The sequence below is a fragment of the Asparagus officinalis genome, chromosome 1, assembly GCF_001876935.1.
Source record: "Asparagus officinalis chromosome 1, Aspof.V1, whole genome shotgun sequence".
NCBI classification, from domain to species: Eukaryota; Viridiplantae; Streptophyta; class Magnoliopsida; order Asparagales; family Asparagaceae; genus Asparagus; species Asparagus officinalis.
In genome coordinates this window covers 111,713,539-111,766,718 of record NC_033794.1, presented here as the reverse complement: position 1 = coordinate 111,766,718, position 53,180 = coordinate 111,713,539, and the positions used below count along the sequence as shown (strand labels likewise).

The 53,180-nt window shown below is 34.5% G+C and overlaps 3 protein-coding genes and 1 long non-coding RNA gene across 6 annotated transcripts; 2 read left to right on the top strand and 2 right to left on the bottom strand.

The window, feature by feature from the left end:
- On the top strand, positions 6,840–9,634 carry LOC109828993 (CASP-like protein 4A3). The gene is made up of 3 exons (XM_020396026.1): positions 6,840–6,931; positions 8,113–8,248; positions 9,076–9,634. Exons 1-3 carry the CDS (start codon positions 6,840–6,842, stop codon positions 9,268–9,270), a joined length of 423 nt encoding a protein of 140 aa, XP_020251615.1. The 3' UTR covers positions 9,271–9,634.
- LOC109828991 (probable glycosyltransferase At5g03795) lies at positions 10,445–16,633 on the bottom strand. 3 transcript variants are annotated; one of them, XM_020396024.1, is made up of 10 exons: positions 16,401–16,633; positions 16,278–16,331; positions 16,129–16,167; positions 15,806–15,919; positions 15,653–15,730; positions 15,274–15,387; positions 14,958–15,035; positions 14,664–14,794; positions 13,858–14,206; positions 10,445–11,470 (listed from the first exon to the last, which is right to left on the bottom strand). In XM_020396024.1, the coding sequence occupies exons 4-10, from the start codon at positions 15,851–15,853 to the stop codon at positions 10,784–10,786; spliced, it is 1,485 nt and encodes a 494-aa protein (XP_020251613.1). In that variant the 5' UTR covers positions 15,854–15,919; positions 16,129–16,167; positions 16,278–16,331; positions 16,401–16,633; the 3' UTR covers positions 10,445–10,783. The 3 variants fall into 3 exon arrangements, with proteins under 3 accessions (XP_020251613.1, XP_020251612.1, XP_020251614.1); XM_020396023.1 differs by lacking the exon at positions 16,129–16,167; XM_020396025.1 differs by lacking the exons at positions 16,129–16,167; positions 16,278–16,331.
- LOC109843870 lies at positions 31,376–32,995 on the top strand. The gene is made up of 2 exons (XR_002247820.1): positions 31,376–31,576; positions 32,656–32,995. It is a non-coding gene; the product is annotated as an uncharacterized LOC109843870 (long non-coding RNA).
- Positions 33,307–37,672, bottom strand: LOC109843862 (RNA exonuclease 4-like). The gene is made up of 7 exons (XM_020412824.1): positions 37,597–37,672; positions 36,498–36,649; positions 36,271–36,401; positions 35,123–35,340; positions 34,841–35,047; positions 34,674–34,754; positions 33,307–33,721 (listed from the first exon to the last, which is right to left on the bottom strand). Exons 1-7 carry the CDS (start codon positions 37,620–37,622, stop codon positions 33,487–33,489), a joined length of 1,050 nt encoding a protein of 349 aa, XP_020268413.1. The 5' UTR covers positions 37,623–37,672; the 3' UTR covers positions 33,307–33,486.

Sequence of the window (53,180 nt, the reverse complement as noted above, 5' to 3'; positions counted from 1 at the left end):
GTTGCAAAGATCATCATCTTGTACCCTTCGTCTTGGCTCCTTGAAAATAAGAGAGTCGTCAGATTGTAACTCCCGATGTTGATTGTAAAGGCTGTTGAATTAGAGCTTCCATCGATCTACGTGAAAACTTTCAGCTTTCATCATCAGTGTTTGATGAAGATCAGCTATCTGCAGTAATTTTTAGACAGTCTACAGTAATCATCTATTGTTTTGTTAATAAGAATACAGGGAAGATTTCATAATTAATTCAGAAATGAATTACAATCTATAATAGACATGTAACAAAATATTATTTTGTTATCATTCTCATGATGTACCTATGTTCGTAACTTTGTAAGATTGTATGTACACACATGTATACGTCATATATGATACTTGTGTATCGAGATTAGTATGACCTGATATTTTAAAGTTTGCCCAAAAAGGAATTATTATTATTATTATTATTATTATTTTCGTTTGAGGGAACATTGAAAAGGAATCTAGTATATTCACCCCACACACCATCTAAAGAAAGACAATAAAAAAATTATATGTGTTAATTGCATGGTGATTACGCTGATATATTCGTGCGATGTATCCTTGGCACATTATCTTATAGGGTGAATGAATCAGGATTCAATAAAAATATTTGTACAACCGTATTACGATGCCCATATTCGAATAGTGGGACATGCTTCATGTTATAAATTTGAGGGATCGACGACAATCAAGCTCATCGAGATCTAGGCCTGTACATCCGGGCCGGCCCGGCCCGGAAATCCGGGCCCGGGCCGGGCAAAACCGGGACCCGGACCCGGGCCCGGGTACCCAGGGCCGGGTCCGGGCCCGGGCCCGGGCCGGGTTTCGGGCTGGCCCGGGTGATTTTCTTTTTTTTTTTATTTTTTTCCAAATTTTTTTAATGTTATTTAAATTATAAATTATAAAAAAAGACAAGAAAAATAATAAAAACAATAATTTTATTAATTACTTAAAATGACATAAATTATAAATAAAAAATGATAAAAACAAATTCTTTATTAATAATTAATAAATCATTTACAAATTACAAGTACAAATTTATTTTGGAATTAATCGCATCACAATAGATAAGTAAATCCCAACTAGGTTGGCACCTACTCACCTATATCACTATCATTTGCAATTATTTCCAAAATAATTCTTTACAAATTTTAAGCTAAGATATAAAAACTACAATCTATTCTTTATATCTATCTGCTAGTCCCAATTCTTCAAATTTATCTTCAATTCCAGCCATCCGATCGATGCCTTGCGTTCGCTTCTCGTACCTCCACCAATCTTGTAAGCACATCACCGCTTGTACAGTATACGGATCCAAGCATGTCCTGTGATCGTCGATCAAACGACCTGCTGTGCTGAAGGCGGATTCCGAAGCTACCGTCGAAACCTGCACTGTTAGTAAGTCACGAACCATGGTGGAAAGTATAGGATATGAAACTGATCCATATACTTTCCACCATTGCAAAATATCTAAAGCATTTCCTTGACATCTAACTAAAGAAGCAGAAAAATATTCATCTATTTCAGAAACCTCCGATGATGACGATCCAAGTCCAGATCCACCAGTTAGCTCAGCTACCATTGCATACCTATCAAAACTTACACTTTTACCTCGGGCTCGGGATGAGCTCGAAGAAACCGAAGCTGCAGACTGTTGTGCAGCTACACCATGTCTAGCTGCATACTCATCATATAAAGTTTGAAAATAATTTCTAATAAGTAAATGATGAGTAGTAGCATTCAGGGTGGTTCCATCATCTAAGTCTATAACCTGTCCACCATACAATGACTGTAACAAACTTCGAAGGCCAATATCCTTCAAGCATGGATCAATAAGAACCCCCAAACCAAAAATATGAGGAATAGGCCTAAAATACTTATTAAATTTGCTCTCCATTTCAAAAACCATAGGTCCAAAAGTAGCATCCAAACGATATTTATCAAAAAAATTTTGAATATTTAAAATTTGTAAAGCAGCTAAAGTAATGGTTGGATAATAACAGCCAGATAATAACATGGTAGCATCATAAAAAACTTGTAACATTTCATTTAAATTACATATAACTGTCCATTCATCTTCAGTTATTCCATAAGTGCTACCAGAACTAGAACTAGAAGCATAATAGTTTATAAAATCAGTTATAATGTCTTTATATTCTATTGCTACACTTAACATTGCATATGTGGAATTCCACCTATGGTCAACATCTTTTGGAATTAGTCTAGGCTTTACATTTTTTCTTTTACAAAATTGTTTCCATCTTTTAAGTCTTTGTTCAGAAGCACTATGCATGTAAGCAACTGTTCTAACCTTTTCTATCATGGGTTTAATTTCAGTAAATGCACTTTGAACAATTAAATTTAAAATATGACAGATGCACCTAATATGAAAAAGATCACCATGACATGGCAATGATAAAGATGATCTGATAAAATCAACAGCTACATTGTTATTACTTGCATTATCTAGTGAAAGAGAAAATATTCTTTGTGAAATTTCTAATTTCATAAGTTCTTCAATTATTAAATTTGCAACATTAGCACCAGTATGTGACTCTTCTATTGCAATAAAAGAAACAACTCTTTTAAACATTTGCCAATTTTCATCAATCCAGTGTGCTGTGATACATAAATATCCAGTTTGTGCTCTAGATGTCCAAATATCAGAAGTTAAAGAAAATTTACAGTTTAAATTTTTAAAATAAGAAATTATTTTTTCTTGTTCTTGCTGATAATATTTTAAAATATCACGTTGACAGGTTTGACGAGAAAATTTTTTAAATGCAGGATAAAAACCATCTCTAAACATATCTTCAAATTCATCATCTTCTACTAATTTAAAAGGAAGGTTTTTAAGAATGATAAACCTGATTACGCATTTCCTGGCTCTGGCAGCGTCATAGTTCCAACTACCGAGACTACCAGAAGAGGAGGATTGAGAAATCATGGATTGTCGGATATCACCTTGAGGAGGCTGGCCTTTGTTGTGTTTATCTAAATGGCGTTTGAGGTGGTTGGTGCCGCTCTTATGATGAGCTTGAAAAATCTTGCCGCACAAAGCACACTTAGCCTTCTGGGTGAGGATCCTACCGTGTTCATCCTTGGTGACGTCGATCTTCTCGTAAAAATTCCACACATCGGATCTTGGCCGTTTAGGAGCTCTTGGTGCAGATTCGTCGCCACCGGATTCGGGATTAACTTCGGTAGGAGGACTGATAGTAGGAGGACTCATAGTAGGAGGACTCAATTCAGGATCGGGAGATATGTTTTGCTCTTCATAATCAGATCCGGAAGCCATTTGGGGATTGGATTAGAAAGTATAAATAAGAGAGTATAAGAGTATAAGAGAGAGTATAAGAGTATAAGAGAGAAGAGATGAGTTTTTGGTGTGAAGAAAACAAATGAAAACCCCCCTCTATTTATAGAACCAGCCCCCTAGGTAAATGACCAAAATAACCTCACAAAATAGCCGTTTTTTGACCGTTTTTGAGGGCAAAACGGTCAAAGGGCCAATCTGACCGTTGTTACCGGGCCGGGACGGGCCGACCCGGCCACAACGGTCACTTATGTGACGCGTTGTGGCGGGCCGGGCCGGTCCGCCGTTTTGGCCAAACGGTCACTTGGTGACCGCGTTGTGGCCGGGCCGGGCCGGCCGCGGCCAGCGCGTCGTTTTCACACAAACGGTCGACGCATTGGTGACCGTTGTAGCCGGCCTCGGGCCGGGCCGGCTTTTTTCCGGCAACGGTCACCGATTTGTGACGCGGTTGCCACAACAGGGCCGGCTGCCCGGCCCGGCTGATGCCGTCGGCCCCTAACTGTAGCGCGGTAACCGGGCCAGGGCCGGGTGCTGGGCGCAGCGGCGTAAAATGGACAGCCCTATCGAGATCTATATACTCCTTAATTAATGGGAAAATGTTCTGTCAACATTTTATAGGCGATGGGAGTATTCGATGATGGAGGTGTGATTGTGATGTTGAAGATCCTAGTAGAATGACGAAGATAATTACTTTCGTAATAAAGTTTAGAATCCGATCCCAGCCCTTCTTAACCATCAAATTTCCTCGATCATGCCTACCCTCTCCTAAGCAACATATTATATCTCTTTTCTTCATTCCCTCCCCTCTGCTTCCTTTCCTTTCCTTTCATTCGTATTACTCTCAAACTGGGGAATGTTACATAAAATTTCTTGTAATGCGCAAACATTATCGTGTAATGAACGTTTTGTTGCACCCGGCGGAAGCGTGCACAAATTCACAACAAGTCGGTAAGCAACAAACAAAGAACACCACGAGCACAATTCACAATGAAACGACCAAAACCAATCATAAACACAAAGATTTACGTGGTTCGACAAATTGCCTACGTCTACGGGGATAAGATGGGGGAGATTTCACTATCTGGAGGAAAAACACAATGGGTTACAACTCTCAAACACTTCCAATAACCCTAACCAATAAGATCCCACCCCCTCTCGAAGTGCTCAAACAACTCTCTTTTCTCTGATTAAAAAACCTAACAAACGTGTTTTTATTTATATAAACATCCAAATCCAAAACATGCTAGGAAACAAATCGACCCAATAACCCGCTATCGGTCAACTGATGAAGCCTCACCAGTCGACCGGTAGGTGTTCATCGGTCGACCGACAAGACATATCGGTCGACTATCCAGTGGAATTTTTCGGTTCCTGCAATGTGCCCGTTATCGGTCGACTGATCATTGTTATCAGTCGACCGATAATGATCAGTCGACCGATGGTCCGTTATCGGTCGACTGATCATTGTTATCAGTCGACCGGTGGTCCTGCTGCTTTTTCATGCGACACATTTAATATTGAGATATAAATAAATATCAAATAACGTTGTTATTCCCATCATATATTCTTTTGTAATGTTGATAATGACTAAAAAACATCCATTCGTAAAAGTCTCCCCCCCCCCGATGTGAATATATTTATTTATTGCACAAGTTATTATGATCTTAAGAGGGACATAACATTAGTTATACTAATATAACTAATAATGGGGCATTAGTTATACTAAGCATTAGTTATACTAATGGGGTGTTAGTTAATTGGGACATTTTCATGCAAAATAGGATAATTGTTAAAATAGAATAATTTTTCGCTAGTGAAATATTTTAGTGGGATAAATAGGAATAATTTTGTGAAGCAGGATATTTTGATAAAATAACATGGGATAAATTTTTACAATCATGAAATATATATTTATGCATTTTGAAAATATAAATACTATTTATGTATTTTAAACTTACTATTATTGGTTGATAATTACTTACAAAAATGTTCTTTACTATTAAATAACTTTTGGTTAGACTATAAGATATTGACAATTATTATTATAATGATGGTGATAACCATAATAGGAAAGAAGTAAAGAAAAAAAATATTAAAAAATAAAAAATAACAAAATAAATATGAGTTCTAGTTTTTTATCACCTAGTTCCAAGCTAAAACTTAGAATAATTTGAGAGACTAGAACCCTCATTTTTGTATAGAAAAATAAATAAAGTAGGATAATTTTGTATCATTATCCCAATTCTAATTTTGTTAGGGGGGTTAGTCACCTAGAACTTAAAATTATAACTGAGATAATCTGTGGGATAAATTTTTAAAGTGTTAGTCACATAGAACTAAAACTAAAACAAAATTTTACACTGTTAGTCAAGTAGAACTTTAACAAAACTAGAATTGGGATAATGATACAAAATTATTCTTTTTTTATTTTTCTATACAAAAATAAGAGTTCTAGTCTCTCAAATTATTCCAAGTTTTAGTATGGAACTAGGTGGTAAAAAACTAGAACTCATATTTATTTTGTTATTTTTTATTTTTATATTTCTTTTTTTTTCTTTACTTCTTTCCTATTATGGTTATCACCATTATTAGACCATCATTATTATAATAATAATTGTCAATATCTTATAGTCTAACCAAAAGTTATTTAATAGTAAAGAACATTCTTGTAAGCAATTATCAACCAACAATAGTAAGTTTAAAATACATAAATAGTATTTATATTTTCAAAATGCATAAATATATATTTCATGATTGTAAAAATTTATCCCACGTTATTTTATCAAAATATCCCACTTCACAAATTTATTCCTATTTATCCCACTAAAATATCTTACTAGCGAAAAATTATTCCACTTTAACAATTATCCTATTTTGCATGAAAATGTCCCAATTAACTAACACCCCTTTTGAGTTCTACTTGACCAACACTGTAAAATTTTGTTCTAGTTTTAGTTCTATGAGATTAACACCTTAAAAATTTATCCCACAGATTATCACAGTTCTAATTTTAAGTTCTAGGTGACTAACTCCCCCTAATCAAAGACAACATGAGTGTGCCACTTTCAAATTCAAATGGATAAAGCAAAAGGTCAGAAAGATGCAAGAGTGACCTGGATTGATTCATAAAGCACGCAACTTTATTCGCCGAATACTTCTCTCCGAATTAAACCGAATATTTAACCCCTCTCTTCTTTTTTTCCTTTCCCCCTCAAAACCCTAACCCTAACCCGGAGAGAGAGGAAGGGATCCAAACCCTAACCCTCCATGGCCACAGATTCTCCATTCCGATCGCCTCTCTCCTACCTCGAGAAGGGATAGTACTTGAGGAAATTGGATGAGACTAACTTTGCGGCTCAACTTTATACGAGATTTCATATACATCTCTTCATTATTGAGGCCTTGAGGAATCCCTTTAGATTGCTTCACGTATAAGTTCCCCATACCCATCCGTTTAAGCTTTGGACCATTTAAAAATAATTTATGTTTGATTTTGCTGGGAATGGTTCTTTGCTTGATCTCGTTCTCGGTGATGGCCGCCGATAAGAACCGAGGGTGGACGCTTGATTCCTTCGATCGGTATAATGAGTACAGGTATGGTACTGGACTGAGGTGGTTTTGTGCAAGAAAATTATTTGTCAAGGGGTTTATGAAAGATTTCTATGTTGAGGTTTTTTCTCCCCACTATAGCCCCCAATCTAATATTAGTTGCAGTTTTATACGCAAATCTACAGGTAAGTTAGATTTGGAAGGTATCTAGGCAGAGAGCCCAAAATTGTTTCTTGGGTGTTTGTGAAAGAGTTATCTATGACCTGTGTGTTTGATTATGTTGTTTGCTAGCAACTAATGAGAAAGTATGAACTGTAATTTTTTTTTTTAAATCTTTGTGAAGCATAATTATGCAGGGTTGCGGACTTATCCATGCAAACCTATGTAAATATTTACAATTTATAGGCTCTAACCTTTAACCAAGTAATATGTGGATATGCAGTTATAATTAAAAGTAATCGTGTTATAAGTTATAACATTTGGAAGTTAAATGAATGATAGATTTATCTTAAAATCTCTTGGACTAGGAAAATAGTCCTTTCAATTATTTACCGAAAATAGGCCTTTCAAGCATTGATATTTCTTAAAGGGTAAATTTCACAAAACTAATATGAACTATTAGGATTTTGCACGGAGAAGACTATTTTTTTTCTGAGAAATACATCATAAAGTTTTAATTATCAAAATAACACTGCAACTTTCAGAAAACTAAAGATAAATTAAGTACTGTGACCTTTTATTCATGTTTACAAAACCATCATGAATTTCAGATATACCATGAACTTTGTCTAGACTTTAGGTATTGTCATCAACGTACCATATTGTTTTCTGATAGCATGTGGTACTTTCCGGTGATTTGAATATTTATAATTTTTTTAAAAAAAAGACAGTTTATTATATGCAAAATCTGAAATAATTCATTGTAACTTTGTGAAATTTATTATTTCTAAATCCTTTTTTTTAAGTACATGATTTGATAAGATTTGCATCTCCATTATTTTGATACCAAGTTCAAGTCCCTGTTATCGCACCCACTTCAGAGTTATGATGGGGTTTGCAATTTTATACTAATTTGATTTTGATGGTTTCAATTTCCACTTATTATTGGTGAAAAGAGCTCATGTATGAGAATATGAGATGAACAAAGCAAGAACTTTAACTTTTTTAAAAAAAGAAAAAGAAACCTCAAGGCTCTTATATCTTAATTTATGCCTTCCTTTTTGCAGGTACTGCTTGTCAGTGAATGTGATTGGATTCTTATATGCTGGGTTCCAAGCTTTTGCAGAACTGCATCATAGGGTTAATAAGAGGAATATCATCACTAAGCCCCTTGGATTTTATTTCGATTTTGCCATGGATCAGGTGAGAACTCTTATCTGGTCACATTTCATCCATGTTCTTTTTGTGAACACATTTCAATGTTGTTGTAATATTAGAATTATAAACTCACGGCACGGTTGCAAAATAGTTATTTGCACAATCTTAATAGAACTGGGTACTATCAAAACCTTACCTGTATACATGCATATAAATTTATCAATTGATTATTAAGGAACTTTTAACATAAGGAATGAGCGCATCCTACTTAGAATTCAGGCCTTAGGGACAATGTGAACCAATGGCAACCTCTTCGATAACTTTGAGCCTCAGTGACTTTGCAAGATTATTCTTTTTGAACATCGAACTTTAAATACTCCCTAATCCTTTAACGTTTAACCTTTAGAATGAAAAAGTTGAGTTGTTGGTATATGATACTGTAAAGTCGTACCTTGTCCATGCTTAAGTTTAATCAAACTAAGGGGGTTACTTTGTTGCTTGCTGAAGCTTGAAGTTCTTGGTCAGGCTAATTTAGATGTTAGAAGTAAAGGTTTAACCTTAAAGCAGAGCTCTATCAAATTTACCAATGGCGGATGGTTATTATGAAATATTGATATGTTAACATCCATTCAATTTTACAATGCTTCTAGCCTTTACAATACATAAAGGCAGCAAACTCTGAATTGAAACCTGGATTGCTCAAGTTTGTATATACGATTATTAACCCTTAGCCTTTGTCATAACTTTAGATTTTTGGTGCCGTAGAAAGAATTTTAAAAGAAAAGCAAACGTTGGTTACATGTAATGCACTCAATGTTCATGTTATTTGATTTTGATATGGCTTTCTTTTTTTGTTTTGGGTGATTATATAGATCCTAGCGTACCTTCTGATATCCGCATCATCATCTGCAACCTCTCGCACTGATTACTGGGTTACCAACTGGGGCAACGATCCATTCCCGAGCATGATCAGCGGCTCAGTCGCCATGTCTTTCTTGGCTTTCATGGCATTTGCTGTAAGCTCTCTCATCTCCGCTTACAACCTCTTCTCCTCTCGAAATCTTTAAATGCGTATCCATATTTTACGCTGAAATGTGATTTTTATGGAATTTGCAATGTTGTAAACATCATAGCTGTTTTCACGGTATAAGCACGAAAAAAAATATCGCAAAGTGTTGTAAATTTTATAATTAGTTCTTGTAGTGATTTGTTTTTCTTTCATGGCATTTGCTGTAAGCTCTCTGCGCACAACAACTTCTCCTCTCGTAGTATTTAGAGCCCATATTTATAATTTTTGCGCTTAAATTTGATTTTATGTACCGAGTGGTTTTTATGGGGTTGGCATTATTGTTAACATTGCAGCAGGTTCTCACGATGTAAACAGGAAAAAGTATTGCATAATGTTGTAAGATCTGTAATTAGTTTTTGGAATGACTTGTTTTTGTGATGCCTTAGCGGGCTGTTTCTGATTTTTTTTTTCTAATTTTATTTTTGTACTTGTAACGTGTATGTTCACCTCCTCATATTGTATTTAATTAAGTGCTATATATGTAAGTTTTATACAGCCCTAACGAGAAAAAGCGACATATGTACGCAAAAATTGCTCAGAGGATGCTATTAGTTCTACCAAGAATAAACAATAAATAATACTCAGCTCATACCATCAGATCTAATTTGATTTACTAAGTTATAAAAATAACTAAATTTAGTTTATTAGCATATGATTAGTTGTGATAAAATGTAATACGAATTTTAAATATACAAAGTACTGGGTGTGTTTGCAAACTGCAATCAAGTTTAAACATCATTTCTTTTGGGCATCGGGACTTAGGAGTCTAAATAATTTTATGATAATAAGAAGCTAACCTCTGAAAATACAGAGCCTGGCTGAAAATAAATTCATGACAGCCCATGTAATGAGCTTTAGATCTTTTAGAGACTAAGAACTAACAAATATTTTACAGAGACTGGCACTGCAAATTCATAAATAAATACACAAAAAATAGCAAATACTCTAATTCAAAGAGTAGTCCTTAGCCAGCCCAATAACATTAGAGAATGGATGCACGACGTTAGGGATTAAAATATTACAAAAAGGCATGCAGTACTTTTTAAAATTGACATTATTGTTAAGAGAAGCCAATTGTATTTGCTTCCAACATGAAAAATGAGAAGATAAAATTGACATTATTGTTAAAAGCTAGTTAGCAACTCAAATCTATTTGCTTCCAACATGAAAAATGAGAAGATAAAATTGACATTATTGTTAAGAGAAGCCAATTGTATTCACCAAGTGGCTTGTGATGAGAACACAGTTAAAAATACATAAACTTAGTTAAAAGAAATCTCAATTTTATGTTCTTTTTAAAACCATAGACCACCTTCTCTTTTTTCTTCATTTGAGTTTCATTTCGAGGATTAACACACAGCATAGACAGAAGGGTTCGTATCATAGTATGAGATCATATATATATACTTACTCATACCTTCTTGTTGCCCCATCTTCCAAAGCTCGCATCACTATGAATCCATGATCTTATTTCCAATTAGCATCTTCATGATGAAAATTTTGCCATAGTTTCATGCAACTGATGAGACTCGTATCTGATTCAGTCTGTTGAACCAAATCGAATGCAGTATCATATGAAATATATCATATTTTATAGGTACCGGATGCCAAAGAAAATGCCTCTTCAACCTCCTCACATTCTCATGCATAGAAACATACTTCCTATGAGAAACTTTCAATAGTATATCCTTCAGATTAGGTATATCTTCCTCTGCTACAACAATTGAAAACGCGCTCCAATCCAGCACTTCATCAAAAGGGAGAAGAAAATTATCGGCTATTATTACCGGAACACACTCATAATAGATAGCCTCAACGATCCTAGGGCTATTCACTTCATACCCCATAGGACAAATGCAAAACTTGCTCGATTTCATGTGCTGGATATATGAAAACTTTTTGGAGATTCGAGACGGGAGAGGGCCGTAAATTTTCATATCTTCATCCTTTCCCTGCCAGTGACTGAGAAGCACGGGTCTGACACGCCCATGCATCTGCCCAGCGAAGAATGCCAGGATTGATCGCTTGGAGACGGGTTTACCTCCCAGGTCTTTCAAGGGTTTCTTGGGGTTTTTGATGTATGTTTCTGGGAGAGAGACATCTTTTCCTCTGATGAATCCTTCGGAGAGATCAGCATTGCATAGAGCTTTGATGGTGTTTTTGCTCAGCTCTGTGTGTAGTCTCGTTTCGTAAGGTCCCTGGATATTTTGAAGAAAGTAAGACATGAAAAAACAGTATTACCGTCTTAACATGGATGACCTGATGCCTCAATGATTATAGGTCATTGAAGAACCCAAATACTTCTCTTTAATATTAATTTCTTCACAACATGCAATACTAAGAGTATGCACGATATAGATTTATGGATATTGACTTTTGAATTAAACACTAGTATGAAAATAAACCATACTCAGAATCCTCACAAGGTCCCTAACTTTTAAACGCTTCGGCTCCGTTTGGATACCATAGTGTTTTTCTTGTTTCCATGGTGTTTTCGCCAAAAACAAAACACCATGCGTTTGAAAACCATGATGTTTTTGGAGTTAAATCATCCTCAAACCAAAAACACAACACTTAATTCAAAACACCTTTTAGATGTTTTAAGTTTGGTGTTTTGATTTTGAGTTTGAGAATGTGTTAATATAATATCTAAAATAATATATTAAATGTAATTAATATAGAGTTATTATCAACATGCTTATTATATTATACTATACTATATTATAGTTCATTTAATATATTAGTAATATTTATTAAATAATATAATAAATAAAATATCTTATATAATAATATAATAACATATTAAATACCAATATTTAATATGTTAATAATGTATTATATAATAAATAAATAATAAAAATATAAATAAACTAATAGAAAATAAAAAAAAGTTATTGATAATAAATAATAATATAATAATATACTATACTATAGTATAATCACTATAATATTATTAACTTTTAAAAAATAAATTATAATAAATTAATAATATATTAGTATTTATGATATAAATAAATATTATTATTTTATGAATATATTATTTTTACATTAACATTTGTTAGCAATAAATTATTTTATTATTAAAATTATTTTACTTTATAATAAATTATATTATTTATTACATAATATATTAATATTTAATGTATTATATTGTATTTACTATACAATATGTTATTATAATAATATTATTATATTTGTAGTTTTATTAAAAATATATTATAAATATATTAATATTAATATATTATATTGTATTTACTATACAATATGTTATTAATAATATTATTACTATTGTTATGTTATTATTAAGATATGTTACTGATATATAATATTTATAATATATTTAATAAACATAACAATATAATAAGATTATTATAATAACATCATTGTATAGTAAATACAATATCAATATATTAAATATTAATATATTACGTAATAAATAATATAATTTATTAAAAGTAAAATAATTTTTAAATAAATAAATATTATTGCTAACAAATGTTAATGTAAAAATAATATATTCATAAAATAATAATATTTATTTTATATCATAATATACTAATATATTATTAAACTACTATTAATAAAATCTAACATATTAAAAACTATAATATGTTATATAATATTAAAATATTATAATATATTAATTTATTAATACACTACTAGTAATAAAATATATTAACATTATTAATAATATTATATTATATGAATAATAGTATAATATTATATTAATAATAGTAAATATTATATTAAAATAAAAATAACATTATTATCAAAATCATTAATATCAATTATAAGATTAGAAAAAATAAATAACAAATTGATATACCAAAATAATTAAATATATAATTATTTAAAAATAATATAATATAATATAACTCATTAAAGTACAATATAATATTATAATACATTATACAATATTATAGTGCATTACATTTAATACTTATAATACTATAATAATGTAAACTAAATATTATAACATTTTATTTACAATATATTTTATAATAATTAATATATAATATATTAATAATATGTTTAATACTAATGTTATAATGGATCAAACTAGTGTAATACTTAACATGGTGTTTTGAAAACATTTTAAGGTAAAAACACAACACCATGGTGTTTTTTTTACAAAAACACAATAAGGAAAACATCATGGTATCCAAACAAAACCTTCATTAATCAAATGATGTGCTCCACAATCCACTGAGTTTAGCATGTATTACATTAACTGGTGTTACCCTATATCAATTTGCCATCTGTGCATAAACAAGCAGAAATTGTCATGATATACAAAATTTTCCGTTATATAAGACCCACTGCACCAAGATATTCCGAAGGTAAGGTAAAAATTGAGGCACTTTATTAGAAGAAAGTAGTTTCAGATGCTTGTCAGGTGAGATTTAGATTTTGTCTGATACCACCTTAAGTCCACTTCACTACACTAAAATTCTAAAACCATTGGCTAATGTCAAGTGTTACAAGTTTATAATCTATCAAAAATCACATACACCGGTTTACAGAAGTATTCAGAGATATCAAATTTATATTCGATAAGACCGGAATGAAAGAAAAAGAAGCATACCCAATCATGACAAGCAACTAGAAAGTGATCTGCTCCTCTCGTCCGATTCCAGAATGGATATTTCACCGATATCCAATCCACATACTCCTTCAAGAAGATCGCTAAAGGTCTCAAACTATGCAAGCCGGGTTTATAGAGAGTAGCTTCTAACTGGCGAGAATTATACGGCAGGTAGAATAAATGGGCCTTGTTCGGGTCCTTCACAACAAATTGTGTGTTTCCCTCCATTTGTTTCATAAACCATCCTTCGGAAGCATATATACCTTTAAGCACAGGTGTGTGGAAAATGGGTCTTCGTCCATCTTGATAGATGTAGACCTTAAGTATTCTTTCCATCAGCTCGTAGCTCCTGAATACAATGCAGATCTCACCAGTTGAGACACCAACTAAAAGGACCAGGCAACCAGAGGAAATAGATGCAGAATATACATGGAGTGATGAAAAGAGGGAATACGGGAGGAGATAAGGGGAAAGGAAAGATTAGAAGACAAAATACAAATATAGTTTTCTGATTAGAAGGCGATAATAGAGTTTCCTGAATCAACGTGATTCTCCATTATATAGATTCTCCATTATAGTGTGCTAAGAAGGCTCATAGACAATTAATAACTATATATTGGAGTACGAAAGATCCATAATGAAATTATTAAATCATTAAACACTCTGTTATATGGAAAAACTCTGCATATCCCTACTCAAATCATAAAACAAAATAAAACAAAATGATCATTCACATCAAAGAATAACAACACAACAAGAACAAAATAATATAGGGGGCACAAGAAAGGCATATTTAGCTGTCTTACCTCTTAAAAACCGAAATATTTCGAAACAATGGAGCATAAAGATCAGAGTCATCTGAAACCATTGGGGCATGACTGATCTCTTTCTTTGCATACATAAGTTGCCTGTCTGCTTCGGTCAGGCTTATATGTTCCTAAGCAAATCAAGAACATTTGAAATTCTTATCAGGAAAAAAACTATATCCAAAAAATCTCCCAAATCAAGAAATAAAAGATATAAAAATCAATTTTTTTCCTTTCAAGAGATTATAAATTACCCCAAATCGACAATGAACTCGTGGATTAAAAACTATATACCTCACTCTTACTAGATGTCCCAGTGGAAGCTGGATCTACAAGGGGCGGAGAAACTATAGCAATAGACTCAGCATGCACCTACATAAGCAAAATATGCATTAAAGTCCATTTCTTGGAGCAACTGATACTTTACCAAATCATAACATAGACTCATTAAGCATTTAAATTATCTAGATCATAAACATTAAATTTCAACGGGTATCTGCAATAGAGATCTCACTAAAAGGACGTCCAGGAATTAAACAATCCACCAAAGTCATTTCCTTGCTGAATTATATTTTGTTTCATAGAGATGAATTTTTTTTGACAGTCATACCTCTTGTTGTTTGTGCAGATTCCTTATGTCACCATCACTAGATTTCACCTGATTACTCCAAAAATTCACAGTGGGAGGGAGTAGAGAAGTTTTACCAGTAAAATTGATGGTTACCTAAAAATGTGAAGAAAAAGATTATTAACTTCATGAACTTTAAGTTAAACTTGAAAATAATAATTCAAGAATAGCTTTTTATTACCATTACAACTACATTTCATATTGAATTTGAACTAAAAAGAGCAATCTTAAATGAACTTACCTCAGGTGCATCAACAATTGTATGAGAAACAGAGAACTTCCACAGATATACAAATTAAACCAAAAGACTACCAAAAAACAAAGAGACTAAATAATTCCAAAAAAAGATCAGACTATTTACCTTAGCGTCTAAAGGCCGGGCAGCTAACTTATCACTACTAGAATTTTCTCCATTTTCATCGCCAGCAACAATCAGCTCCTAAAAAGCCAAACAATATCCAATGAAATGAGAAATTTTACATTTGCATAAAATGTTACATTTTGACAATAATACCTCTTGTAGTTTGGGCAAGTTCTCTTGATCACCATCACTAGAATTCATTTGATTGCTCGAAAAAATCTCAGAGCCAGAGAGTAGAGAAGTTGCACTAGTAGAATTAAAGGATACCTAAGAATTTGGAAAAATTAAAATTCATTTCAAAGTCTTTAATGAGTAACAGAGAAAATATAACTTGAAAAAGGTGACCCCAAAATGTGATTTATTTTATTTTATGTATTTTATTTTTATTTATTTATTTTGTTGCTATTACAGTTGGATTTCACCTCAATTTTGAGATGAAAAGAACAATCTCCAAAAGAAAATTTCAAAAAAATTACCTCAGCGGCATCCAAGTTTCCATGAGAATTAGAGAACTCCTACGAAAAATAACATTAATAAAAAGAACTAACAATTTCTTTTTTTAACTATTCACCTACATTTTATCCCTAGAAATAATTATCTCCTAAAAATCCAAAATTTTATGAACCTTCAAATCTAAAGGAAGCGCCTTTGCCTCTTCACTTCTAACTGAAGAAGATTCCTACAAACATCAAACGACCAAGTCACTAGATTTTCAAAAAAGAAAAATAAAAGGTTGCAAAAATGTCACCTTTAGCTCATCACCACCAAAACCCGCCGAAACCCTAGGGCTCAGAGTCTCATCACCGCCAGGGGAGAAGAATAACCTTCCGGTGACCGGAATCGGCACCGAGAACGAGAAAACAACGGCGCGCGATCATGACTGTGACGAAGACGATGCAGCCTCTCCTACTCGACGCTGCCGTCAAAAGATCGAGCGCTTCCGCCTTCATCGTCCGGCGGTGACTATATCGCCACAAACGGCGGTAAAGGAGAGGGCGGGGATTGGTGACTAAAGCGGCAACAATCGTTAATTTACAGAAATACCCCTCTCTAGCTTGGAAAAATATGGGGCAGGTTGGCTTGATACTGGGATTATTTTGGTCATTTATGATTTTTGGTTTAATGGTAGGACATGTGTCGTTACAGTTCATAGAATAAAATGGGAAATCTTCACGCCTGGACCGAAAATTTATTTATGGGAATTTTGGCGAATAAAGGAATCCCATGGTTTTAGCGATTCAGGGGACTAGTGTAAGGCAAGTGCAAAGCACGTGGACATACATATTTTAAGTTTTAATTTTTTTATTAAATAGTAAAGTTAATAAATAAAATTATATAATAATTGTTTAAAAAATGTATGAATTAATTATTATTGTGTAGTTATTGTAATTAAATATTTTTCTAATAATGGTCACCTAGTGTTAATTTTTTTAATAAGTCTTCACTTCTAAAATTGTTCTTCCATAAAACTATTAATTCTATAAGTTCTCTTAAATATGCCCCTCTAAATTAAAACTTTTTAACTTAACTCTAAGAGGGGTGATTGGTTGGGACAAATTGGGGCCAAGTGGAAAAATTGTTCCAATGGAACAATTTTACCCCTTTGGGATATTTTGAGTAGAGGTAAAGTGGGATAATGAGATAATTTGAGCTTTTTGTTTGACAATTCATGTGAGATAATTGATGATGTGGCACCTTATTAAAACATAATTTTATTTTTTAATTACTTCTAAATTTACTTATCTAATTGGTTTAGTATATTATTTAGTATATTATTATTATATAAATATTATTTTATTTTATATTAAAATATAATATATTGTACTATACTTATAAATTACTATTATTAATTATCATATTGTATTATATGTATATTATATTAGCATCCTATAGTAATTATTAATAATTAAATAAATATAATATCGATATATTTAAATATATTTAATAATAATAATATTAACTATAATATATTTTTATTTTATACAAAAATATATTGTTATACAACAATTACTAATTAACATTATATTATATGCTACATTTATATAGATAATTAATATATAGATGAATAATATATTTAATATAATATTAAAATATATTATTTAATTTAATATATTATAATATAGGATCACGGATATAATTATTTATAAAATATTAAATATTTTATTTTATTCAATTATAATATTTTTAAATATTATGAAAATTAAAATTATATATATTTATATAATATATATATATATATATATATATATATATTAAATATATATATATATATATATATATTATATATATATATATATATATATATATATATATATAATATAAACATGATAATTATAATAATATATATTAAATTATCATGCTTGTATATAATATATTTATTATTTCAAACGTATACTATATATTATATTATATCATAATATTTTACTAATATTAGTAATTATTATATTATATTATAATAGTATGTGATATATAATAACTATAATAATATTTTATAAATTAAATATATAATAATATATGTTAATAAAATATTATATAATATTATAATAAATACGTTATACTATAATTACTAATTAATATTATATAATAATATATTACATAATACTATTAATATATGTTATTAAAATATTATATATATGTTATTAAAATATGTTATTATATAATATTATTAATATATGTTATTAAAAGTTTAATATATGTTATTATAATATTATATAATATTATAATAAATACGCTTATACTATAATTATTAATTAATATTATATAATAATATATTGCATAATATTATTAATATATGTTATTAAAATATTATATAATATTATAATAAATATGTTATACTATAATTACTATTATATAATATTATTAATATATGTTATTAAAATATAAATATATATTATATTTTATATATCATATCATATATTTATAATATAATTAGCATGTATTAGTTAAGTAATACAAAAATATTTTAAAATTAACTAAGCTACATTAATCTTGCTGGCTTTTCATACTGTTCCCTAGATAGTTACACTTGATACCTGCAATATATTGCAATAGTTACTTCTCATTATAATTATTTAATAAGGTAAATTACACTAGTCCCTTATGAATTTTCTGCCTATATAAACTTTTAAAATTACACTAAAACGTAATGACTTTTCTATTTCAAAGAAGACCCCCGATAACTTTCTGAATTTTGGAGATAACCCTATAAATTAGACCAGAAAATGGCATAAAACGATATTTTGAAAGTTATTGGGGGTTCGACAATTTATCTAAAAGGTATTGGGGGCTTTCTGCAAATGTTATTATATGTTTAATGTGATTTCAAAAGTTCATAGGGTCTATTTACTATAAAATGTTGAAAGTTCATGATAGTTTACTGTAATTTACCTTATTTAATATTATAATTCTTATTTTAAGTAATAATATTAAAATAATTATATTGTCTATATACTATAAAAATTTATCTATTTATTTTTGTAATTATTCTCTTAAATAATTTAGTACTACAAATTTTTTATAAATTTTTGTTATACTATCATTAACAACTAATATTACTATTTAATTAATATGTAGTTTTATTGTAAAAATGTTAGTTTTCAATCATTACCAAGTATACATTATTCAGTACCATGTAATAACCTTTGAGAAAATACTCTAAAAATAATATTAATTTGTTTATTTAATTTATTTAATAATATAATACTAAATTAAAAAGTATAATTTGTAATTTATGTGATATTATTAAAATAATTATGTTATTTATGCGATTCAAAATTTATTCTATTTATTTTATTGCTCATTGAATTATAGTATAATTCTTAGTAGTATTTAGTAACATATATTCTATTTATACTATTATTTTAATTATTTTATTTTAATTCATAAATAATTATTATAATAAATTCAATTGGTTACTACTAATAATTGTGTATACTTATTTTATAAATTATTTTATTTTATTATTTTTAAATAACTAATAGTTATAATATTATTGATAATTAAAATTGTTTAGGAAGGTGAGGATGTGCATAATTAATAAGATGTTATATTTACTTAATAAAAGATTAATTAGAGGTAATGACATAGTCAGAATTTATTAAAATTTAAGGGGGGCAAAAATAAAATTAAAAGTGTTAACACCTCAATCATATTTTTATAGTAGTATAGATATAGATAAAAAAATAATTAATAAGTGACCATGCATCTATCTTTTTGTTCAACTTCTAAATGTGCTTTAGCGTACGGGGCTCAGGTGGCTGCTCTATGGCGGGTATCTTCTCGGGGTTGATCTCAATACCTCTCTGGGTGATCATGAATCTAAGGTGTTTATCCGATTGGACCCTAAAAGTGCATTTAGCTAGGTTGAGCTTCATGTGGTAGCGCTGAAGGATGTAGAAGGCCTCATCAATGTCAGCTATATGGGTCGACTGTAAAACCCCATAAAATTTAAATACTATATGAAAAATGATGATAATAAATATATTATATAGTGATAAAAACATATTTTGATGTTTGAGTATGCTAGGGATTGATTTGAGATTAATCCAATGTATACATATGAATATAGGAGTGAAATCATGCACGGTATTTACGAGCTTGAATATGAAAAAAACGGCCAGTTAAAAGTTTTTATATTTTACACATTGATACAGTAAGAATTTGGAAATACTCAAAAGATAAAAGTTGTAGGACTTTTCAATAGCTTTCCAAAAATTCTTCGATCACCTCATTCTGAGGTCGGAGGAGAAAGTTATAGCCAAAATATCAAAGATTATTTTCCTAGTCATACTAGGTTTCCTAGTTCGGGTCAAACATGTTTGTTTCGGGTTTGTTTCTATAAATACATGTGTTTTTCACAAAAATTCTCTCTTTTTATCAAATCTCTGAACCCTAGTAGCCACCCTCTCCCCTCAAAAACCTTAGATCACTTTTTTGGTGAATTTTGAGAGCTTTGTGAAGCAATTATCGAGAAGAGGGCGAGTTTAATTGTCGGTTTTTGGCGAGGAAGAACTTGTTTTCTTGCATCGTTGAGTTTTTATAGCAGCGTTTGAGGCAAGATCATCTTCCTACAAACCCTTTCCTTAGTAAAGATTAAGTTTTTATTAATTATAATGATGAATCTCATGTTGAAGTGTAACCTCATGCTTTAAAAACATGATTTTTGAGGTTAAATCTTAATCTAATGATAGATATGAAGTTTATTTCTTGCTGTTTATATTAGTAACATGATCATGATCATTAAGGTTACTTTTAATTTTGTTTTTAACTTATTAATCATGTTCTAATCATGTTTAAAACCTAGATTTATTATTAATTGAGTTTTCATGTAAAAGAGAGATGTTTAAACCCTAGGTTTATGATACCTAAGTTCTGTAACATGTTTAAATAATTTTTCATCTCTGTTAATTATGTAGAATTTATCATGTTCAGTTAACCTTATGGACAAATTTCATGTTTTATTTGAGAAATTGATTAATTAGGATGTTAATCCTAATTAGATTAAATCAAAAATTTAATTTTTATGGAGATGATCTTCTATTATTTAATGTTTAAGTTTTAATATTGTTATATATATCATGATGATATAAATAAGTATTTAAATATAATTACAAATTATGCAAACCCGAAAACCTAAGAACTAGATATTTCTCTGGCCGGTCGACCGGCACCCTAGGGGCGGTCGATCGGTAAAGTCATGTGCGTGCACGTTGTGCACAATGCTCTGTTTGATCGACCGGCATCCTTAGGGCGGTCAACTGACCTGGGATATTTTTGACATGTAGTTTTGTTTCTTGCATTTTTTAATGCGATCGCGGGAATCGAGTCGTACGATGATACATGTACAATCATGGGTACACCTGAATAGTATTATAGCACACCACAAGTATTCTGAAAGGGGATTATGATGAATTTGTTTCGATTATACTTGAGATAAAGGTTGATTACACATTTATATACATGTTGGATATCGTTGATGAGCATCACTCAGTACTATGGGAGTAGTACGTCGATATACCATTAGTATATGCCATTGAGTCGGGATTAGAATGCTTTATCTAGCAGTGCATCCCGCACTAGGGTGCGATGAGACTTGTGAGTCGTATTTTTAGTATGCCTACTTGATAGTCCGTCTCACACTTGTTATGTGTACAGAGATACGATGAGACTAATGAGCAATGTACACTGTTAGGATACCGACCGGGTAGTCCATCCCGCATGATGATGTGATAAATCAGAATCTTACAAGGATTTACATTGAGACAATTGTTGATAACCTGAGTCTTTGGCGTATGCCAGTTATGTATATGACTCATTGCTGAGATATATGATCGAGGTACTTTGCCCTTGAAAGTACGCGGGTTATATGCTGATATTTATCTTATCTCCTAGTGAGAGTAGAATATATTATAAATACGATACTATGAATGTCTTTACTTTATGTATTGCTTTATTTTATTATTAGGTTGGGATCAATGATTAGCGATTCATAATTTGAGATATATAATATATACATGAGGGTTTCCTTGTTTGGATTATTTCGCTCGACGTACCAGTCCCGTGTTGTGGGTTTCTAGTTATTGATTTCATTTAGATTGTTTATCTCTAGTTCGATGTTAATGTTTAGACGTCTACAATTTGAGATATATGGTATATATATGAGAGTTTCTTTGTTTGGATTATTTCGCTCAACGTACTACGTCTCGTCTTGTAGGTGTCTAAATATTAACTCTATTAGATACAGGGAAAATAGTCCAGGTAGACTATGCTTAATAGGTAGAGCTTCTATTTCATCTAGCAACCCTTCTCCTGGGGGCAGATGGATGTAGTTTTGCTGTAATGCTCTGACGCTCTTGTTATTGTTCTTTTTATTTTAAAATTTTTTTCTGGTAGCTCAAAGTTTTGGAGAGCCGCAGGATGACAGAGCTCTTGTATAGTAATCGTCGCATTAATTATCAGTAGAGGTTCTATAGTACATTTATGTTTCCATTTAGTTATTTGAGTTGTATTTTATTTTGTAAAGGCTATGAGCCTTAGTTACATTTCCAGTTGATTCTTGGTTACATTATTTCAGAGATCAGGTGTTTGTAGTTTTATTCATTTGAGATATGGTTTAATTTATGAGATTTATCCTTCTATACCATGTCTATTGTATTTATTTACCTTATTTTACCTGTTTTGTACCTACACTTCTTTTTTATTCCACTAGAGAATATTACTATGATTGGTAAAACGTGTTATTGCACAGTGTGGGTGTATGGTAGGTTTGACATCTCTGGATTCACCTTGAACTACAGCCATATGTGAAAACAGGAGTGTCACATCGACACCCGCTTCGACTTCACCTGGATGTCATCCATATAAGCTTCCACATTTCAGCTAATTTGGGGCTTGAAGATCTTGTTGACGAGCCGCAAGTAGGTGACGCCAGCATTCTTGAGACCGAAGGGCATCACCTTATAACAATACGTCCCTTGGTCTGTAATAAATGAAGTTTTCTCTTGGTCATGCTCCACCGTACGGATCTAATCGTAGCCAGAGAAGGCATCTATGAAACTGAGTAGTTAATGCTCTGTGCTTTCGTTAATAAGCTGGTTGATTCGAGGGAGAGGGTAGCGATCCTTTCGGCAGGCCTTATTAAGGTCAGTGAAGTTTACACACATCCTCTACTTGTTGAGAGCCTTCTTCACCATCACCACATTGGATAGCCATTTGGGGTATTGCACCTCCCGAATAAATCTAGCTCTTAGGAGTCGGTCGACCTCATTAGCGGTCATCTTCTATCTTTTAGGACCAAGATGTTGCTTCTTCTGTCTAACTGGCTTAGTGTGCCGATCGATTGTGAACTCATGGCTTATTACTTCGGGAGGGATCCTGTGCATATCTTCGGTGTTAGTTCTCTTGTTTTGATGATGATTTATAAACCCTATTATAGATACTAATTACTTGTTGAGTGATATAATACAGGATATATTTTGTCAAGCAATTTAGTGCCACATTTGGAGGATGGATGGAACTTGCACCCTAACGATGATATCCAAGGAGGTGGAGGTAAGTTGATGAAGAAAAGCTATTTAAAGAGCAGCATATACAAGATGAGCTTCATCAACAAATTAGCAAATATCAAGCCTCAAGAGTTGTATACATATGTGAGAGATATTTGTATTTTTTACTTTCTCTCTAGATCATAATGTAGGCAAGAAGCAAAGTAGATAATATTTGAAGCAATTTGGGTTCACACACACACACTTTTAAAATCATGTTTTTGACCAATTTTGAAAAATGATAAGTTTTTACATTTGGGAAATAATTTTTTAAAAATTCCTTTTCTAACATGTTTATATTCATATTTATAAACATTTCCCAAAGTTTGACATTTTTTAGAATTTATTTGCTATTTTGAAAGGCACCTCAAAAATTAAATTTTTATTTTTAAACAAGCTCTGTTCATGTTATCAGTCGACTGAACAGTGTTATTAGTCGACTAAAAACTGTCTGGAAAAATAGAAAAGTTTCTGCTCAGTCGACCGATGAACCATCAGTCGACCGAAGCAGGTCATTAGTCGACAAATGAATTCATCTGTCGACCGATAAAGTCTGAGTGGCCTCCAACGATCAGTTCATCAGTCGACTGAACAGTACCATCAGTCAATTGATGGCATTGTAACGGCTAGTTTTGGTTTCAGCTAAAATTTTGGGATTTTGGATTTTGTTTGGGATTTGGGCTATTGTTTAGGGATCCTATATGTACCTCTTTGCCCTCTTCACTTTAGTAACTAAGCAAGTAAGAAAAATTCTTTGAGTTTGTGTTTATTGTGTGTTTTGAGCTTAAACTCTCATTCTTCTCTATTTCGGATTTACACTTTTAATACCCACAACCCTAAGCTTCATTTGCAATCTCTTAATCCTTGCTATATGGGTGTTGTAAGAGAGATTTTTCCATCTTATTCTACTGTGTGGAGAGCTTGATCTTGAGGAGATCAAATTGTGTGGTTGTGAGATCTCGGGGGAGATCGTTGTAAAGAAGTTCCGGCTTTCAAACCGGGTGTGTTTAGTGGATTACCATTGGGAGAGGTGATCAGGGACGTAGGTCATGGGGACCGAACATTGTGAACACATTGGCATGCAATTTGACTAACTATTCTCTAACTCTCTCTCTCTCTCTCTCTCTCTCTCTCTCTCTCTCTCTCTCTTTTTTTTAATATTCTCTCTCTCTCTCTCTCTCTCTCTCTCTCTCTCTCTCTCTCTCTCTCTCTCTTATTTATTACCATAGTTTTAAATTTGCGTCTTGTGTTGCATTGAATTTTATTAATTACATATTTATTGTTTGATTACCCTATTCACCCCCTAGGGTAATTTCATTCGGGTCCCCAAGCAAATATGTTAGTGTTCGCCAACATGAACGCAATCATCTCCCCTCGTTGAGGCTCTACGTGGGCGGATCCAATCTTGACCTTCTTCAACCCTTGTTGATCAATCGGTATCTCCTAAAGTTCTTCGAGGGGTGTCGCCCTTTTTTGCTCCAGTGCTTTCTCTATCTGGCAAGCCTTTTTGATGGGTAAGGTCTCTTGCACCCCCTTGCCCTTTATCAAGAGTAGGAAGCACGATCCGGCCTTCCTCTGGTTACTCCTAGCCACGGTGACTCCTTCCTGAGTCGGAACTTCATCATTTGGTGATATGTGGAAGGGACGGCTCACAAGAGATGGAGACATTGTAGGTCGATTTGAGGTCCATTACCACAAACTAGACTTGAACAGTTGACTGTCGAGGGTACTCGTTGACTGTTAGGGGGAGTGTGATCATCACTTCTGGTTGGAGTGCATGCCCGTAAAGCTGATGAGCGGGCACCTACATGGCTATAATCGGGACTTGTCAATGCCCATCTGGTTTAAAGCGTCGATGTAGGACATCGACCGAGCTCCTCGTGTCGACCATGATCCTGTTGACTTAGAAACTATCAATGTTAGCCATAATGGCAATTAGATCACCATGAGGCATCTCCACGCCTTTCAAGTTAGCATCGCTGAAAGATATGTGCTCTTCTGCTCTTGCCTTCTTGTCACACATGTTCACCAGTAATGATCGCTTGACATATCTCTTCTGAGCGTTGTTAGATGATCCTCTCACTGTGGGACCGCCACTGATTATGTTGATGACCCCCTTATGGCTTGGTTCAAGGGCTCGATTGTCAGGCTGCGGCTGAGGATAAGGTGACCGTAAATGGGATCTCCTATTGACTTCCCCAGTTGTGACTTCTCTCCTATCTCTCTGGGAGACAAACTTCTTCAAGAACCCTCCCTGGATCAAATCCGTAATGTCTCTCTGGAGGACTCGATAGTCATTAGTGAGGTAACCATGGTCTCGATGATATCGACAATATTGTCGAGCATCGTGACTCTGAGGGTCCGACCTTATCTTAGGAAGAGCCATGTTAAGGTACCCCTTATAGACCATGCAGAGGGCATCAGTAAGAGAGGTGCTGAGAACAGTGACGACTGGTCTTGGTGCTGGCTCCCTCCTTTGGTCCTCCTGTCAGACCGGTTTGGGTGGGAGTCGACTCTGGGGGGTGGTTCACTGATTCAAGTCTAGAAAAGAGATCCCTAGCCAGCTCCCGCACTGGCTGAGTCACCTGGGCCACCGTGGTGGTCACTGGTGTGGCTGGTGCAACATGAGTTGTTGAAGCTGGGACTATTATTACTGTTGGGATTACTAGCGTCGCCGCTGCCACCACTATTGCTTATGTTGCCCTAGCAACATTCTTGTAGGCACGGGCATCCTGCATATCCATATACCTGTGAGCCTTGGCCATCAATTGATCGTAAATGGAGCATCGCTTCTTGGCGAGTGAATCGGTCAATTCATTGTTTGATAGGCTGGCTACAATGGCCAACATGGTGACCATGCTCCCTGGGTTGTCGACCTCCAGCTGCTTGGCTTGGAACCTCTTGAAATAGCTTTGGAGGCTCTCTCCGGGCTCCTGCCTTATCTAAATGAGCATGTGAGTAAGTAATTTTTGCTTGGTGTCAGCCATGAAGTGGTGCACAAATTTATGGCTGAGCTGCTCGAAGCTGGCGATGAACTTCTTCTCTAGATAGTTCCATCAGAGCTTGGTGCTTTCCAATAAGGTGATGGGAAAACACATGTAGATAAAGTCTTTGGGCGCCTGCAGCATACTCATCATGTCCTAGTAATTTTGTATATGCTCCGTAGGGTCTCCCTCGCTCTTGGTCTCCCTCGCCCTTGTACTTCTCTACTTGGGGCATCTTGAATTTCTCACTGGTGACATTCATGCTGTCATCTGTAAGAGGAGTATCCCCCCTCCCCCATAGCTTTGGCGATTGATCGGTAAGTTTGATCATAACCGGAGGCTATATAGGTAGCTGAGAGGCCTAGAGCGACGCGGTAGCACCGAGGATCTCACCGAGCTCCTAGGATGGTGTGCTCCCTTCCATCACGACTGGGGTTAGGACTTTCCCCAATCATCTTCGTGTATGGAAGGTAGTGATGGTGAAGATTGGCTCGGTGTGCTCGACGCGGCTTCTCTCCTGTCCGGCATGGGCAACATGCAGAGGTGAAAGAGCCTTTAGCTGGGCTCCCGTTGGAGGATGAGTTGCCGAAGGCTACCCTCCTGATGGTTGAGGAGCAGTGGAGTGAGTGGGCTGGGGAGGAGCGATCTGATGGAGGAGTTCGACGGTGAAAGCAACAAACTATTGCTGGAAGGCTTGAGTGATCCGCTAGGTGGATTCTTCAAGTTGAGCCCGCGTGACATAGGTTGGATATGGCTCTCCAGGGATGAACTGATCATACATATACTCATAATCTGGCACGATTGCTCAGAGAAGAAAGAAGGTTTCACAGTTGGCGCCAAACTATTGATGTATGAAATCACACGGTCAAATAAGGGATTGATTAAGTTGAAGGATGTCCTCTAACTCTCTAAATGTCTGGTTCTTAAATAAACCGTTCTTTCCTGCACAAGTAACAAATCGTAAGAGGGTGGGGTGGGTTTCCTCGGCTGTTCTTCCGACGATCAAGTCAATGAGTTGCTTGAGTTGAGAAGTAAAAATGAACTGCAATAGTTCTTAAGCAGAGAGAGTAGTGGAAAAGAACTTACCCTATAATTAAAAATAGTCTCTCTTTTTATAGTAGTGACAAGAGGGTAGAATGGTAACTTCGGTCGAGTATAGGCCACGTCATCCTCAGCTTTACAGGTGTCGGCCGACGTGTGGAGGAGATGTAACTTTGGTACTCAATGCGAAGTGATTGGGGATGTACGATGCTGACGTGGTCCGATATGTCATAAATACTATTGGGGGGCAGAGGAATGATGGTGCCCATAATGTATTTAATGATATTTATTGAGAGGTGATTGGTAACCAGTGCATAGGAGGGGGCTCGAGGCTTGAGGCATTACATCGCCTTTCTACTCGTCTGGTGGTTGAGAAGTACCGTATTATGAGTCGCCCTCGCAAGGTGTCGACTAATTGGTTGGCTGAGTGAAGTGGTTAAGCAGTCGACTCAGCCGGGGGATGACACATAATGCCTTTCGGGTCGTCGATGCGTGACGCCTTTAGGGTTGTCGTCACGTAACGCCTTTCGAGTCGTCTTCGCAGGATGTCGGCTTGTTAAGTCGACTGAATTGGGCTTCTATCTTGAAACGCTTGACTTGATTATGCATAATGTGAGACGTTTTGTCTGTCATTGGTTGGAGATTATTTCTCATCACAAAAATGGCTATAATAATAACAGTGTGTAAAAGGGACTTAATGATGAAGATAACGTTAAAAACCCAGTGATTATTTCTAAGTATTAAAAACTCAAATGATAGTTGGTCAACACATTAGGAAAATCCATTGAATCTTTGCATGTATAGCAGATAGCCCCTTAGGATAAAAAGAGTTAAAATAAAATTTAACCTAGAGGGTCCATTTGCAACAACAAAGCTAGAGGGTAGTAAATTTGAGATAGAACCCCGCGAACTTTTAGCATTTTACAGTAAATCCCAATAACCTCTAAATCGCAATGAACATCCAATAACTATTGAAATTGCATGAAACCTTCAATAAGTTTTCTTATTTTATAGATGATCCCCATGTAGGCTGTCTAAAAATCACAATAGATAGCTAATCCCCATCAAACACCGATGATGAAAGTTACAATCTGACGACTTCCAGAAGGCTACAATTTGAAGACTTTCACGTGAATCGATGAAGGTTACAATCTGACGACCTTCACAATAATTGATGAAAGCTCTAATCAACAGCCTCCACAATCAACATCGGGAGTTACAATCTGACGACTCTCACATATCAGAGAGCTAAAGTAAAGATTACAAAATGACGATCTTTGCAACACTTCGATAGAAAGAGACTACAAATCGATGGTCTCTTCAAATCAAGACGTGGAAGTCCTCCCCGCGTACCAGCATCAAGATGCGCCGCGTTCATAGCCACGAACGCAGCTCAAACGCAGTCTCTGAAAGCTGCAAACACAGCTTCCATCCGCTGCCAAACGCAGCTTCCAAATCGCTGCAAACGCAACTTAGACGCATCTTCTAACGCTGCCAAACGCAGCTTCTAACGCTGCCAAACGCAGCTTCCAAATCGCTGCAAACGCAGCTTAGACGCAGCTTCCAACGCTGCCAACGCAGCTTCCAAATCGCTGCAAACGCAGCTCAGATGCAGCTTCCAACGCCGAAAACGCAGCTCCAAAAGCTGCAAACGCAGCTCAGATTCGGCTGCCAACGTAGCTCATGTTCGGCCGCAAACGCAGCTTCCAACAAACTGCCAACGCAGCTTCCAACAAGACGCTGCGTCCGAGCCTCCAGATGCTGCGTTCAAACGCAGATTTCATTCCAGAATGCAGGATTTGCGTTTGACTCGTTCAAACACGAGCTGAACGGTTTCAAAACCATTTTCCACGATCTGAGGGGATCACAACTCCATTCAGGAGTGATTTAAGGGGCGGTTACATCCTATTAGCCCTACTTAGGAGCGAATTAAGGGGGTGGTTACACCCTTTAATCCTCTATAAATAACTAAAAATCAATTCAGTTTGGGGCTTCGGTTCTGATCTTTTGTTTGTGGAAAAATTTGCAGTAAAAAGAAATGAAGGAAATTTGATCTGTATTCCTTTAATCTCAATTACAATTGGATTTCCTGATTACAAAAGAGAGGAGAATGATGATTCTCCCCTTTGTTTAATTCTGGGTTCTTCACGGTGGCGATGGAGTGCCTCCCTCGAATGCTCGCGTCGAGTTTACTCTCCGTTGACGATCTGAACATCTTGATTCACTGGAACGTGGTCTTCTCCTCACGATTTGACGTTGTGAAGAACTTGCAAAGCAAGTTTTAGAACTCTTGATGAGTTGATTGATCTTAACCGTAATTGGTTAAACAAGCCAATGATCTCTTCTTTGCTGCCAAAAAGAAGGATGAAAGATCCAGCCCCTGCTGCCAAGGAGTCCTAGCCGAAGGATCAGAACCAAAGCCCCAAACTGAATTGATTTTTAGTTATTTATAGAGGATTAAAGGGTGTAACCACCCCCTTAATTCGCTCCTAAGTGGGGCTAATAGGATGTAATCACCCCTTAAATCACTCTTGAGTGGGGTTGTGATCCCCTCAGATCGTGGAAAATGGTTTTGAAACCGTTCAGCTCGTGTTTGAACGAGTCAAACGCAAATTCTGCATTCTGAAATAAAATCTGCGTTTGAACGCAGCGTCTGGAGGCTCGGACGCAGCGTCTTGTTGGAAGCTGCGTTGGCAGTTAGCGTCTGGAGGCTCGGACGCAGCGTCTTGTTGGAAGCTGCGTTGGCAGTTTGTTGGAAGCTGCGTTTGTGGCCGAACATGGGCTACGTTGGCGGCCGAATCTGAGCTGCGTTTGCAGCTTTTGGAGCTGCGTTTGCGACGTTGGAAGCTGCATCTGAGCTGCGTTTACAGCGATTTGGAAGCTACGTTGGCAGCATTAGAAGCTGGGTCTGAGCTGCGTTTGCAGCGATTTGGAAACTGCATTTGGCAGCGTTAGAAGCTGCGTCTGAGCTGCGTTTGCAGCGATTTGGAAGCTGCGTTTGGCAGCGCATGGAAGCTGCGTTTGTAGCTTTCGGAGGCTGCGTTTGAGCTGCGGTCGTGGCTATGAACGCGGCGCATCTTGATGCTGGTACGCGGGGAGGACTTCCACGTCTTGATTTGAAGAGACCGTTGATTTGTAGTCTCTTTCTGTCGAAGTGTTGCAAAGATCGTCATTTTGTAATCTTTGGTTTAGCTCTCTGATATGTGAGAGTCGTCAGATTGTAACTCCCGATGTTGATTGTGGAGGCTGTTGATTAGAGCTTTCATTAATTGTTGTGAAGGTCGTCAGATTGTAACCTTTATCGATCCACGTGAAAGTCTTCAAATTGTAGCCTTCTGGAAGTCGTCAGATTGTAACTTCCATCATCGGTGTTTGATGGGTATCAGCTATCTATTGTGATTTTTAGACAGCCTACACCCCATGACATGACTATCAATCCACATTTAGGATCTAAATGTGTCTCCAACATAAAATGTGGACTGAGAAGTCATGGGGGTTATCTACAAAACACATAAACTTATTGGTAATTTTCTGCAATTCCAATAATTATTGGGGGTTTAGTGCAGCTTTAGAAGTTATTGGGGTTGCACTACAAATAAAAGTTCCTGTGGGTTAAGTGTAATTTACCCTTCAAAATAATACTAGGGCGCGTCGGCGCCTAGCCGCGATTAACCCCAAAAAGATCATTTTTTTAACCCTCCTGTTTCTCTTTATTTCCCACCATTTTTACGATTAAAGAAGCCAAATCCAACCTCTAATCAAATCTCAAATCTCCCGCCTCGGCGGTGGAGGCGGTTAGGGCTGACGTGGAGGCAGACTCCGTGCAGCCTACAGGCGACGATGATGGCCGCGATGTGGTATAATTTTGTTCTGCATGTGAAAGTGGAATTTTGGTGTTCATTTTTTTTTTAAGTTTCTGAATAGGAAAGAATCTGGATGGGTTGAAATTCACAGATAACTACTGACATTTTGATTCATTAACGTATGCTGGTGAACGAGGCTGTGAATTATCTTATGGCATTTTCTATTCCTAACAATTTTCTTCTTAAGTTCACGTATAATTCCTCGATAAATTTCATTAATGTATGATCGTAAATTACTGTTAATTGGACATTTATGGTTATCATTACCTGAAATTTTTATGATTCTTAAAAGATCTTGCCATTACACCAAAACTCATATGGTGTGTTTGGGAGTTTACTAAGGGAAGGGAAGGAAAGGTAAACAACGGGAAGGGAAGGGAAGGGAAGGGAAGGGAAGAGAATTGTAATATATTGTTTGGGAGTTAAGTAAGGTGAATGAAGGTGAAAGGAAGTAAATATATGTAAATTTACATAAATGACTTTATACTAATAACACATCAGTCCTTTTATTTGTTTTGATGGGGGTAAGAATGTCATTACACCCCTTTACCCTCCTTTACCCTCCTCTACCGCCCAAATCGGGGGAAAGAAAACAAAGCAATTTTACCCTCCTTTCCCCTTCCTTCCTCCTCTCTACCCTCCTTAAAAAAACTCCCAAACAATGTGAAAGTCTCATTTCTCTTCCCCTCCCCCTCTCTACCCTCCATCCAAACAGGGCAATAAGGACTAAGTGTTATATTTTTATATTCTAATATGTCCACACAGGTTGAGCGCCCTCTTTGTGGACCGAAACCTAGATTCATGCAACAGTGTCAAGTTTTATAAAATCTGCTTTAAATTTGTGGCCAGTTGGATTTGAACCTGGGTTGCTCTAATACCATCTTAAAAGACCCTGCCACTATCACACCATATCAAAGTCCCTAACCAATTGCTCCAAAACTTTAAAGTTATGATGAGCGTTGAGGTTCATATTTTTATATTATGACATTGATGTACTTAGTTCTCTATCCTAATCAGCAAAGTCTTTTTTTATTAAGGATCTTGTTTCTCTTTTGTTCGCATGCTTAATTTAGTTAGGTTGCACTTGGAGACGATTGTAACTCAAAAAAAGACCATTAAAATCGGGAAAGCAAGCTCAGAAGCTAGCGAATGATATTTAATTACACCCACTTAATTATGCTTGGGATCATCAGAACAATTCATGGAGTTTGCCAGACTGTACTCGAGCTGCTCATCCTATGGAACTAATGCCAGGACCCTTCTGCCATTGATTTTTCATTGGTAAAGGAACAATGACTTTTTCCTGTTTAATGTTTTGTGCAAATTATGTATTTATGATTTCTTAGTTCTTACAATTTCATAGATCTGTCCATATCTCATCTATGTATAGTTGTAAATTTTTTTTTTGAAGTACTACACTTACCTCTCCAATTCTATTTAGTATTGTTCATGTGCTTTTCTTGTTTTGACCTCTACCATGCTTTGTTTATGCAAACAAATTTTAAACTGCTTATCATTTTGGCTTTCGAGCAGGATTCTTCATCTTCTCATGTAGTTATATTGTTCCAGTAGTTTGCATGTACACAAATGACAAATATTGAACAATATTTACACTCGGCTTATTTGATGGATGACAAAAAAAAAGGCAAGGTATGGATGTAATTCATAGATTTTGATGTTATGATTCAGTGACTTGGAGAATTATAAATATTATTCAAACGGCAATCCATAATAACTTTTATTCATAAGCATGAAAACATTTAACGCAAATTAAACTACACAATCAAGCCACACAACATACAATATACCACCACTGTAACGCTGCATTAACTATCAGAATATAACCACATGCCTCTGCTGCTCTTATTATATTGATTATATGGGCCACTTTATCCGTAGTTTATCTAAGAGTCCAAGCACCAACAGTAGTAATCTGATCCAGAAATCTTCAGCATAGCCTCTGGACTCATGCTCTCAAGCTCCCTCTGCCTCCATGATGGAAAGTTATTCCGAATTTGAGCTTCACCTGACCCCGAGGTGAAATCACGCGGATGAGCCAATGACCGCATTCTGACATAAAGCCTCATGGCAGCCACACAGTCGTCGTATGGATCTTGTATTCCATTCTGAATCTCATATCTATACATTTGAACATTTGAATAAGAGCAGGTTCAAGTGAATATTTGAGGAACATATGGCACATACAACAACAAGAATGAGTAACGCCTTTTCCCAAGTTTTTGTAATCGGCTACAGGAATCCTAGTCTTCTACTCATTTATGGCGAGAGCTATCTCCTCCACTTCTTTTTAACAGCTTGTAACCAAGTTTTCTTAGGCCTACCTCTAGTCCTTCTTTTTCCATTGATTGCAATCTAATAATTTCTCCTAATTATTGCATTCAATGGCCTCCGCTGCACATGATAAAAACATCTCAAAGGATCATCTCTCATTCAATCATTATCATATTCTTCTTAACAATATCAATACGGTTATCTATGTAGAAAGAGAATTATAAATATGTTTCAGGATGGATGAACCAATTCGGACGAAGTAGGTAGTGAGTTTTAGCTTTTAGTTATGTAGGGATGCATTTGTGAAGGAATTAGTTTTCATTGACACAGATGCTATGATGCATATAGCTATTCTTTTTCGGCATTAGATTTGACACGTGCGTGATATATTTATCATGGTAGCTAGAGATGTACACAATCCAGTAGTAGTAGTGGTCAGCTGTAGGAAAGGTACTGACTGATGGTCCCACAACCATGGACCCTAGGAGTGAGGAAAAAGACTGGATGAGGAAAAACTATCACTTAATAGTACTGTCCCTTGTAAGTTTTTCTCCCTCTTCAAAGCATAATGCCAGGACCACTTGCTATGCTTTGTCTAGCTATTGTGTAAAATTACAAGTAAAAAGGTGCTCTATATGTGGATGATATGTGTTCGGTATATTGCCTGTGGATCTGTGAAGACCCCTATACTGATATGTCGTCGGAATTAAAGTTGGCTATATATAACAACTTTCAAGAGCAGGACTTGTTGCCAAAAACAGTAAAGAGTTTAGATGAGAAAGAAAATTATTGTACTTACCCAAGATAGGCCTGTGTTAGATACTTAAGTGAGTTGCTAAGTTTGCTTGTCTTCATTAATGGGGGGTATTTGGCAGTGTCCCTGTGAGCAAGCAACAATGTCAAACTGAAAGCTCTCAGAATATAGCTTTTGAGACTCTTTAATTTAAACCTAACAGTCATAACCACCTGATAAGTAATGAAGGGTATTCGATTCCAAGACGTTGAAGGTCGTGATCTAATCCATGTCCCACCAGAATCCTCGCCTTTCCTCCCCTTGATCGGATCTTCCATATCGCTTCTCCGTTGCATAAGTAATCTTGAATCTTCCTTTGAGCTTGGTTCAATTGCATTGCATCCCTTAAGTGTTCGGATCTTATTCCGGTTGTTTCATACCTAAGGAAATAATTTGAAATTTCATAGCACTCGCTTCAAGTACGCAAGGAATAATTTAAGAAATTTCTTTGTTACCTATAGTTTGTGACTGCTATCTGTGGTTTGATGTAAGTATGGAAGATGATGTTTTCCGCTTCATCGATGAGGCAAACCCTAGCGCAGATATCTAGTGTCCCATCACTTCCTCCTCCAACCATTTTGCACCCCAGTGCGACTACTTTGGCTCCTTGAGCTCTGGCATCAAAATCCAATGAGCTTTGCAAGCCCAACCTTGACATGCGACTCGTGAGACCCTGCAAGAGAAGGTTTTGAAACATTATATTGTCGCGCGCCTATGCGGAAGCGTTGCACGCACACACAACGAACTTGAGATCACAGAAGAAGAAAGCCACACACTTGCACAAACCAAGCCAATTACGACAAATCAAACCAAACACAGAGATATACGTGATTCGGCAATTGCCTACGTCCACGGGGAGAGGATGAGAATATTTCACTATATGGAGGAGAAATACAACGGGTTACAACTCACAAAATCACTCAAATATAACCCTAACCAAAGCTCTCAACTCCCTCATAATATCTCCCTCTCAAAGTGCTCAAAACAAGCTCTCAACTCCCTCATAATATCTCCCTCTCAAAGTGCTCAAAACAATGCTAATTCTCTCCTTTTCTCTTCTTAAGAAACCCTAAAAAACTTGGTCCTATTGATAATAAAACACAATCCCAAACAAAGGAGGATTCCCAAACAAAGGAGGATTCTAAAAAACGAGTCTGCCACACCCTGCACCATGGGTGTGGCAGAGGGTGTGTTGCAGGACAGATTCTGCCACACCCTGCACCGTGGATGTGGCAGGGGGGGGGGTGCAGGACAGATTCTACCACACCCATGGCAGACACCACACTAGGGTGTGGTGGAGTCTGTTTTGGGTTATTCTTCACGTTTTTCACAATTCGACACCACACTAGGGTGTGGTGGAGTCTGTTTTGGGTTATTCTTCACGTTTTTCACAATTCCTTCGCCGTTTTCACATATATATCTAATCTTCATCTGTTGTAGCTGATGATTGCCAGAAAACTTATGAGAGCTAGTGTGGCACATACATTGAGTCAACTCATACTATTTTCTAAAGTCTTACGCCGTTCCTTTCTGCCTGGTCTTATGTTTATCAAAGTAACTGAACTTTTTTGGACAAAATTATCACCAGTTAAACTTTACTTACAGAAGTAGGACGGGACACTTGGCAATATCCCCGATGATATCTTAGAGCAGTCTGGCTATCAAAAATTTTCAAACACAAGTTGCACCCTCGAGCACTGAATACCTTCGAGCACTCTAGTTTTGGCAATGGACCTTAACAAAAGGAAGGATCAAGTTATATCATCAAGCTGTAATGGAACTTAAACTGATGTAACTCAGTGTATGTTGTCCTTTGGGGTTCTTACTGACCTATTAGATGTTCCCTTAGTGATTCAAATGATCTGCAGTGTTTCTGACAAACACCACACTTCGGTTCATGGACTGAGTGGAATGAGACCCTCATGTGCTCCACCAAGTGTTCCTTCTTGTTGTATTGTTTATAGCAAGCTGCGCATTTATTCCTAATAGAGTAAAACAATAGGCAAGTTAAAATGGATGATGATTATGGACAGCATCACGAATATTGTATAATTTAAACTTCTCTAGAAAAGGTATATCAACCCTTGATATGCATGCTGTAACAACTAGAAGTGAGATCAATATTTATAGGAAGTTGGAGCGCGCGCCTTTAGTTCTATCATGTCATTGCCTTTAGGCATGGTATATCATAGGAGATCTATGGAAGTTCACCTATGCTCTGGGTATCTGGAACCCCTATTTTTGGCATTTTATTAAAAAATATACCTATAAGTTAATGAGAGTTGAAAATGAGTTGATTTTCATCTTTTAAGTTCCTCAATGCTAATGAATCTAGTCTCCACAATCAATTAACACATGCTTTATAAGTTGGAAATTTACTAAATATATAGGAAGGTGCATGTATCTAGTAAGACTTAGGGTGTGTTTGGCAACAAGTTAAAATTGGGTCAGGACTGAACTTGGCCCAATTTTAACTTGTTTCTTGTTTGTCAAAATTTTAGGCAAGAGCTGGCCCAATTTTTTTAGCCTAAATAGTGTCACTAAACCAGTTTTCTTTTGAAATAAGAGGGTCTGGTCCAAAAGAAAACTAGTTTGGTACAAAACTGGGCCAGGACTAGTTCTGGCCTAGTTTTGTTCACTTTGCCAAACACACCCTTAGTTTGCTCAGCACTTTCTTTAAGATTCTGCTTCCTTATCTGTGGACTAAAGAAGGCGAAAAACTGTTGAAACATAGACCTCGCGAGGTCAGATGAATTGCATCAAAGGGCCCTGAATGCTCTTTGAAAATTAAGATTCACGTGAGTTATGAATACATCATGTATCAATAAAAGATTTATGAACTGGTGGAACACATCATGTGCAAAGACTGAGATGAAGATTTTAGAAGATGCATGAGAAACAAACTCATAGCAGAGGACAGGAAGCTTACCTCAAAGTTTCAGAACTGTTATCCATTGTAGCTGACTGTTATTGGCCTATTGGATAGCAGGTTATAGCAGTGAGATTTGAGGTTAGTGAACGAGAGGAGCTATAGGTCGTATTTATATGCGAGCATTGGTTGTAAAGCCTTCATGCTTTATGGCCTAGAGTTATGACCTCCACGAGTTCTGTCATACTAGATTAAGGTGATTAATGGTTTGAATTTAGTCACAGTTTCAATAAATTAGACAGAGCAGGTTGCAGATTGTGTTATCTTATTTAGTTTAAGATGGTTTAAGCTTTTTTTTGTTCCACTCCCAAATGAAAGAGATGTTAAGTGTCCTCTGATGACTGTTCTTTCCAAGGTATCTCATATGTTGGATTATGAGTAGCAAGCTAATTACTGAAAGACTTAAGTATATTGCCTGCATATATCCTCTTATCCAAAATCTTGTAAATCTGAGCCTCGAGGGGAAAGGGTTTTGACTTTGAGCATATATCTTTTCTTCAGGATTTAAACTTTTGACCGTTTTCTGTCTCTGGTTCCCTTTTTGACTCCCCAGGATTCTCGTCTTTGAAAGATACCCGGTCAAAAGGAACTGGAAGATAAATGATGGGAACAAAAAAATATATATATTCCATGTCAACAGGATACTACCTTACAACACTGAATTCTTCTGAATGGAATGTCAAAGTGAAAAAGTTTTGTCGCCATGAACACATTTACCTTCCAGAATGGAAAAAATAATTGCTCTTAGACCTTCAAGGAGTTTCTCCCCTTGATGCTGCATCTGAACGAGATTATGTGTTAATTATCATTTTAAATGATCATATAAGATTATCAGCCAGCCTAATATGAATAAGAATGAAGAAGAGATGCACTTCATATCTGAGTAATTTTATTATTACTTTTTTTTGAGAAAAAGGATGGAACACCCCAAAGGTATTCCAGCTAGCTAAATTAAAAGGATGGTTGTTACAGAAAATAGTTCATACTCCCAACCAAGAGTATGCACTAGGGTTCAAGAGAAATTCCTACAAGTAGTAGTACTCCATCTCCTATATACATCTGGAGATAACCACCTAACTGAGTAATTTAAGAGGTTAAGCTACTTCCTATTGCCATTGTTTTAGTCTCCTTTTTCGCATTTTAGTTATTTAGAAGAGCACATGAACCTTGTCAAGTAGTTATAAACTTTTAGTCTCCTTTTTCGCATTTTAGTTATTTAGAAGAGCACATGAACCTTGTCAAGTAGTTATAAACCGTTTGTCAGTGTGTCTACTTACTTTAGTTATTTAGAAGAGCACATGAACCTTGTCAAGTAGTTATAAACCGTTTGTCAGTGTGTCTACTTACCTATAAATTGTCCCTATTGTATTCCCCCTTTTTCATGCTTGATATATTTTTCTGTTAGTTTCTGGACTCCATATTACTGATTTATTATGAGAGTAACAGGTTGCTTGATTGTTTATGCCAAATTCCCTTGATGTCCATTCAGAGATGACAATTCATGTTAGATCCTTGATGTTATAGGACTAAATCACGCTAGATTATTTAAAAGAAACTCATGGGATACAAAATATACCTTACCCTTCAGATTCTGGATCCTTTTGTATAAAGTGGTAGAATAGTGTAGTCGTCAAGGTTTTCAGGTCATTTGACTGCTGGTATATGCATCTTGTTAGAGTATATAACTCTCATACCTCACCATAAATTCATGTTGTAGTGAGTATTGATAATTATTTTTATACTCTAACATGTATCGTAGCCTGAATATTTATTTCGTGGGTTGAAACTTGAAGTCGTGCCGATATCTTTATCTTGTTTAAATTGGCTTTTTAAATGCGTGGCAGATGGGTCTGAACGTAGGTTGCTCCAATACCATGTTAAAGATCTGTTTCACTGAGTTTTGGTGAAGTGGAAAAGGCCTTTAACGCATCTGATATGCCAGTAAAGTCCATTCTTTAGATAATTTTTTCCTTCAAAACTTGTTAGTAATCAAAGAAATAAGTGAACAGATAAATACTAAGGCTTTGTGATACCATGGTGTTTTCCTTGTTGTGTTTTTATAAAAAAAAACATAATGGTGTTGTGTTTTCCTCCTAAAGTGTTTTCAAAACACTATGCTGAGTGTTTTTCGTCAACACTTGTTTGACCTATTATAATGTTAGTATTAAATATATTATAATACTAAATATAATACAATATAATATTATATAGTGTATTATAATATTATATTATACTTTAATGTATTATATTATATTATAATTATTACATATTATTTTCAAATAAAAATATATTTAATTATTTTGGTATATTAATTTGTTATTGTGATATACTATATAATATTTTTAAAATAATACTATTTTATTATTAATATAATATTAATAATATTATTAATATAATGCAATATTATTAATAATATTAATATTGTGTTATTACTAGTGTATATATATTATCGTTTCTAAATATATTAATAGTTTACTTTAATAATTTATGATATAAAGTAAATATTATTATTATGAACAATATTATTATTACAATTAACATTTGTTAAGGCAGAATAAATATTTTGACATTATGTTAATTGTAGTATTTATATATAATATATTATAGTTATTTAAATTATATATAGAATATTAATATGTTTATATTTTATATTTACATTTCCCTATATAATATATGAATATATAATATATTACTTCATATTTATTATTTCGCATTGTTGTTTTTTATTGTTAAATATGTTAGCTATGTATAACATTTTATACTATTAATTTAATTACATATTATTTAATAATATTATAGTGATATGTAATATTGTAAAGTATATTAGTAATATGATTATTTATTTCATAAAAATTTTATTTATTATTTTTTATTAATTTATTTATATTTTATTTTTATTTATTATTATATTAATTTAACTATGTTATTATATAATACACCATCAACATATTAAATATTAGTATTTAATATGTTATTTATTATATAAGATATTTAAATTATTAATATATTTTATATTATTTGATAAGTATTAATAATATATTTGATTAACTATAATATAGTATGATATAATATACTAAGCATGTCGATAATAACTATATATTAATTATATTTAATATATTATGTTAGATATTATATTAAGTTATTAACATCTCCTCCAACTCAAAACCAAAGTACCAAACTTAAAACACCTTTTAGGTATTTTAAAATAATATTGGAATCCTCGACTAATGCATAGTGTTCTTAATATCTCCTAATAAAGAGATCTTAGCCTTTGATTTATCAATCAAAGGCCAAGATCTCATCCTTATCCTCCCCCTACTTTTGCTCATGAGGAGATCATGGCCTTTGATTGATAAATCAAAGGCCAATATCCCATTAGGAGATATTAGGAACCTCCTCATTAGTAGAGGATCCCAATCCTTTAAAATAAGTGTTATGTTTTTGGTTCGAGGATGATTTAGTTAAAAAAAACACCATAGTTTTCAAACGCATGGTGTTTCCTTTTTGGTAAAAACACAATGGAAACAAGGAAAATGCCATGGTATCTAAACGAAGTTTTCAGGATCCCGTCACCTCTAAAGTTGGAATATCTCTTTTAATTCAATTGGAAAGAAAATCACAAAAGTAAAGTTTATATTCTCTTAGGTAAAGTATGGAGGGGGCTTGGAATGACCCCATGAAGACTTGAAGCCATGTGAAAGTAAACCATTTGTGCGCTGATGCTTGTTTTTGAGGTATCTGCCTTTATTCACCTTGATCTTTCCTTCCCGCAAAGCACTTGTGCACTGCATGGCTGCATATTGGAGAATATATCTTGCACATGCATTAGGTGTTGTTTTGATGGGTCGAAGACAAATCAGATTAGGCCTGAGTACGGCTCATTCTGACCAATATACCTAAGGATAAGTATTGACCAGATCATATCGAATTTTAAGCATGTCGATAATATCAAAACAGAAATGACCGATACCCCAATATCAGCTAATGATTACTCCATGTTGATATCTATTTGTGAAAGCAGATACAGGAGGAGATCTAAGGTTTGAGTTACCAACATTTGGTTTGATACTGGTATGTTAAGGAAAAGTCGACAAATAGAAGCCTATGACTGAACTCTGATTTATGCTATGTATATGTAATATCGATCTACTAAAACTGAAGAAACCCCCATCGCTGATGCCATAAGGACAAATTGAAAGCCGAACCAATGTTGACATCTCAAACCTTATCAGCACGTACTAGAAACTCGAGTTTTACCAAAGTCTAGTGGTGAATTTTAGTTTGTTGTCTGAGGAAACATTTGAAATACAGTTCAGCACGTACTATGGACGCTGGAGTTGCTTTTAGATTTATGATATCCTCGGTTTGGTGTTCATCCTGTTCATATATACAAATTCTACTCTAAGAAAGAGTCAATTTTCCATTTCTTTTTAAAATGTTACGTCTGATACAGATGAATGAACATGTAAATTACTGCAAATCTCATCACGCGACTGATATAAGATTCAGTATAATTTTGTTATTTATTCTCCGCATTAATTAGCGAAACAGATTTAACTTTATTAAGCTATTTTCATGTGTGTTACTTGTGAGAATCAGTACAGCATTTGAGAAGTTCTTGTCAATTATTAATTAGCCTTCTGAGTCAGCAATGTTACTGATGTTAGATGGTATCTTAGTTAAGGTAATAAATAAACTGAAGTCATCAGTTAGCATATTTCTGTCCATTGTCAAGTTCTGTATTATTATAGGTTCTCATGAAAAATTGAACTTATCAGGTAGCTTAGGTTGAAAGGTATTGCTGTGGTGACGAGAGGACGAATGGAATTAAAAGGGTAGTTTTTTTAAGTTTACTCTTTTTATTGTTTTTAAACTATGAGAATTGTGAGGACAGGTGTTGAACATTTTGAAATCTCAACTCACATGGGAGTAGAGCCAAAGGCGAGCACTATGTACGGTATAGATAAATTCATATCAAAAACTTAAGTGCATAGAAGCTCATTAGTAGGCCCAATTAGCTTTTCTATGAGGCTATGGTTAGGGCTGTCCATCCGGGCCGGCCCGGAAAACCGGGCCTAGGCCGGGCAAAACAGGAGCTCGGGCTTCGGGCCGGCCCGGTTTCTTTATTAATTAAACTTTTTTTATTTTTTAAATTTTGAAGAACACAATGCAAAAAATAAATATAATTTTGATAAAAAATTTATATTATTAATGAATTATAATTATGTAATTTATAAATATAAAAAATTATAGAAATTAAAATAATATAAAATAATTGTAGAATTTGTAGAAACAAATAAAATTAAAAATAATTGTAGAGTTTAAAGAGCCCAAGACCCAATGCTAAATTCGTTAGCACGATTCTGTGGCGGAAGTGTGGCATTACGACTAGCATCCTCATTACCACCCCCTGCATTGACGGGAGGATTATTGGCATTGTGAGCTTCATCCGCATTCGTATCCTCCTCTTCTTGATGAACCTGGTTACGACGACTTGGCTCGCCTTGCTGGTTCGTCAGTGCTTGAATTTGTTGCTCATGCATTTCTCTCATATTCTGCATGGCCATCTGCATTTCAAACCTGAAGGTCTCCTGTTGTTTATTCATGGCTTCTTCAAGCATCTTAGCCACTTGCTCCGCGCTTATCATGAATGACTCGCGGGGTTGCCCCTCGCTGGATACTGTGTTGTCAGATGCGACCGCCGAGCCGGCATCCGACTCTTCATCTTCTGAAGGTACTCTCGTCAGAACCCTACCATAATTTCTCCGTTTAATGGCTCCAAACTGTAGACGGGTTATACGCTGGGATGCCTTCAGAATCGACTCGAAATTATCTCGTGCCGATGTCCCTTTGCTGGTGAGGGGTTATGGGCGTTACGATTATGCATTACTTCCATATCAAGGTTAGCACGGTTGATGATATCAGCGCAAATATTAATAATATAATCCTGACTATTAACTACAAGTTAGTTAAAAGTAAAATCATTTAGGTTGAAAGCCATGGTACTAATACGTAAAGCAGTGAACCAAATACCTACTAAAGGCCAAACAGTCAAGACGTACAAGGAACGAGAATTGTGGGAACTAGCATATTAAAAGATTAATCGGCCAGAATAACCATGAGCAACTACGACATTATAATTTTTTCCCTCTTGACAGAATCTGTAACCTTCATTAGCAGACTCGTTTTCAATGTTTTACCTATTAAACTAGAGTTACTAAGGAACTATGCATAGGGTGATGAAGCCTAGGACTAATTATGACAATCTAGCTAAAAGAGTTAAATAATAATTTTGATTGAGGGCTTTTACTAATTATGGTTGTACACTATAGTTGTACACTATAAATTATCACATTGTTCCCTAATTAGAATAAGAAGTCCAAATGAACTTCGATTTGCATGTTACTAATAGCAATACCTAGAAGATTAATGATGCAAGCTTTGTCTTGTATCAACTTCACATAAAATTGCGAAGACCTCAGTCAGACAATTTTATGTGAAGTTGATACAAGACAAAACTGTTGGAATTGTGTCTTTGATTCTTTGTAGAACTTCATGAGAATTAGAAATGGTTAGAGATCTATCATGATTAGAAGTTTGTGTTCCATCATGATTAGGAGTTTGAATCCTATTTTAATTAGGAAGTTAGGTTAGAGATAGGGTTTTGATTTCTCTATATATATTCTTCTATTGTTGGAGGAAAAACTAAAAAGAAGAGAGTAGAAAGAAGATGTAGTAGAGAGAGAGAGAGCGCGCCAATATTGTTGTAATTTAGGGTTAGCAGAGGGTGTAGCCTGATTCAAGAATATTGTGCGAGAGGCGAGGGTTTCGTGATCTTTATCCGTGCAAAAGATTACAAGGAGTGGACTTTGGAGAGAATATGAAAGTTGATTATGTATGTGAGGTTGAGAGATTGAGAGACGAGAGTTGAGTGGTTCCTCTTGTAGTTCTCCCTAATATATAGTAAATTTCTAGTATTGTTGCCCTGTGGACGTAGGTCGAAGTTGGTTGACTGAACCACGTAAATCCCGATGTTCTTTTTTTCCTTAATTGTGGTCGTTTTATATCTTGTTAATTATGGGTTGGCTTTGGAGTTATTATGTATGTGAGGTTGAGAGATTGAGAGACGAGAGTTGAGTGGTTCCTCTTGTAGTTCTCCCTAATATATAGTAAATTTCTAGTATTGTTGCCCTGTGGACGTAGGTCGAAGTTGGTTGACTGAACCACGTAAATCCCGATGTTCTTTTTTTCCTTAATTGTGGTCGTTTTATATCTTGTTAATTATGGGTTGGCTTTGGAGTTGCGCATATTATAGTAGGCGGGGTGAGTAAAATTCCCCAACAAATGCTTGCATCATTAATCTTCTAGGTATTGCTCTTAGTAGCATGGAAATCGAAGTTCATTTGGACTTTTTATTCTAATTAGGGAACAATGTGACAAACAACTTACTACCTAGTAAAGTCAAATTCTTTCTCTGGCTCCTGAGCTTGAATAGATTGAAGACTAAAGATAGGCTATCCTCTCAAGGCTGGGTAGGTTATTCAACTTGCTCATTCTGCATTGAACAGGAATCACATTATCATATTTTCCTCTCGTGCATCTTCGTCAATCAAATTTGGGCCCAATTCCTACCTAGAATTAACATTGACTCCCTCCCTACTCATATCAGCCACTGTTTAGACATATGTTTGGATCGGTCCATCGAAAGTTTAGTGCGTCTACTTTAGAGTTTATGTTTCCCGACAGTCTGCTGGGTTCTTTGGAAAGCTCGCAATGATCGTATCTTCTCTAATTCTGTCAACACTCCCCAACAAATCACCTCAAAGTTAGCTTACTATCTTCTTTTCTGGATTGGTGCTTCCTCTTCCAAGAAGACTCTCAAACTGAAAAACCTCATTCGCTCGAGAGGACTATCGGAGCTTATTTCCTCCAGCGAGGATAGCAATGGGAACCTCTAATCTCTCGATAGCAGTATTTTGTCTCTTTTGTCTATTTTGTAACTCTCTTCTATCTGCTACTTTGTTGATTACAGTCATGTACATATCCTAAGACATCTAATAGTGATTTAGCAATTTTCTCCATCTCGGTGGAAGCCGCTGAAATCACCATTAGATATCTTCTTTTGTTTAACTTTTATACTCTACAGTTTTATATACAAGTAATGATAGGGCAATTGGCTCTATTTTCCATCAAAAAAAACTTCACATAAAATTCAGTTTTCAAGTGATTTGTTCCCTTGAAAAACCTTATTTATGTATCTATATGCTGTAAACAGTAACAAAATTATTCAATTTTGTGTTTTCACTTCCTGATTTTCCACCTAATTAATATGAAATTCTGTTATCTTTGGAAAATATAGTATCTGAATGTTTTCTTTGGTAAGATATACTCAATACCCACGATGCTCTTAAGGATTTTGGTTTAGGGTGTTATTCGTTTAGGATAGGATGCAGATTCAAATTTAAATTTTGAAGTGTCGTTGGTTTAGGATTAGAATTATGATTTAAAATTAAGGTGTTATGGTTGTCTAGGACTGAGATTAGGACAAACGTCACAAAATCCAGATTCAATCCTGCTAGTAAGTGGAAGTCCTAAAATGTTCCAAGTCGAAATCTGAGGATTGTGATCTCACTCGTGTAGGATTCCTCTGTATCCTTCTGTTCAACAATTCTTATTGTTAAATGATCTGTTGCATCCTTTTTTATCTGAAAATACGATCTTAAGTTGGTTTATGACAATGTATGTCTCCTCCCAAACCTACATGAAGTATGGCAAAAAACAATGGAGATAATGCTGATTGTGACTACTTTTTGAGGAATAGCCAAAATATTGATGTTCTTAGTAACAGATCTAGTATATCAAGCCTATTATGTTTGTTGATATCTTGATCTTTGTTCTTTGCTCTAACTTATCATGTGCAGGCAATGTTTTTGAGAACAATATCACTTATTCATGTGTCATCAACAAATCTATGCATGAAAGATTTGCATTAAGATTTTAAAGAACATGACATCTATGATTATGACATATAAATAGATACGCTTCTTGCTTTTTTGAGTACTCTAAAAGGATATGAACGACACTACATCACTCATACCTTAATATTGCAAGTCAACAGTGTTATGATAACATGATTCATATATGTTGATTCATGTACTTGTATCTCAAGTAGTATATATTATGATTGCCTACATCTGTTTAGGTTGGCATAAGACAATGTATTCAATAAAGTATTTGAGGCATTTTAAGTGACGTATCTCAACCTCCCTTTGTCTATATGGATTGGCAGTTAATATCTTTTCAAGTGCCTTCAGCCTTTATCATGTAATTTTATGGCTATGACATATAAATAGATAAACTTGTCCATTATTTGAGTACTTTAAAGGATATGCATGATACTACATCACACATGCATCAATATTGGAAGTCAACAATGTTATTATAACATTATTCATGTACCCACTTGATCCGAGTTTATGATTTTATGTCTAGTTCATGGTTTTATGTGTATTTTTATCTCAACTAGTGTAGATTATGATTGTCTACATCTGTTGGGATTGGTACAAAACCTACATATCCCATAAAGTTTTGGGGCCCTTGATAACAATTTAAGTGAGATGATTGTATAGCTACCTCTCTTTCTCCAAACGAATTTTATGGCTTCTTATAGGATTCTAAGTCAATAATATCATTTGAAGTGCTTTTAGAATTTGTCATGTTCTTATTATTTTCATATATGTTGTCATTTCATCTTCTTATTTTCGTGGATTCTATATATCTTTTAGTTACACTCATAACTGTTGTTTTCTTTTGAATAGTTCTGAGTTCTGACGATATATTTTTATCAACATGATATAGATGATAGGGTCGTAATATAGATAGACTAGAGGTCTCGATCTTTTGTATAAACATATTGTGCACGAATCCTGCTTTTTGGCTCGCAGGTGAACCGCGAGCCACCCAACTCGCAGAGGGGGGTACAGGGGCAGTGGGCCCCAGCTGTGGGGCCCACTGCCCCTGTACCCCCCTCTGCGGGGCCCACTGTCCCTGTACCCCCCTCTGCGAGTTGGGTGGCTCGCGGTTCACCCGCGAGCCAAAAAGCTTTACGCTATTGTGCACTTGCCTTATTAAATTAAAAGGGGTAAATAGCACGTAACTTCTCTGTGCCTCTAGTAGTACTTAACACATCTCAACTAATTTGCTAGCACTCAACACCATTGAATTTCATTTTTAGAAGGATTGAAAAAGGATACCGCCCCTCTCCCTCATGCATTAAAGGGTGCTAGCTGTTAAGGAGCTATTTGAAGGGCACTAAAGATCCTATTTATCAGCTCAAGGGTTGAGAACTTTCTGCACCGTGCAGCAGGTTCTGATAGGATCCAGACTCATTGAAGGGTATTACTAGAGGTATGAGGGGGTTATTTGCAGCCTCAATAAAAATCTAGCATAATTTTTTATTAGTATAATCATTATCATAAGCGGTCATAATACATTGTTTGACTCATCGATTGTCTAAATTTGCATAAAAGATTAGACTTGTTCCTATTTTAAGGTAGTTCTCTCAGTAAATCAAGTTTATACTAATTTTGTGCTGACCACTAAAAAGTGCACAGCAGTTATAAAAGTTTTCTCCTTTATAATGCTCCACCGTACAAATCTTTTCATTTCATTGGGATGACTGAACCTGAACAAGAGAACCATCAATAACAAGAAAACCTTTTCCTTCACACTGTCATCCACTTGCATTGTTATGTTTATCTATAGCTATATATGCAGCTGTATGCAAAATGTAGCATGTACGTGAGGTGTAAAGAGAAACCATAAGAAATGATGTGGGCCCCTTTTGGTGTGGGGTTATGTAGGCATTATAAGAAAGGGGGGGAAAAGTCCTATAGAGGATAATCTATAGAAAAAAGATATGGAGAGTAACCATGCCAATTATTCATAAAATATTTTCAAGATGACCCTGATACATATTTGATTGCATATCTAGTTTTTTCTATTCTGTACAAAGTTACCCAATGGAATGTTTATTTTTCGCTTTGGAGCGTGGGTGACTTGAAAAGTTGACTTCTAGTGTTGTTATATGAGTCACCAGCACTGGCAAGTGGGCATGTGGGGTTCGCCAGTCTGCTCTCTTTGGAGGTATTCAGTTTTGTAATGAATACATTTTGGAGGTGATTGTAACAAGCTACCATCCTCGCGTCTCTTCAATGATTCCATGACTCTGCTTTAAGCTGAATGATACTGTCACGAAAAATGTCTTAGGGATACAAAGACATGGGACCCTACATGGGACAGATGATGTGTCGGCTCCCATGTCTCATGTAGGACCAAAAAGACATGAGACTCTTTCTTTTAAATTGATGGGACATGGAGCCGACACATCACCTGTCATCATGGGACAGGGAACCGACATCTCACATGTCTCATGTAGGATCTCATGTTTTTAGATCCATGTAGCACCATCCTACTATCACTCCCTATTTTAACGAATCATTGATGCAACTAAGACATGTCTTTTTGTTCCTTCTATTTTGACTTACATCAATTTAAAAGAAAGTATATATATTTTTTGGTATCTATTCAGGTTTTAACCATTGGAGATTAGTGAAAATAAAAATCGATAATGTGTTGAAATGGTTTAAATGTTTGGATATTTATTCATCAATAGCGTAAAAAGTTTAAAAGTCCGAATCTTTACTCATCGACTAGTTTTTTGACCTACTCATTAGAATCGTGAAATTTCTCTTGAAATAGAGAAAGAAAACCCTATTTTACTCTCACATGATTACGTAGTATTGATTTTATGAATATCAAGGGGCTGTATTGATTTTATGAATATCAAGCTAGGGGCTAGCAGGTATGTATGTATATATATACTCTCTCTCTTAGTATATATGTATATATAAGTATACTCTCTCTTATATATGTATACTCTCTCTTATATAATATATTTCTATATATGTATAATATGTCATATGTGTGTGTATATATACTCTCTCTTAGTATATAAGTATATATAAGTATACTCTCTCTTATATAAGTATATATATGTATAAGTATATATAAGTATACTTTCTCTTATATAAGTATATATAAGAATACTCTCTCTTATATATGTATAATGTATGTATGTATGTATATATATACTCTCTCTTAGTATATATGTATATATAAGTATACTCTCTCTTATATATGTATACTCTCTCTTATATAAGTATATATAAGTATACACTCTCTTATATATGTATAATATATGTGTGTGTGTATATATATATATATATATATATATATACTCTCTTATATATGTATACTCCCTATTATATAAGTATACTCTTTTATATATGTGTGTGTGTATACTTTCTCTCTTAGTATATAAGTATATATAAGTATAGTATATTACAACGGCTACTTCTTCCCCATTGGCCCAACGGGCAACGGCTACTTATGCGATTCTCTCTCTCTCTCTCTCAAGTTATAACTTATAAATATATACAATATATTTACATATAATATATGTATATATAATATATAGTTACATAATAATTTATAAGTATATACTAATACATAATTATATAAAATATAATAATGTTAAACTAATTTTTACCATTTTTTTATAAAAAAAAGAAAAGAAAAGAAATTTAAAAAAGCTAGTTGGGATGTACTTATCTATTGTGATGCGATGAATTCAAAAATAAAATTATACTTGTAATTTATAAATGATTTATTAATTATTAATAAAAATTTTATTTTTATAATTTTTTATTTATAATTTATGACATTTTAAGTGATTAATAAAATTATTATTTTTATTTTTTTTTATTTTTTTTATAATTTAAATTTTAAATAGAATTAAAAAAAACCGAGCCGGTCCGGTCGGGTCCCGGCCCGGTCGGGCCCCAGGTCCAGGTCCGGGCTTCGATTTTGCCCGGCCCGGCAGGGCCGGATGGACACACCTAGGGGCTTACATGTAGAAAGTGAAATTCCTAACTAAATACCATATTATATTCATAATGGATCCTCAAGACTGTGGATACTCCTTTAGGCTGGTCAGCTCTTTAAAAAAAGCATATTTTGAGCTGTCTATAAGTAGGCTCATAAATATTTGTTAATTTTGAGTGCGATGTATTATTCGTGTTAAATCCCAGATCAAAATATAACTAATACAACTAGTTTTGTCAGAGAAATTTCTTCTCCAAATAACAAAAGTAAAATGATGAAAAAATAACAAATTACTAATCCTTCACTTGACGACAAATGACAGAAAGATCAATTGACAGACATATCTTTCACATGTAATTTCTCGATGCAATGAACATAGTTTAATTTGTAAAGTTAACTTATACTATCACGATCAAATGACTTATGAGTACTTAGCGAACAGGGCACGCAATGCACGTGCCGACCATATTTTCATGCTTTATGGAAAAGAATGTTAGATATTTTGAATATATAAGAACGTTAAACGCGTGATGTAGAACACTTAGCAGACACTTTTATGTCAAAGTGGGACAGTCGCAAGCCCAAATGCGAGCCTGATCGAAGAAAATAAATTGTTTCGAAGAAACGGTCGTAACTTTCAAACCGTACGTCAGAATTGGACGAATTATATATGAAAATCGACTATCTCGACGAGACGGAGCCATCCAAACCCACCCCTTTGGGTTTGGTTTGCGTTCTCAGTTTCACCAAATTCCTTACAGTTTGAGAGATATTTGCATTTTTGTCCGTTTTTACTATTTTTAGTAATATTTTAGGAGTCTGTTTTGTTTAGGAAACAAATCCGATTTGATCTTAGATTTGACCGGAGGACTTTCCTAATCATAAGGAGTCTTTTTAGGAGTTTTAATGTTTTAGGAATTCTTTACCATTTTTGGTAAGTTGAGAGTCATTGTAGGAATTAGAGTCCTTGTAGGAGTCTTGTTTCTTTTTCTATTTAAGAAGAGTCTTGTAAGTCCTAGAGGCATAATTTTTGATTAATAAAATTTTGTTTTTCCTCAATATTTCTTCATGGATTCGAAGATCGTTCTTTGTGGATTCAGAGAACACCCTTGGCGGATTCCAAGGTTACAACTTCCGAGCTGCATCAATGCGCATGTGTTATATACAACTTAGGATTTTGTACGCTGCGTCAATGCGCATGCGTCAATGCGCTGCGTCAATAGCTATGAAGATTTTGTACGCAACTTTTACGAAAATAGTTAACATATTGAGGGGAGAAGTTTTCAAATCTAGACAATGTCCAAAATTTTCAAAAAATTTAAATCGTTACATTTTATGATAAACTTAGGATGAGATAATCATCTATATTTTCAGTTTCAGTTGTATGTAAAACCTTCGCCGCTCTTTTATTAGCACCTTGCACTAATTTCCAATTTAATTTTAAACATGCATCTGCTAAAACCCCCCATTCACTCAAGAACTGAGAGGGCAAAAGATGCTAATAAATGAGTTGATGTGAATGTATAAATAAGGGAGTTATGTGCAATTTACTCTTTAGTTTATTATATCGCTTGGACATTTATATTTCTCTAGAGTTTTTAAAATTATACTATTTTGTTTAGTGTCCTATCATAATTAAAAAATTATAAATATCAAATATTAAATATTATTGTTTAGTATTTGCATATTGTTATTAGAATTTTTACCGGAAATATGTAAGGATAATTTCTTTGACAAGAATCATAATGATATTAAAAGCATGCTTAAGTAAATCTTTAATAATGTTCTAGTGATGACTTTTCTAAGTAGATATTTCACTTATCTAGTTTCACTCAGAAACATAGAAATTACAAAGTAACAACCCTCTTCAGAGGAACTCTAGTAAATGAGACGTGGGGGACTTAGTAAAATATTGAAAGTCTGCCCAAGTAAATGTAAAAATATTCTAAAGATAAATATAAGTAGTTATTTCACTTATCTAATTTTAACTTGGAAAGATGAACAATAGGTAAAACGTGTTTTTCTAAAGAATCAAAAGGGGTTAAGTGTAATAAATAAAGTGAGTTCGTTACATACATATAAAGATGTAATGAGGTTGTATGCAATTTACTCTTTACTTTATAATTTATTTATATTCTTATCTTAATAAAATATAATTTTGAATTTTTAATATTAATCTTTCATATTTTGAATTAGTCCCTCAAATAATAGAAATTACTACTAGATACCTCAATTTTTTTAAAAAATTATTCCCTCAAATCATTAGACTATTAACTCCTCCAATTCTCAAGTTGTTTGGAAAATGGACCCTCCAATCAAGGGTAAAACTAGCAATTTGAAGAAAATTAGTCCCTCAAATTACCAACATTTTCGCTGGATTTCTCAATCATCGCATTTTGTTTCAAACTAATCACTTTAGTTGATGATTGTAGTTTCAATTTTTTTAAAAAATTATTCCCTCAAATCATTAGACTATTAACTCCTCCAATTCTCAAGTTGTTTGGAAAATGGACCCTCCAATCAAGGGTAAAACTAGCAATTTGAAGAAAATTAGTCCCTCAAATTACCAACATTTTCGCTGGATTTCTCAATCATCGCATTTTGTTTCAAACTAATCACTTTAGTTGATGATTGTAGTT

What these genes read in the sequence shown, in the direction of transcription:
- LOC109828993 (XM_020396026.1), top strand. Translation starts at nt 6,840, where the DNA reads ATGGTTCTTTGCTTGATCTCGTTCTCGGTGATGGCCGCCGATAAGAAC. An exon ending in GATCGGTATAATGAGTACAG is followed by an intron (nt 6,932 to 8,112) that starts GTATGGTACTGG and finishes TCCTTTTTGCAG; the next exon opens with GTACTGCTTGTCAGTGAATG. An exon ending in TCGATTTTGCCATGGATCAG is followed by an intron (nt 8,249 to 9,075) that starts GTGAGAACTCTT and finishes GTGATTATATAG; the next exon opens with ATCCTAGCGTACCTTCTGAT.
- LOC109828991 (XM_020396024.1), bottom strand. Translation starts at nt 15,853, where the DNA reads ATGAATTCTAGTGATGGTGATCAAGAGAACTTGCCCAAACTACAAGAG. An exon ending in CCCGGCCTTTAGACGCTAAG is followed by an intron (nt 15,388 to 15,652) that starts GTAAATAGTCTG and finishes TCACATTTTTAG; the next exon opens with GTAACCATCAATTTTACTGG. An exon ending in GGACATCTAGTAAGAGTGAG is followed by an intron (nt 14,795 to 14,957) that starts GTATATAGTTTT and finishes TGATTTGCTTAG; the next exon opens with GAACATATAAGCCTGACCGA.
- LOC109843862 (XM_020412824.1), bottom strand. Translation starts at nt 37,622, where the DNA reads ATGGATAACAGTTCTGAAACTTTGAG. An exon ending in ATAGCAGTCACAAACTATAG is followed by an intron (nt 35,048 to 35,122) that starts GTAACAAAGAAA and finishes TTATTTCCTTAG; the next exon opens with GTATGAAACAACCGGAATAA. An exon ending in TACCCTTCATTACTTATCAG is followed by an intron (nt 34,755 to 34,840) that starts GTGGTTATGACT and finishes GCTTGCTCACAG; the next exon opens with GGACACTGCCAAATACCCCC.